The 60,948-nt window shown below is 37.2% G+C and overlaps 1 protein-coding gene across 5 annotated transcripts; it reads left to right on the top strand.

Annotated features, from left to right (window-relative positions):
• The first annotated feature begins 21,072 nt into the window (after positions 1-21,072).
• On the top strand, positions 21,073-30,142 carry LOC306652104 (E3 SUMO-protein ligase RanBP2-like). 5 transcript variants are annotated; one of them, XM_079125162.1, is made up of 4 exons: positions 21,073-21,413; positions 22,431-22,523; positions 22,847-23,024; positions 29,371-30,142. In XM_079125162.1, exons 1-4 carry the CDS (start codon positions 21,383-21,385, stop codon positions 29,465-29,467), a joined length of 399 nt encoding a protein of 132 aa, XP_078981288.1. In that variant the 5' UTR covers positions 21,073-21,382; the 3' UTR covers positions 29,468-30,142. The 5 variants fall into 5 exon arrangements, with proteins under 5 accessions (XP_078981288.1, XP_078981290.1, XP_078981287.1 ...); XM_079125164.1 differs by having other exon boundaries at positions 21,073-21,476; positions 29,849-30,142; XM_079125161.1 differs by having other exon boundaries at positions 21,073-21,476.
• The last annotated feature ends 30,806 nt before the right edge of the window (positions 30,143-60,948 follow it).

Genomic DNA, 60,948 nt, shown 5'->3' with positions numbered 1-60,948 from the left:
GGTGTCCCACTATTGGTAAGGCACCATTTGACAGTTTGTTAAGGTAGTATGAAGGGTAAAAGTGATGGGGTGCCTGACTGTTTTCCACAATAGGCAGATCAGGACCCTAGTGTGCTAGGGAATAGTGACTGAGTCAAGAAGTCATGGAGGAAAGCCACCAAAAGGTCAACAAAATAATACTAACAACTGTACCTAATGAGTACTTACTCTCTCTAAGGCAAATGACTGATCTCTCCATGGAATATCTAACTTAATCTTCATAATTGCCCAGCAAGGAAGGTATTGCAGTCTTTATTTTCCTATTAAGGCTCAGAGAGGTAACAGTGATTAGCCCTTGGTAACACAGTGAGTTAAAGGACCAGCTAGGATTCAAATAGCCATCTGACTACAAGTGCTTGTGTTACTAGGTGGTCAGACCACCTTTTAACCACAAATTAAATTCAGCATTTGGATAAAAAGCACATCCGCAATATTAACTTGGTTTTTTTCATTTAAAAGGATAATACAGTCAAAATATGCTTTAAAAAGTCACAAGAAGGGCATTAAAAAGAGCAAATAACTTCAAAAACAATATTGCATTAAGACAATAGAAGAACAGTGCATCATTACAGATTGGATGTGCTTTTATAAGTCTGTTTTACACTTTCATCCTCAGTTTTCTCTTTAATATCCCAGGCGGGCCAGAAGGGAATGACCATCCTAAGACTTAGAGCTTAGAAAGAATGTAGGAGAAATATAGGCTGCTATGACACAGTTTGGAAAGGCAGAAGTGGTAATCAGCTGCAAGTTTGATTTGGAGCTGCCAAGAATCATTCCCCTTGATGTCTGTCTCTTTTGTGAGATGCTGACTTGCAGGATCTTTTCAGTACTGTCAGGGCTTTGTATGACAACACTCTTATAAACACTCTGCAGAGATTCAGTTATATGGATGTTGTTATGAGAATGGTAAAAATATGGTCAAATTGAAGTGGTGATGGAGGACAAAAAGGAAGTGGATTGGGGTGGACAAAATTGCTGTTTTTGTCCAAATCTATTTTGGCTGATCCCCTGGTGTGAATGAGAAAGTGAATCAGGACAAACAGGTAGCAGAAACCCTGCTTGGCTCCAGGGATTACATAACCAAAATTTCACTGAAAAAAAATTAAAAAAAGCCCTTAAGAATGGAAATATCACACCTCTTATTGTCTTTGTGATTATACAAAAGTACTATAATTATGTATGAGTCCAGGTAGTCCAATGATGTTTGGAAACTTAATGTTACATCTTCACTTTTTTTTAAACAATTCTAAGCTTTATTATATACTCTAAAAACCTAAAACAAAAACTGACAGTACACAACCAAATAGACAAATTCACAAAATGGTAGGCAATTCTGACCCAACTCTTCCAGTAACTAATTGAATACAGAGACATAATCATTTATAAACCTTCTTTTCATGTACAGAACAATAAAACTGACAGACATAAATTTTATATTCTTTCCAAGTAAACATGACATATTTTTGAATGCTGAGTACAGACTAGGCCTTTACAAATTTTTAATAAAAAGATAACTAGGAAATCCTCACATATTTGAAAATTAAGAAATATCATTTAAAAACTTACAGATCTACATCAGAATGAAAATTTTAAAATATTTGGAACTGATAATGAAAATATAATATTAAAATTTATGAGATGCAGTTAAAAAGTTATGCTTAAAAAGAATACAGAGCTTTAGGTATTAGGAAATTCAAATTAACAAAGCACACACAACCAAAACAATTTGTTTATAACAAAGGAAAAAACCCATATCCTTATCCTTTTTCAGTTTTTTCTAAGTGTAACTTCTATAAATTAACAAAGATATTTACCCCCAATATTCTAAGAAAAAAGATGTAACAACCTATATAAAAATATTGCATCTATTGGTGAGGTCCTCAGCAAATTTATCCATTCTCTGTTCTTTTTGGTATATATGAGGGAATAACACCCATTGAAAAAGATCAAGGAAATAAAATGTAGACAGGCAATGATGAAAAATAAAGAAATATTTTTAAAAATAAAACAAATCCTTGAAATAGGAACTTCCAGTTATAGACAGATGATTTCCTGCAGAAGAATACAACCAAAATAAAACCTCAATGGATGGGTTTAACAGAATAAAGGGAACTGAAGATCAGTGAACCTGAAGATTGAGCAATAGAAATTACCCAATCTGAACAACAGAGAAAATACACTAAAACACAAAAGAGAAAAATAACAGTACTTCAAGAACTGTGGCACTGTAGCAAAAGACTTAACATTCACATCTTTGGAGTTCAGGAGAGGAGAAAATGGATGGGGTTAAAAAATTTCCAAGGAAAAAATATTCCAAGGAGGAGTGACTAAAAAGATCCCAAATTTGGCAAAAGACATAAATTCATAGACTGAAAAACATGAGTGAACTCTAAACAGGATAATCCAGAATTAATCCACATCAGAGTCAAGTTTATGATAGCTGTTAAATTTAAAAAGAAAAGAAAACTCTAAAACACAGTCAGAGAAAAATGAGATCTCTCCCACAGGCAAGACCCAAGTCATATAGCAGCAGATTTGCCACCAGAAAATGGGGAAGATTGTGGCACAAAATTCAAGCGTGTAAGTAAAATAACTGTCAATCCAGTAAATATCTGGATTACTTCAGAAATGATGAAGTAATCCAGATATTTATTTTTGAGTGTTGAGGATAGTTTTTATATTCAGAGATGAGTGTTTTTATTTTAAGAAATTCTGTGTTGTTTGGGCTGGTCTAGAAATCTTGGGCTTGGAAGGGCATGGTTATACACACCTCTAATCCCAGCTGCCATGGGGCTGAGAAAGGAGGATCTCAAGTTCAATTCCAGTCTCAGCTATTTAGTGAGACCCTGTCTCAAAAAAAAAAAAAAAAAGAAAAAAAGAAAAGAAAAGAAAACCATAAAAAGGTTGGGTATGTGGCTCAGTGGTTGAGTGCTCCTGGGTTCAATCCCTGGTGCAAAATCCAAAACACAAAACAAACAAACAAAAAAAAAAAACCCAGAAAAACAAAACTCCTGTGTTCACAAGATCCTCTTGCCTCAGCCTGCCAAGTAGCTGTGACCATAGATATGCACCAGTTCTTAAGACATTTTTAAATCAAGAGAAGAATCTGTCACCAGAAGACCATGCTAAAAGAATGGTTAATAGAAGTTCTCTGAAGAGAAAGAAAATGACAACAAGATATCTTAGAATATCAGGCCAGAAGAAAGAAAATGAGAGACACTTGCAATTGTAAATCATGGTAGATAGGTGAAGCAAATAGTATAACTCTGTTGGTTGTGATTCTCAGTGTATGCAGAAAGAATTATATCATAAATGGGGAAGATAAAGGGACACAAAGAGAAGTAAGTTTTCTACATTTCACTTGCTGTGCTAAAAATATTGATATTAGTAGATGTAAAATATTAGGTATATATAATAAAATACCTTGAACAAAAGTAACAATCTCTAAAAATATATTCAAAAGCACAATGAATAAATCAAAATGGAATTGGAAAATAAAGAGTCAAATAACCAAAAGAGAGCAAGAAAAAGGAAACAAAAATTAAAATCAGGTGTTTGGGGACTGGGGTTATGGCTCAGTGGCATAGTGCTTGCTTGGCACATGTGAGGCACTGGGTTCAATTCTCAACATGCATTAAAATAAAAAATAAGTAAAATAAAGGTAAAAGAAGAGGAGTTTGGAGCTTTTTACTCTAATGTTCACAACAAGAAAAAAAATCTAACCAAATAGAAAAGCAACAACACTTCTTAGGTCCATCACAGATCCATAGCAAAAGAGTGACTTGAAATTTGGACACTTAGGTGAATTCAAACAATCAGTCTATGGAGAGCAGAAGTAACTGGACCCAGGAACAAGTAGAATGAATTAAAATTTAATTGACCAGTGGAGGTGGAATATGGACTATCTAAAGACTTGAACACTCCTGGGACCCAACCTTTAGATTCCCCACACTTTTGTGAGTTTTATCCCCAGGAGACTCACCAGGTTCTTTTCATGAAGACTCAGGGGGAAATTCCCTCATGCTTCAGGTAGGAGAAAATGAAAAGCCACCATTTTGAAATATACTCAGAGAGTTCTGGGTTCAAAACAATGTTCTGCTCCCAAGAAAAATTTCCAAAATCTTCTGTGGTTGAGGGCCATTAAATAGCCAATAAAATCCACTTCTCACACAAGGGGAGAGGAAAATTAACCAGCTGAAAAACTGTTCTGACAGAGTACAAGGATTCAGGCCTTCTAAAGAAAACAAAAACCTCATATTTAATCATTAGATTATAGACCATGTTCCCTTTTCAGCATCTTGCCACCATAACAACAGGGTACATTCTAAAAGCAGTGGATTACAACTGGGAGAACTGAAAGACACAGATGCTTCAAAAGGAATTTTCCAGGCAAACCCAAGAGCAATGGGGGAGAATCAACAAAAACAATAATCAAAGAAGGACATGAGAGGAAATTGAAGTTTCTGACACCTATAGTTCCAGGATACATTAAACTCAGCCTGACTCCCAGCCAGGAAAACATAAAAACTCTCATTAAAAAGCCTGTTTGTGGGGCTGGAGTTGTAGCTCCATTGCAGAGTGTTTGCCTAGCATGAGTGAGACTCTGGGTTTGATCACTCAAAGGACATAAAAGTAAACAAATAGAATAAAGACATACTTTCCGTCTAAAACTGCAAAATTTTTGAAAGCCTGTTTGCCTCAGTTTCTATTACCTGATATATCATGTCTGACTTTCAACCAAAAATCATAGGCATGCAGAAAGTGAGAAAAACCATCTAAAGAGTCAAAGCAAGTATCTGATCCTGATACAGATATGATAAAGATGATAAAACCATCAGGTTGGGAATAATTAATATGTGAAGGGATCTGATAGGGACAATAGGAAAGAAGATATGAGCAATACAAGTGGAGGGATGGACATGGTAATGAGGAATCAAAAAGAATTGATAGAATTAAAGAAACTGACAAAAAATGAAAAGTATTTTGATGGGATAAGACTGGATACAGCTGTGGAAAGGATCAGTGAGTGTGAAAAGTGTCAATAGGAACTTTTCACACTGAAATGAAAAGAAGAAAAAGAATTTTACCTTCCCCTCTCATTCAATCTGAGCCCACAGGGTGGGCAACATGGCTGTTGAAACAATAGGGCTGTCATGGTCAGGCTTTGTAGAATGGGGGTGACCAGCACATGCAATGAGGATTTCCACTACACTCTTCCAAGAAGGGATCAAGAAAGCTGCTAAGCATGGATTCAATTAAAGTTGAACTATTTTGAAGGTACTGTGAGTAAGTAATTAAATGTGGATTTGCATGGTATAGCCCCCACTACAGAATTCTTAAGTTTCAACAATACCTCAAATAGGAGGAAGTTATCTACTGCTTTGCTTAGTTTGGCACCATTATTTTTTTTGTGTGTGTTTTGTTTTGTTTTTTATAAAATTCTGTGATTTTTCTGGTGCTACAGCAAACAGAATTCCCTTATTCTTTCTCTAGTTTCAGTAGCTCAGGAAGTTGCCCTGTGAGTGCATTTGAGGAGTCATGCTCATTCTGATAGTGTTGGTTGTCTGTTGAATAATAAGGATGACTGCCACAGTAAAATAATAAGGAGGAATTCATGTGAATGAGGTGGCCCAGGAAAGACTGAATTAGGGGTTGCCAGTTAGGAGTTTACAAAAAAGGAAATGCCATGTTCAGGATTGATTGCTGATATGATGTTCCAGTTAACGTCACAGTTTCCTGGTAGACCAAAATTTTTCTTCCACTGGAAGGTGTCACTTGTCCACTGGTCAGTTTCTCCTGACAAGAAGTTCTACTTGACAATTACTGAGGTCTTTAATAAAGAAAATATGGGGAAGAAGATGAATTATTATTTAATAGATGTAGTGCTGTTTGGGTGATTTCCAGGGTGCACAGGTGGTACACTGGCAGCCTGAGGGCAAGAGCCAATGTTTGGACATCTTCTACTTAGTCTGCACAGAATTTCAGGTTGTGTTTTATTGATTCACATATTACAGAAAAAATTTAAAAATAACTTCTTTATATTAATTAGCTAAAGTTTTTAAATAAGAAATTCCTAATATTCTTGCTGCATACATATACATTCCAAATTCCACGATACATATTTCTAATGCCAATTACTTTTAATATTTCATTTTAAATTTTCACAAATATGACATGAGTTTCATCACAGTTGAGTTATTTGTTAATTACTTGAAATGATTGAGTCCCTCAATAGATCCTTAATATCAGACCAGGATATTGTTAATGGAGGGATAGTTCACAAAATACTATTGAAAATATAGCATCAATTCATTTTCTTAATATTTTCAATTCAAATGTGAACATATCAAAACCTAAATGTTTACAGGTTCTGTTTTTCTGTCTGTGCCTTTCAGTGTCTTTTTTTCATAAATATTTATGCAAGAAAAGATCATTTGATTAGTTATTTTTATATTTCATGCTTTGTTTTAAATTATCCACAATGTGCTAAAAGCTTCATAGTGTTGTATTTTAGCTGCCCATTAACTGAACATTTGGACTAAAGTCTGACTTTGAATGAATTTTAACTGAAATATAGAATGTTGTTTTCAAAATGTTAAATGCCACACCACTGAGATCTTTAGTTTGATTTCTAAAATAGTTCATCCAAGGGCAGACATTTCTAATGTACTACTGATAATGACTTCAAAGAGAAAAAGGGCATAATATAATGCAAAATTTGTTGTTATGTTTTCTTTCAAGAGCTACAGAACTAAAACCTAATAATTCTGTTGCATTTGGTCTATGTTGCATGTGTCTCGCTGTGTGTGTATATATGTGTGTGTGTAAATATTGATAGTTGAAGTTTCTGTTTTAGCTGATAGAATATAACTAACATTAACAGCATTCAGAGTGATGTCTGATGATTATGTTTTTTTTTATCCTATACTAACAGTGATATATGCCTGTTTAAAGGGAATTCCAATGAAGAATGTAAATCCAAAAAGACTACTCTTGTGGATGATAGAAGAAAGTGAAACCAAACGTGTCCTCCCCCACCCTGGGAAAAATGGTGAAGAAAACCCAGTGGAGATAGTAAATAATATCCAGCTACTTCTCTTTGTTCTCTGAAAGTAACTAGAAAAGAGGACATTCCTCAGCAATAAACCTAGGTGGAGAAACCTGTCTAACCACACTTCCCATGGCCCCCTCCCCACCATAAAAAATGCTAAACAGCCCAATAGCCCACAGCCCAAGGCATGTCACAGTAAGGAGTATATTATAGTAGCTTCATTCCTCAAAAGTAGTGGGAAATAATGTTTCATGATTTTCTGCATCCAAAGCTAACCTGATTTCTCAACCAGAAAAAATGGGTAAAAGGTCCTAGGCAATTTCTACCACCCGGCCTTGATGAAGCCTGCATTGGAATGTAAACTGCAGCAGTCTCGGTGGGAAACCAATCTGAGACTGAAGAAAAAAAAAAAAAAGGTGTCCATTCCATTTTAAACTCCTGGGCTGCTACACAGAACTAACTCACATTCTCTCTTCCACTATCTCTTCTTTACTCTCTCATGCTATAATTAATGGTCATTATCATTTTTTCTTTTAGGATTCTTGTTTGCTTTGTTTTTCTTAAGTGCTATATTTTTTAAACTCATAATTTTTATCCTACATACCTAGGTTAATGATTTTTTAAATTCATTTTTATTGTAAACAAATGGGATACATCTTGTTTCTCTGTACATGAAGTGGAGGCATACCATTTGTGTAATCATACATTTACCTAGGGTAATAGTTTTTGATTCATTCTGTTATTTTTTTCTTCCCCCCACCCTTCCCACACATCTTGTCCCTCTATAGAGTCCCTCCTTCCTCCATTCCTGTCCCCTTTCCACCCCCATATGTGTCATCATCTGCTTATCAGTGAGATCATTCATCCTTTGGATTTTTGAGATTGGCTTATCTTACTTAGCATGAGATTCTCCAATTTCATCCATTTGCCTGCAAATACCATAGTTTTATTATTCTTTAAGGCTGAGTAATATTCCATGGTATATAGTATATATATATATATATATATATATTCCATGTAATATTCCATGGTATATAGTGTGTGTGTGTGTGTGTATATATATATATATATATATATATATATATATATATATATATATATATCACAATTTCTTCAATTTAGGGGCATGTAGGTAGGTTCCAGAATATGACTTTTGTGAATTGAGTAGCTATGAACCTTGTTGTGGATGTATCTCTATAGTATGCTGATTTTAACTCCTTCAAGTATAGGACAAGGAGTGGGATAGCTGGGTCAAATGGTGGTTCCATTTCAAGTTTTCTAAGGAATCTCTACACTGCTTTACAGAGTGGCTGCACTAATGTGCAGCTCCACCAGCAATGTATGACAGTATCTTATTCCCTACATCCTCCCCAACACCTGTTATTCCTTGTACTCTTGATAATCACCATTCTAATTGGGGTGAGATGGAACCTTAGGGTGGTTTTGATTTGCATTTCTCTTATTACTAGAGATTTTGAACATTTTTTCATATGTCTGTTGATTTTCTATAGATCTTCTGTGAAGTGTCTGTTCATTTCTTAGCCCATTTGTTGATTGGGTTATTTTTATTCTTGTTGTAGAGTTTTTTGAGTTCTTTATAGATTCTGGAGATTAGTGCTGTATCTGAAGTATGAGTGGCAAAGATTTTCTCCCACTCTGTAGGCTCTCCCTTCACAATGATGATAGTTTTCTTTGCCGAGAGAAAGCTTTTTAGTTTGAATCTATCCCAGTTATTGATTCTTGCTTTTATTTCTTGTGCTATGGGAGTCCTGTTGAGGAGTCTGATCCGAAGCCAACATGCTGAAGATTTGGACCTACTTTTTCCTCTATAAGATGCAGGGTCTCTGGTCTGATTCCAGGTCCTTAATCCATTTTGAGTTGAGTTTTATGCACGGTGAGAGAGAGGGGTTTATTTTCATTCTGTTCCATATGGATTTCCAATTTTCCCAGCACCATTTGTTGGAGAGGCTATCTTTTCTCCATTTCATAATTTTGGAAACTATGTGTACTATGAGAAAGTTGTAATTATTTGGGTTTGTGTCCATGTCCTGTACTCTGTACCATTGATCAACCTGTCTATTTTGATACCAATACCATGCCGTTTTTGTTACTATTGCTTTGTAGTAGAGTTGAAGATCTGGTATTGCGATACTCCCTGCTTCCACTCTTCCTTCTAAGGATTTATTTAGCTATTCTGGGTTTCTTATTCATCCTGATGAATTTCATGATTGCATGCTCTATGTCTGTAAGGTACGTCATTGGGATTTTAATTGGAATTGCATTGAATCTGTATAGCACTTTAGGTAGTATGGCCATTTTGACAATATAAGTTCTGCCTATCCAAGAACATGGGAGATCTTTCCATCTTCTAAGGTTTTCTTTAATTTCCTTCTTTAGTCTTCTGTAGTTCTCATTGTAGAGGTCTTTCACAGCTTTGGTCAGAATGATTCCCAAGTATTTTATTATATTCAAAGCTATTGTGAATGGCATAGTTTTCCCAACTTCTCTTTCTGAGATTCATCACTTATGTATAAAAATGCATTGGATTTATGAGCATCAATCTTATGTCCTGCTACTTTACTGAATTCACTTATGAGTTCTAAAAGTTTACTGGTGGAATTTCCAGGTTCCTCTAATATATAATCATGTCACCAGCAAATAGGGATAGTTGAGTTCTTTTCCTAATTGTATCCCTTTAATTTCCTTGGTCTGTTTAATTGCTCTGGCTAGAGTTTCGAGGACAATGTTGAATAGAAGTGGTGAAAGATGGCATCCCTACCTTGTTCCAGTTGTTAGGGGGAATACTTTCATTTTTTCACCATTTTGAATGATACTGGCCATGGGATTAGCTTAGATGTCCTTTACAATGTTAAGGAATGTTCCCACTATCCCTGTTTTTTCTAGTGTTTTGAGCATAAAATGATGCTGTATTTTATCAAATGCTTTTTCTGTATCTATTGAAATAATCATATGATTCTTGATTGTAAGTCTATTGATATGGTGAATTACATTTATTGATTTCCACATGTTCAACCAACCTTGCATCCCTGGGATAAAACCCGCTTGATCGCGGTGCACTATCTTTTTAATATATTTTTGTATGAGATTTGCTAAGATTTTGTTGAGAATTTTCGCATCAATGTTGATTAAGGATATTGGTCTGAAATTTTCTTTCCTTGATGTGTCTCTGTTTGGTTTAGGTATCAGGGTGATATTGGCTTCATAGAATGAGTTTGGGAGGGTTCCTTCCTCTTCTATTTCATGAAATACTTTGAGAAGTATTGGAATGAGCTCATCTTTAAAGGTTTTGTAGAACTCAACTGAGAACCTATCTGGTCCTGGATTTTTCTTTGCTGTTAGGCTTTTGATGACCTCTTTTTCCTTACTTGAAATTGATCTATTTAAATAGTGTATGTCCTCCTCGTTCTGTTTAGGTAATTCATATGTCTCTAAAAACCTGTTGATGTCTTTGAGATTTTCTATTTTGTTGGAGTATATATTTTAAAAATAGCTCTAATTATGTTTTGTATTTCACTCGTGTCTGTTGTGATATTTCCTTGTTCATTCCAAATTTTAGTAATTTGGGTTTTTTTTTCTTCTTTTCTTTGTTATTGTGGCTAAGGGTTTATCAATTTTGTTTATTTTTTCAAAGAACCAACTATTTATTTTGTCAATTTTTTTGATTGTTTCTTTTGCTTTAATTTCATTGGTTTCAACTCTTATTTTAACTATTTCCTGTCTTCGACTACTTTTGGTGTTGCTCTGTTCTTTCTGTAGGGTTTGGAGTCGTAGTGTTAGCTCATTTATTTGTTGATTTTCTCTTCTTTTATTGAATGTGCTCCATGAAATAAATTTTCCTCTAATAACTACTTTCATAGTGTCCCAGATATTTTGATATGTTTTTTTTTTGTTCTCCTTTACCTTTAAGAAATTTTTAATTTCCTTCCTGATATCTTCTGTTATCTATTCATCATACAACAGCATATTATTTAATCTCCAGGTTTTGGAGTAGTTTCTGTTTTTCACTCTGTCATTTATTTCTAATTTCAATCCATTATGATCTGATAGAATACAAGGTACTAGCTCTATCTTCTTGTATTTGCAGTAGCTTTATGGCATAATATATTGTCTATTTTAGAGAAGGATCCATGTGCTGCTGAGAAGAATGTGTATTCACACTTTGTTGAATGGTATATTCTATAAATGTCTGCTAAGTCTAAATTATTGATTGTGTTCTTGAGATCTATGATTTCTTTGTTCAATTTTTGTTTGGAGGATATTTCCAGTGGTGAGAGAGGTGTGTTAAAATCATCCAGTATTATTGTGTTGTGATCTATTTGATTTCTGGCATTGAGAAGGATTTGTTTGACATACATGGATGAGCCACTGTTTGGGGCATAGGTATTTATGATTGTTATGTCTTGTTGATTTATGCTTCCCTTAAGAAGTATGAAATGTCCTTCTTTATCCCTTCTGACTAACTTTGGCTTGAAGTCCACATTATCTGATATGAGGATGGATACTCCAGCTTTTTTGCTCTGTCCATGTGCATAGTGTGTTTTTCCCATCCTTTCACCTTTAGTCTGTGGGAATCTCTTTCTATGAGATGAGTCTCTTGCTAGCAGCAAATTGTTGAATCTTTCTTTTTAATCCAATATGCCAGTCTGTGTCTTTTGATTGATGAGTTCAGTCCATTAACATTCAGGGTTAATATTGCGATATGATTTGTATTCCTGGTCATTTGGCTCATTTTTTTTTGACATGACTTGATTTCTCCTTTATATCATTGTTCCTTTAGTGTAGTTCCTCCATTTACTAACTTACATTGTTCTTTCTCATCTCTTCCTCATGGAATATTTTGCTGAGAATGTTCTGTAATGCCAGCTTTCTTTTTGTAAGTTCTTTCAGATTTTGTTTATCATGGAAGGATTTTATTTCATCATCAAATCTGAAGGTAAGTTTTACTGTGTATAAGATTCTTGGTTGGCATTCATTTTATTTCAAAACTTGGAAAAATATTGTTCAATGCCCTTCTAGCTTTTAGGGTCTGGTTTGAAAAATCTCCTGATACCCGTATTGGTTTCCTCCTGAATGTAATTTGATTCTTTTCTCTCTCAGCCTTTAAAATTCTGTCTTTATTTTGTATGTTAGGTATTTTCATAATAATGTGCCTTGGTGTGGGTCTATTGTAATTTTGTGTATTTGGAGTCCTATAAGCCTCTTGTACTTGATTTTCCATTTCATTCTTCAGATTTGGGAAATTTTCTGATATTATTTCATTGAATAGATTGTTCATTCCTTTGGTTTGTTTCTCTAAGCCTTCCTCAATCCCAATAATTCTCAAATTTGGCCTTTTCATGATATCCCATAGTTCTTGTAGATTCTGTTCATGATTTCTTACTGTCTTCTCTGTTTGGACAACTTTGTTTTTAAGATTAAATATTTTGTCCTCAATATCTGAGGTTCTGTCTTCCAGGTGTTCTATCCTATTGGTTATGTTTTCTATAGAGTTTTTGATTTTGTTTCTTGTTTCCTTCATTTTCTGGATTTCTGGTTTTTTTTTAATATCTATAACTCTTTATTGAAATGATCTTTTGCTTCCTGTATTTGCTCTTTTAACTATCAATTAGTGTGATCATTCAATGCCTGCATTTGCTCTTTTATCTCCTCCTTCAATGCCTGCATTTGCTCTTTCATCTCCTCATTTGCTTCTCTTTTCGTTTTGATTATGTACATTCTGAACTCCCTTTCTGACATTTCTTCTGCCATGCTGTCATTGGTATTATTGCTATACCATCTAGGTTTGTTTGGGACATTTTCTTCCCTTGTTTTCTCATCTTGTTCAGGTATCTACCCCTCTAGTAGTGAAACTCTGTGATATTGCAGATTTCCTCTATTGACTAATATTTTCTCTGTATTTTCCAATAACTCACCTCTTAGGGTTCAGTAGCCTAAAGTTTTGGAGGAACTTGATAATGCAGTGCTCCATTAGGAAGCTGGCCTTCTATGGGTGGCAGCCTTCAGGTAGGGTGTAATCGCTGGTGGCTCTGAGTTAGTCCAGAGTCTCTCAATACCTCCTCTTCTTGGCTCTTGGTTCTTGTCAAAGGTTTTCTGGCCTCCTGTAGGCATCTCAGGAAGGGAGTTGCCTTTCCAATGATGATGGCCACACCCTCAGGCATAATTCAAAATTTCTGCACCAGCCTATAAAGAAGACTTTGGCTAACTCTGTGATGGTGATGAACTTTGGCATGGTGGTCAGGTGGGTTTGTTCAGTGGTGGCATCTGTATTTGGCCTGGTGTTTCGGCAGATTGTCTACCCACTGTCCCACTCCACAAGAAAGGCAAGTTGGGTTCCTGCCTGCTACCTCCAGTATGCATGTGGCCTGACTTGCCCATCAGCTCACTCTGGGACTACAACCAACGAGTGATGTCACTGACCTTGTTGCAGGAGTCAGGTGCAGTCACTCAGTTATGACCTCTGTCCTTGGCCTACTGGCTGGGCAGGTTATCTGCCCACCACTTTCTTCCACAATGTAAGCAGCCTGGCTCACCCCCTGCTCACTCCAGGACTGCCACCAACCTGTGATGGCACCGATCTAGGTGCAGGGATCAGACCTGATGATTATGTTTTGAAAATGAAATTCTAGTGACTTTTGATTTCATAAATTGAATTAAAAACTTAACTTTTTCAGAAATTAATTGACTTTTTATTTGAAGTATCTGATTACATTGATATAAACTGGAATTATTTCATTGTGGAGTTCTGATAACAGGTATATATTGCTTTTTCTTTCTTTTTTTTGCTGACAGTCTTACACTTATACATAGTAGTTGGGTTCATTTGGACAAAATCTAATATGCATGGAATTTGATTTATTCTCTTTGGTACATAATTCCCCAAAGCTTTCCCTTTCTCTCTCTCCCTCTGTTTTCTTTCCTCGACCCTATTAAACTTCCTTTCACTTGTTTATTGGACATATACTGCTTATTAATTCACATTTGATAGGACATAAAGAAACAAAAAGATGAAAATAGAGTATAATGTATATTGAATATCTATTTTATATTGATTTCAAAAGATAACCTATAAACATATTACTATAATTATATTTGCTAAACCATGTATTTGAATGCACATGTCTCATGTGGATGAGTTTTACACTGATTGTTTAACCAACTTGAACTCTTAGATTTCTTGAGTTCAATTGTTTAACCAGCATGGATGGCAAAAGTACATCAATATTTTGTGGGATTATATTTTCTTTTTAAAAAATATTTTAGTTGTAGGTAGACCAAATTTCTTTATTTTATTCACTTATTTTTATGTGGTGCTGAGGATCGAACCCAGTGCCTCACCCATATTAGGCGAGTGCTCTACCCCTGAGCTACAAACACAGCCCTGGATTATATTTTCAATATAAATTTCATAACAATAGAATTTCAGAACTCATTTTTTCCAACAAGTATGTACTTTTTCTGAGTTTATTGCTGTTGATTATAAAAACTGTAATCAAACTACAAAGACGAAATCATGATCATCCAGTAAATATTGAAATGTAGATTTGAGCAACAACAGGCATAGACAATCACTGTAACAAACATCCATACAGATATGTTCTACTGAAGTACTGCTTATTTGCTACATAATGCATGAGTTTCAAATATAGTTAATAAAAATTGTTAGCATTTCCCATTAACCATGATGGTTTTCATTATCTTTTAAGTTTCATTATCAATGATGGCCCACTAGATATTGATGAAGTTGTTTGCCAGGATGGCCAGATAGAAAAGCATACTTAATTTTTTTGAAAGCAATCTTTAAAGATATCCAAGGGGTGGAGGATAGAAATGAATCTCCATGCAAGGGTTAATTTGGGAAATAACAAAGAATATGATTTCAACCTGCAGCTAGTTCCAGGCCAGGGTGTCTTTGGTATGTCCAAGGAGCAAAGGAATATTTGAGGTTCCATTGGAAAAATGAAAAGCTAAAGTGTTTTGTAAAAAAAAGAAAATCATTGGCATTTTTAGAGTTGAGTGATAGTGAGCTCTGATTGTTAAATGGCTACAGTTTGTAGGTATTAATTGTTATAGCAAAAATAATTAAATCTTAGAGTAAGAGCTAACTGTAGAATTGGCCTTGCAAGATGTCATGTCAGGCCAATGTTTTAATATAAGTGGTAAGTTGTCTGCTGGTTACTGTTACAAGGTGACTTCACACAGAGCCCTATCTTCATGGCCTTCCCCTGCTTTTTTTTTCAGGACTTGAAATAGGCGAATCTATGGTGAATGACAACCTTCACCAAGACATTAATCTTTTGAGTTTAGGAAATAACCAGAAAATAAGAACTAAATTTTTGGTTAGATTTCAGAATTAAATACATGAAAGAAATCAGTTTACTGAGCTAGGTTAGGATCTTATCTAATGCTATAGAGGAAATGGCAGAAGATGAAAGTGAAACAAAAATATGCCAAAATCATCCTGTTAATTAGACCATTGATAATGATTTTGTAAGATAATAATAAATTAGAATCATGCTTTATAAGCAATATGGGTTTGAAGACATGAAGTTTAACCTGTCAATTGCCCAGGTAATTTAATATTTGGTTATCAATGTTATTGAGAACATCTTTACCATAGAACCACATTTGAAATTATTACTTTGTTAGAGTGTTTTTGATTATTCTCCTTATAAAAAATAAGTTTCATTATCTCCCAAACTCAAAAATCATGTGCAGATTGAAATTCCCCAAAAGAGAAAAACTCAGAATATGATTCTGAAATATTCAGAATAAGTATCTGGATTGATTGTCCAATACAGTAAAAGTTAAATATCTCTGTAATTCAGTTGCATTCATTGAGTCTATTCAATAAAGCTAATCTGATATCACAGTCATATGATATTCTTATTCCATAATGAAAAGAGTAAAAATGCTAAATATATTTAAAAGTAGAAAACACATCAGAATAAGGATAGTTGGAATTCCATGAGGGAGGTGTGAAAGTGGAACACTAGGAATTTGAAGGTCACTTTACCATTTTAACATAGCATTAACATGCCATTAATAACAGACACAGTTATTAGTAGTGTAAATGGTTTTTTCAAAACAGAAATGGTTTTAAACTCCATTTTATATTACTACAAATAATTTAGAAAATGATTTATGAGATTATAATTTTGATGGAGTTTATCTTAAAACAATTTGTGTCACTTTGCTGGAAAGGGTCAAGCTTTAATTTGATTCAGAAAAAATCCACAGTGCAAAAAAAGCAGGTCCATTTTCAGATGCTCAGACCTTTCTCTGCCTGGTTCACCTCCACACTTGGCTATTGCTGAATCTTTTTTTTTTTTGTTTTGTTTTGTAAATTTTTTGTAATTGTAGATGCACACACATTATGCCTTTTTTATTTTTATTTTTATGTGGTCTTCAATACTTTCCTGTTCATTCCCCTCCTCCCTACCCTGTTCCCTTTCCTCTACTCCAGTTCTCTTTCTTCCATTAATGAGTAGTTTGTTATAAATTAGTACACTATGTATTTATATAAAGATAAAATTGTGATTTTTTAATAATTATGTAGGAAAATATAATCAGATACATAACCCAATTCTTCCCTTTTCTTGTCCTTCCTCCCTCCCTCTTGATCTCCTCCTTCTACTTCACTGATTTCTATTTTCATGGGGTTCTCCCCACTCCCCACTTTTTATTTTTTCTTTCTCTCACCCACCTATTATTTTGGTCTAGTTTCCACATATGGGAGAAAACATTAGACACTTGAATTCCTGGATCTGAATTATTACACATGGCATGATATTCCATTCATTTTCCAGCAAGTGCCATAATTTCATTTTTTTATAAGGCTGAGTAAAACTCCATTGTGTATATATACCACATAGTCATTATTCATTCATCTGTTGATGGCATAGAGTCTGGTTCCTCAGTTTGTTTATTATGAATTATGCTGCAATAAATATTGATGTGTCTGTGTCACTGTACTGTGCTGATTTTAGGTCTTTTGGATACATATCAAGAAGTGGGAGAGCTGGGTAATATGGTGGTTCTATTCCTAGATTTTGAGGAATCCCCATAAAGCTTTCCAGAGTGGATGTACTAATTGGAAGTCCCACCAAGAATGACCAAATGCTCCTTTTTCCTCACATTCCTTCCAAAATTTATTATTTGCATTCTCCAAGGGCACTCTGTCACAAGCTTCAAACTTACTTTATGTACAAGATTCTTCATCTTAGGTTTTTGTGGGTATCTTTTTGTTTTGTTGTTTGTTGTTTTTATGGTGCTAGGGATGGAAATCAGGGACACTCTGTCATGAGCCTCAACACCAGTCCTTTTTAATTATTTTTTTATTTAAAACAGAGCCTTGTTAAGATGCTTGATGCTGGCCTCAAGCTTGTGATCCTCCTGTATCAGAATCCTAAGTATCTATGATTATGTGTGTGCTGCACTGTATCTGCCCTCACTGAATCTCAATTTTTGACTACCAAAATAAATCAATAAATATCTACAATTTTCCTATCACAATTCGTTGAGACTGTATGAGCCAATGACCTTTTTCTCATCAAGTAGATATTTCTATTATAAAAGAAGTATATTATTTATTCAGAACTATTCAGACAAGGTATGGTGGTTTATTATGCCCTCTGTGAACTTAACTTATTTTAGCCTCCATTATACCTTCCTTTGCTTGTGAGATTCCTCATCATTCTTGCAAATATGACTTCTGTATTTTAGATATTATACCTGTGTTCCAAGAAATAAGAGAGGAAAGAGGAAATGCAGGAGTCAAAATTTACAAGTGTACTCTATTGAATTTACCAACTTCTCCACTCCCAAGCAAAAAGCATGAGGTATATTTTGGCATAAACATTCATATTAAGAGCCAGGTAGGTCACAGAGAATAATAACTGGACAACAATTTGGAGGTTCTAGCAGGGGAGCGCAGCTACTCGTATACCCTTGACCGAAGAACAGTCCTCCTCTATCAGGGAAGGTCGTCCTCTTCGACCGAGCGCGCAGCTTCAGGAGGGACGCACATGGAGCGGTGAGGGAGGAAGGGGACACCCGCCTAGCCAGCTAGATCAGCCGAATCAACCCTGGCGATCAATGGGGTGACAGATGTCGCAGCCAGATCGCCCTCACATCCAACAATTTGAAGAGTTGAAAACAACCTTAAGATTTACCACAGCTGAAATTCAGAAGACTAAATAGTGAGTAGAGCATTTCACATTATCTGAAATCAGAAATTAGGCAAATAAATAGAAGTAAAATTAAACAAACCTAGGTATATTGACACCAGAGTTCAAAGTATATAAGAATGCAGTTATTTGGAAATGAAATAAATAAAGCATGCACCTAGTTATGTTTGTGACTAAGGAAATTGAAATATTGTATATTAAATATAATTTCAAATTTTATTTTATGCATTGAAAATGGAAAATAAATGTATGTGGTTCACAATCATTTGTAAGGGGAAGTGATAACTTCAAAATACTTAATACATTTTTTTTTTTTTTTGCCAGTAAGAGTATTACTATAAACATGTATTTTTATCATGACTGGAGTGTTTCAGAATTACAGTGTCAATATCAGACAGTGCTCAAGCTCACTATTTCTAAAGATTTCAGGTTTTAGAGGTGTTTTAGATTTATGGGAAAATTGAGAGTAAGGTACAGAGATTTCTTGTTTATCTCCTACATCCCAATGTGCATAAGCTTCCCCATTATTAACATCCTCCACCATAGTGGTGCAGTCTTTATAATTAATGACCCTACATAGACACATCAAAATCATCCAAAGATCATAATTTATGTTAGGAATCTCCCTTGGTGTGCATTCTGTACAAATATACTTTTAAAGAAAGCATAGTGTTTTTTTGACAGGGTGCTATGATGAAGAGATCTCATCTGTATAAGTGGTATGGATATTTACTTTACTCTTACTAGTCTCTTGAGCCACATGACATTTCATCCTAATTCAAAGATAATATGGATATATATGGACAAGAATGTTAAAATTAATTGACCAAAACAAATCATCCCAAGATATTTAAATCATATGAAATTGTATATGTTCTAAAATTACTATGAATGTATGCACGTGTGTACACATCCATATATATTTTTAAAAGGAATAATTTAAATTTTATTTAAATTAAGTTGTTCATTAAAAGTCCCAGAAAATTTTCAACATCATACGCACTTCATAAGATGTAGTTCAATTTTAAAGAAAAACATCAATTTTCCTAATCAACAAAAACATGTATTAAATTGTTAATACTTGAGTTAGAAACTGCCATTTCATAAGTTATCAGTTCTTGAAATTTGTTGATCAAGACCCTTTTTTAAAAAAATTAGTTTTAGATTGACACAATACTTTTATTTATTTATTTATTTAACGTGGTGCTGAGGATTGAAACCAGTGCCTCACACATGCTAGGCAAGTGCTTTCCCACTTATCTACAATCCAAGCCCCAGTCAAGATTGTCTGACAATAATATTTTATGCAAAATTCCAATGTAGAAAGTGTAAGAAAACTGCTCTAACTGAAACAGAAATCTCTGGAACTCTGCTCCCTGTCTCCTGGTCCAACCCAATTAAGGCTTCAGAGGCAACTATAAGTTTCCTTAAATCATTATATTAAAAAGGCCATGAGTGTACCTGTATTTCATATTAAACAATTTTATTACAGAACTTAATCCCATTAACTCACTTAAAAAAAAAAAAAAACAAAAACAAAAAACAGAAACATGGGAAAAGGATAAACAAATCCAAGGCTCACTAGCCTTTGGAGGACAGGAGGAAACCCTGGACAGAGAACCCACATTTTTCCTTATGCATGATGTCTCTGTGTCCCTGTTCACTCCAGGCTTCCACTTTCTGTCACCTCTGACAAGGGGAGGAAACTGACTAGAAGAGTCATGGACCAGAAGGTCACAACCAACTCTAAGGATATCTGATGCAAATGGCTTGTACATTCTAGTCTGTAACTCTGAGAAAGAAATTGGATATGCACTGTCAAATACCTACAGCTAAGTTTTACTGCCCTTTGATACTGGTTATGACCTTTCACTATAGCTTCTGTTTATCCCAGAACACAAACCCTCAAATCCATGTGCAGTTTCCATGTTGAAGTATAAAGTTGTTTGAGAACCACCTTAGTGGCTGTAGTGTGCATAAACTGTTCACACCCTAGGACAAGCAGGTCCAGTGGCAGCCCAATGCAAGGGGCACACATGAACAACATTCTCACTGCTAAATTTCTTCCTGTTCTATTTGGGCACTGCCCCACATTCAAGTTAGAAATCTTGAGTGCCGTCCCCCCACCTCCCAGCCCCTGAACCCCACAAATGAAGTCATGCTCTCACGGAACAGAGATCCAAATCTTCACCATCAATTAAACAGAGCTTTCCAAAGTGCCAGGAATATTCTTAGAAGTGTCCTGGGATGGGACTGTCAGGGCTTTGCTCTCTGACTCAGAAGGGAGTTCAGCACAGCTTCTTTTTTCTGGGCCTCCAGGAACTTATAAATCACTACTCTGATCTGTGGCCTGAAGCTGTGGTTGATTTTTGGATTCATCTACTGAGAAACAATCCTGTCTACTCCTGCTTCCAGCATCCCAGACTTTCTTGAAGTACATTCTGCCTCAGCCTGTTTCATAACTGGTTCTTGTTCATTGCAGGATTCCATTTCTGCTTGTCCAGATGTGTTCATACACAATCATCTTTTTGCAGACTGCGGTGTCTGCCTCGGGTCCCTAGGGGACACAGACTGAGCAGAAAGCAGCCGCATCCTGCGCCACTTTGCAGGCGGGAGGGTGTGGCGAGTTTGAAAATAGGTGAGCACCAGGGGTCAGACCTGGGCGCAGGAGCCCCTCTTCCAGCCAATCAGCAGCTGGCGGCGTATGGCAGCCTGTTCCTGAGGACTGTGCATGGTGATGGTGATGTTACAGGCCAGAACCTGCATGTGGGGGGGGGGGCGATTTTTGTTTTCAGCGCGGGCCTCAGTCACAAGTGACGAGGGTGGCGTGGGAAGGGTTTGTCCCAGACAACTTCCCCAGGACTTTCTCCAGCTTGGGATGCCGCCTGTCAGCCCCGCGCCTCTCCCGGCTGGCCCGGGTCGTTCCTGCCTAATCGGACGCCCTCGGCGCTCAACTCTCCATGCTCAGTGGCAGAGCGGCGCCCCCTGAACCAGTGGGCACCAGATGGCTACAGGCAAATCCTGGGGCGACCCAGGTGCCAACCTCCTAGGGCCTCGTTAGGCGCCGGAGAACCTGGGCTCCAGCATGAGGCAGCAGGTGGCAAAGTTTGGCCCAGGTGATTGGGGATGGTGGGCGCTGCTAGAGCTCCAGCTGTATCAGTTCTGGTCGCTGCCACAAGGTAGGTAGGCGCTGGGCGCCACGGGGGCGATGGAAGGGTGTGGACTCGGGTGGGCACCTACAGGGTGGTTTACGGTGGGCTCGGACTGGGTAGGCTCTGGCTTTCAAGCCCTGTCCCAGGGGCTCAGCATAGTAAACTTTGCAAGGGGGAATTCCTGTGTGTCTGACTTCCCTTCTGAGTCACTGGATTGGGACTGGGCTTTGCTATGTCTGGAGGTAGTGAATGGGTTACTGCAGTGTGCCTTTAATCCATGCAGGAATTGGAGGAGAGGAAAACTGAGATGTAGAGGGAAAATGCTGGGAAAAAACACCTGGCATGCACAGGGTTGTTTTGAGTATTAAATGGACAATACCCTTTCCAAACATGTAAGGAGGACTTTCAAATGGCAATCGTTATTAGAGTCTTACAGAAAGATAAGAATGAGACTTGACATTTAGACTACTGAGGAAGAGGGAGAAGATCAGTATATGGCAAAGCAAAGTCAGAACAAGAAGGCAAGAGGAAGAATCATGTCATTTTTGCATGTAGGGATAAAGGAGCTTTGTAATGTACCTGTTGTAACTAGGAATGTAGCTGAGTGACAGAGTGCCTGCCTAGCATGTGCAAATCCTGTATTCAATCCCCACTACTGAAAAAACAAAAACAAAAAAACAAACAGAAAACATGTTGGTTGACACTGTCAACTACTAGAATCAGGTGGGCAGTTGTGTAGTGGATTGTTTTGTGGGAAAGGATATTAGAAGCTGTACTAAAGTGATAGCAAGGCAGCTGAAACAAGAGTAGAGTACAAGTGAAAGCTCCAACAGCAGGAGAGGACTTAGTGATTTCCATTTGGCAAAATGGACTGTGTGCATATGGAGAATAAAGGAAAGAATGATGCTGGAGATAATTCCTAGGTTTGTGGCTTGGAAAACCCTTGAAACTAATTATAGAAATACTTGTTTTTACTTTAAGATGAAGATTTTGAAATGGCTGTCAAGAAACTTAATGGAAAACTCTATCTGGATGACTCAGAAAAACATAGGCCATTAGAAGAAAATCTAGCAGGTATGTTAAGTTTAAATGACTAGGTAGATTTTTTTAAAACAAGTCATCTGTTTGAAGGGAACCTCCTGATCTGATAACCAAGAATAATCGATTTTATTTATTTAACATATCCTTGATCCTGGTGATTTAAAATATTTCAAAAATAATGCTACCTGGAAAACATAGTTCTCGTAGTGATCTTTGTTCCATTACTATTCATAGATCTTGTTATGTGGATTTTTGGATTACCTTGAGGTCCAGTGAAAAGCTGATCATTGTTGTAGAGTAGTTGGACTTCATCTAATTTTATCTTTTCTTTTGGTTGTGTTGTTTGGATTTTTCAGATAATGAGAAAGAATGTGTTATTGTCTGGGAAAAGAAGGCTACAGTTGAAGAGAAAGCAAAACCAGATTCAGTAAAGCTCCCACCTACATTTTTTGTGGAGTCTGCAGTGATACTGATGAGGACAATGGAAATGGGGAAGACTTTCAGTCAGAGTTTCAAAAAATTCAGGAAACTCAGGTAAGAACATCTTCTTTGTTTTCCTTTTGATTCCATTGACTTTGTTGATGTAGTAAACAGTAGAATGTTCTTAGCAAATGGTAATGATGGGTGTGGCTAGCAGATAGAGTGAATCTAAGTAAGTGGAGAGGCATATTATTTATGAATTGGTACACTCAAAATCGTTAGGTTATTAAATTTTCCAAAATTGAGCTATAGATTTAAGGTGCAGTGCCAGTCAAAAATTCACCAGGATTCTTTGAAGATATAAATAAGCTAACTCTTAAATTTCTATGGAAATTTACAATCATATGTTTGTTATTATTGATGACTGAGACATATATCAACCAGATTTTTGAATTTTGACCTAAAATGGATATTCAAATTTGTCCAATTTTTTTACTCCATCTATTGTTGCAATCATGGAACATTTTCTAAAATCTATGAAGAATATTGATTTTTGAATGTTCAGGAAACCAACATTGCTTTCCTGGAATAAGCCTCAATTATAAAATATTAATTATAAATTTTATATGCATTCAGGTTTGGGTAAATTTTGTTACTACTTTTGGATTTATATTTATCAGGGGTATTGGTCAGTAGTTTTTTCTGATAATATCCTTAGTTTCCATATAAGAGTTAATACTGGTATCATGAAATGAATTGAAAAATATTTCTGGTACTGCAGTTTTCTGAAAGAGATTGTGTTATTTGTAGCCATTTCTCCTTGAATGATCAGCAGTTTTTACTAGAGGAATCATATGAGATGAAGTTTTATGAAGACATTTTTAAAAATATAGTAAATGAATAGAGAACTGTAGGATATCTGTTCAGGTTATCTAATAGTTCTTGAGTGAACTTTGATAACTTGTGTCTTTCAAGGAATTGGTGTCAAATTTGTGTGCGTAGAGCTGTTCCTATAAATCTCTTTTTAGTCTTTTAATGTTTGTAAGTTCAGTATAGACATATCCTGTTTTCTGTCTTTCTTGCTCTTTCTTGGTTAGAGGTTCATCAATTTCATAAGTACTTTTCCACTTCCACCAGGAGAAATAGATTTTGCCTTCATTGATATTCAGTCTGTTGTCTGTGTTAAATTTCATTCATTTCTGTTCTTTATTATTTACTTCTTGCCTTGGACTTATTTTGCATTTTTTTTGTACCAGGGTTTGAACCCAGGGTACTTAATCACTGAGGCATATTCTTAGCCCTTTTTTTAAATTTAAATTTAATTTATTTATTTGTTACCAGGGATAGTACCTAGGGGCAGTTAACCACTAAGCTACATCCCCAGACCTTTTCATATTTTGTTTAGATACAGGGTCTTACTAAGGCTGAGGCTGGCATTGAACTTGTGATCCTCTTTCCTCTGCCTCCAAAGCTGCCAGGATTGCAGGCATGTGCCACTGTGCCCAGCTATTTCTAGTTTCTTAAAGTAGAAGCTTAAATTAAGACCATTTTTAAAAGAATTTAACCTTTATTAAATTAAATTTAATTTAATTAATTAATTAATTAATTTAATGTGTTGCTGAGGATTAAACCCAGTGCCTTACTGTGCTAGGCAAGTTCTCTACCACAGAGTTAAAATGGAAGGCCACATTGTTCATCTTTATAAAAGTATTTAATGCAAGAATTTCCCTGTAAACCTTGTTTAGTTGCATCCCACAAGTTTCAATGTGATCTTTTTGCTTTTATTGTCCTTGCCATTCTTCTTGACCTGTGCACTAGTCAAAAATACTTGGTTATTTTCTACATATCATTGCTGTTGATTGCTACTTTATAGTTCATAAATATTTGAATAATTTTAGTTGTTTGAGTTTAGTGAGATCTGTTTTCGTGATTGTTTCATGTGCATTTGATAAGAATTTTGTAGTCTGCTGTATTTGTGTGTGGAATATTATATAAATGTTAATTAGGTCAAATTAGTTGATACTGTTATTCAGGTCTTACATATCTTTGATAATTTTTTTGTCTGCTTATTCTGTCATTTACTAAGAATGTTATCAAGCATAATGTGACTGCCTGCCTTTCATTAGATTTCACTTCTTACACTTTTTTTTAGTATATTTTTAGTTGTCAATGGACCTTTATTTTATTTATATGCAGTGCTAGGAATTGGATCCAGTGCCTCACACATGATAGGCAAGCACTCGACCATTAAGTTAAACCCCAGCCCTCATACTTTCTTGATCTCTTGATTTAACTTTGTTGAGTTTTCAAAACTCTGTATTTTTTTCTGTTCTATTCTTTTATTTCCTTCCTCCTGCTTACTTTGGATTTAGTTTGCTCTTTTTCCCACTTCTTAAGACGTGAAGATTATTGGCCTATGATCTTTGTTTTTTAACATTTACAGGTTTATGCTTTTCTCTAAGCATTGCTCTAGCTGCATTCAGTAAGTTTGTTAATTTTTGCTTTTTAATATATTTTTTATTTTTCAATTTTTTGCAGTGCTGGGGATCAAACCTAGGACTTTTTGCTTGCAAGACAAGCATGCTACCAACTGAACTATATCCCCAGCCCTGTTTTCTGTTTTTCAGCCTGTTAAAACAGTAAAGTTTGGTTTGCAATTACTATTATAAAATGCATCTTTACAAATTATGGTTTATAAAATGCCAGGGAAAGGAGTTACCAAAAAATTATTTTGCTTATAATTATTAATTACATACTTTATAGCTCTATATTGATTCAAGTTACCATCTACATTGTATGTCCTCTCAATTCCATCTACTGGACTCATTTAGTACTTATTTAGTCCTTCTTATAGGACAGGTTTGCTAGCAAGTTCTTTTCAGTTTCTTTTTATTTGTGATACCTTAATTTCTCTTTTATTCTAAATGGTAGTTTTGCTGAATATAAAATTCTTGGTTGACATTCTTTCATCATTTTGAATATGTAATCCCACTGTTTTTTCTTTTCAGTTGTAGGTAGACATAGCTTTATTTATTTTTTAAATGTGGTGCTGAGGATCAAACCCAGTGCCTCACATGTGCTAGACAAGGACTGTACCACTGAGTCACAACCTCAGCCCTATCCTAGTTTTCTGACTCTGATTTTTATAAGGGCATTCCTATTAATTCTTTAAATATTTTTTTTAGTTGTTGATAGATCTTTATTTTATTTATTTATATGTGGTTCTGAGAATCAAACCCAGGGCCTCACACATGCTAGGCAAGCACTCTATCACTGAGCTACAACCCTAGCGCTTCTATTAATCTTACTGAGCATCCTTTTTATGAATGAACTTTCTTCTTTCAAGAAAGTTCTCTTAATATTTAGTCTTTGATAGTTCATCTGTGATGAATTTAAGTGTCTTTCTTTTTTTATTGTATCCATATTGGAGTTCATAAAGACTTTTTGGACATTTTTGAACATTAATCAAATATTCTATCCTTTTCTCTCCTTCTGGGTTTCCCATTATTTATATGTTGGTAGGATTGATGGTTTCATTTAGGTCTTTGAAACCTTTTTGAGTTTTATTCACTGGTTTTTTCCTTTAGATTTCTCAGCCTAGATAATCTCAATTTGTTTATCTCTAGCTTATTGATTTCTTTTGCCAGTCAGATCTGCTGTTGACCCTTGGGGTGAATTTGACTTTACTTTCTGGAGCAGATTTAGGTTTATAGGAAGGTACCAGAGATATCCATGTATCTCCTGCCTTCAACATAGACATGTTCTCCCTCATTAACATCCCGTACCATGGGGGCATGGTACCATGGACCCCTTGTCTTGTACTTTCTATGAGTTTGGACAAATCATGAATGCTGTGTATACCATTATAATGTCCTGCTATGTGATTTCGCTGTCCTAAAAATCCTCCTTATATCCCTGATCCCCATCCCTATCTGCCACTGATCACATGGTTGGGCTATGATTTTAGTATCTTTTAGTTATCAATGACATTTATTTATTTTTATGCAGCGCTGAGAATTGAACCCATTGCCTCACAGTGCTCTACCACTGAGCTACAATCCCAGCCCCTCTTTGTTTAATTTCTGGGGCTGGTTAAGAAGTTGATTTTGATCATCTTTGTTAATGTTTTTCTTGGTTTTACAAATGGCAGTATTTATAATAGCTCTCTCTCTAACATTTCAGAAGTGATAAATTGACCCCTTTTTCTTGATCATACTTTATCCCTTGTTATTTTTCTTGAATCTGCTTTATCTGGTAAGAAAGATTAACTCAATCATATTTTTGTGTTTAAGTATGTGTATTTTTGTGTTATAAACTTTTTTTTTAACCACCTATATCATAATGATTTTCTTTGGACTGAATTTTGACAGTTTCTTTAAAAATCTAATTGGATAATGTTTTATTGGTGTTTAAACAATTTACATTTTATTTAATGTAATTGTCATGGTTAAACTTTTATCATTTTTTGAGTTGCAAGTATTCCTTTTATTTTTCATTACTGTTTTCATTTTTTTAAAAAATTATTTCAGTATTCTTCAGAATTCTTTTACATTTTATTGTTCTACCATTGTTGTGGTACTAGGGATTTAAAAAAAGAGCTTTGTGTGGCCTAGGTAGGGGCTCTATCACAGAACTATATCACTGTTGCTTTTTAAACTTTTATTTTGAGACAGGGACCTGCTAAATTACCTAGGCAATCATACCTCAAATTTCTGAGTCATTTGGGGATTACAGGTGTGTGACACCATACCCAATTGGCAATTGACTGTTGCATATTCAGTTATTAAATTATAATCTTGTTATTACTTAGCAGTTCCAGGAAACTGTGTATTCTTTGTGTTTTTTATTTTTACATTTACAATCATATAATCAGTAAACATTGACAGTTTTATTTTTTCCTTTCCAAACTTTACACCGTTTACTTCAGTATATCTTGTGAATTTCTAATATATCTTCTGATATGAGGAAACATTCATACCTTGCTATAGTTCTTAATGAGAAAGCTAGTCTCTCACTGTTAAATATCATGTTAACTGCATTTTTTGGCAGATGTTCTTTATCAAATTTAATAAGTTTCTTATTCATGATTTATGGAGAGTTTTTATTATGGTGTTGGATATTGGCAAATGAATTTTCCTCAACTATTAACATGAGCTGAGGATTATTCTTTCAGCTGTTTTATGGGTACATTGATGTAGTCACTTTTCACATGTTCAACCAGGCTTCAATCCTTGGAGTACACCTTACTTGGTTGAGGTATATAATTTTTTTATATATTGATTTTATTCTCCCATATTTTTAAAATTTGGTGAATTAGAGTCTGTGCATGATGGGATTTATTGTTATATATTCATAGATGCAAATAACATATTGATGTAATTTGACCAATTACAATTTCCAGCAAACCCCACCCCACACTGCCCACTCCTTGAACCCTTTTCTCCAGTGACCTCCCTTTGATTTTTAGGATATCCCCCCATATCCACTTTTTTCCCTTTCTTTCTTTCTTTCTTTCTTTCTTTCTTTCTTTCTTTCTTTCTTTCTTGCTTTCTTTCTTGCTTTCTTTCTTTCTTTCGTTCTTTCGAAGGGAGTGGGTGTTGGGTCTTGCATTTTGAAGAAATGATTCTATCATTGATGACTGGGCAACAAGGAACCAGGCTGTAAGTGGTATGGAGCCATGTGAGTGATAAATCACCCCATATCCAGGCAGGACAAGGGATCCCATTGAAGTCTGACAGCTCGCACTTCCAACCAGGTTTGCTAGGTAGAGCTGTGCTCCATTGGCTGCAACATTCTTGCTGACAGGCAGCTCATCTGGTTCCTGATGCAGGCTATTAGCCCCCACAAATTCCAGTGGAACAAGCTGGGACTGAGGGGTGCTTGAGAGCACATGGATGAACAAACTTAGCTACGGCACCAGTGGACTTGCCCTCCGACCCCACTCCTCCAGAACTGGGACAACCCAGGTTTTCTTCAGAGTCAGGAAACTAGTGCAGGGGCCTAGAATCCACCGGGGGAGATGGGTGGTGAGTGCTTAGGTCAGTAGAGCATGCAGTGCAGCACCATTGCCATGGATTAGGTGATCATTGATGTGGGACACATCACATTCCATCTATCGGGTTTCTCCTCCTATCCTACAAAGACTGGAAAGGAGAGATATGGAACATGGGATGTCCATGTTCCATGTGAATGTTAGTGGCTCCTCTGGTGGCTCATGAAGAGAGGAGGGAGTCATTCACCCAGCATGTTGGAAGGAGGACAGGACGAACCTGACATGCAAGGAGAGTTGTTCTGTGCAAACTCCAACTGCCAGGACTCTCCTCCTTGGCTGCTGCCTTACAACTAGGCTACACCCAGAAACTTGCCTGCTGGGATCATTCCAGGGTCACATCAAATCAAAACAAGATGCAGAAATGTCTTGCCAATCTGTATTCACAAAATGGTTCATCTTCTTGACCAGTCAAATACCACTCTTTCGCAAGGGCCTGTGGGATATTGCCAGGAGTCCTCTAACCAGCCTCAGGATGGAGCAGACCACAAGCTGGGGGATATATTAACAGCCTGGTGATGGCATGATGAGCACAGTTTCACAGGGCATAACACCAGATTTGAACATAGACCGTGCTGAATGTGGAATGGTTCAGAGATTCCAAGCTAAATATTCAAAAGAAGAGAGTAAGGATATTTGGGGTGCCAGAAACGATGAAGGGTCTTGATGCTGGAAAACAATTTTGGAGAAGAGACCCTATGAAACTTGCCATCAATCATGGTCAATCCACAAACTCCATGACATATATTCAGCCTCATCATACACTATAAATACAGGAAATAGTTATTGCCCGCTCATTCTCTATGCAACCATGAATACCTACCCTCATTCCCCTTTTTAGAACAACAATGTCCTTGCAAATTACTGTCTCTTTTCTGTTGCTCCAAAGGTTCAGCTGAATATAGGAATGATGATTCCTATTTTTTCTGGCACAAGAACCATGAGCATAGGCTTTCCCAACATCACAGCACCTTCCCCCACAACCTAGAATTTAAGCCAGTTGATTCTGGGATATTCAACCCTAATCCCTGCACTGCTTCTGTTGAGGATGTCCATCAGTATTAACAAGAGTCTACAAAATGGCTCCATTTCTCTTGATACTGGAGCTCCTATGATATTGGGTGAGTAGGTTGTAAATGCCCCATGATCCTCCTGAATGCTGTCAATCCAGGCTAAATTCGATTCAGCCACAAATCATTCTTTATTCACCAAGAAATCACAGGCAAACTCTGTAAATCAGAAGTGTGAGAGGAGTTCCAGGAACAAGAGCAGCTGTCTTTTGAGTTCACCTCTTGGTTTTCCAGTAGACAATGAGATACACCTGGAAAGTGCTCCAGTGTGGAATTCCCATTCATTGGCAGAGAGTATGGCAGTGTGTGCAAGAAGACTGGAAAGTGCCAAATACAAGTGCAGTTGTCACTTTGAATTTCCAGAACCTGGTGCAGAATGCACAGCTGAAGAATGTCCTGAAGAATTATCCTCATAAGCATACCCATGAGAGACCCATGATCTCTGTCCTAAGGAGAGTAGAGTGACTTCGTGGAACAAATACTCTGAAAAAATGCAAGTGATGGTTCAGCACTGCTCTCTTGGAGCACACTAGCCAGCTGAAAGGTGTTGGTGGAATTGGGTTGCATGTGAAACTGGTGCTGTTTTAGAGTTTTGATTCCTTTTGTGATGAGAGGAGAAAGAAAAGAAAAAGAGAGATGATGGAGGGTTGGGAGGCTCAGAGTTGGTTTTGTTTGTTCATTATTTCCACAATCCCGCAGTGCTGGGGACTCGAACCTGGGCCTCGATCATGGGAGGCAGGCACTCTACGAGATGGGCTATATGGCCTGCCCAGGAAATGCTTCTCTGAGCTATAACACTTGAACACATACAGTCTTAATTTGTGAAATTACATGCAGAGAAGCAATCAAGACCAAGCCAAACAATGTCCAAGGAATTCTTAATTCTCCTGTTCACAAGAATCCAGCAAGGAACTTTTTGCATGTCAATACAAAAGCCTAGCCCTGTGTCCTGAGGGAAACATTTTTCCCCTCTTCATTAAGGACAAAAATGGAAGTAGCTCATTGATCCATGAGCAGAAAAATATATCATGGATCCAAGGATGCCAGGAATAGGGGAAGAGGCAGGACTATGCGGGATTGTGAATATGCTCCATTGGTGATTATGAATGGAGATATTGGGATTGTTCACACTTGAATTCCTAGTCATAACATTCGAAATCAACTGACACTTTCCTAGAAAGTATTTTTTTTCTTATTGTTCCTTTTGACCATTTCTTTGAAAAATTCTACAAAGCAGAGAGCTGTGCATAATGCACAAGTCAGTTCACATGCTGGATCTTGCCCATATTCTCAGGAATTGTTGAGACAGAATAAGTTATGCCTCCTGTTCTAAGCCTGTTTCCCTCAGTAAAAGTGCTTCAGCAATTTAGCCAGATGCTGTTGGGAGGTATAAACAGGCAAAGGCATGTGGTGATGACTCAAATGTTATGGGGTTCCAGAATCAAAACATTGTGGCAAACAGAAAACATTCCTCTTCCAATTTCTATCTTCCCTTTGCTATGTTTCTAGTTATTACACTCAGGATTTATTAGAGATAAGTGGCTATTAGCGTTAATGCAGGCTATTAGCCCCCACAAATTCCAGTGGAACAAGCTGAGACTGAGGGGTGTTTGAGAGCACGTGGACAAACAATCTTAGCTACGGTACCAGTGGACTTGCCCTCCAACCCCACTCCTATAGAACTTGGACCACCCAGGTTTTCATCAGCATCAAGAAACTAGCCTATTGGCCTAGCAGCCACACAGAGAGATGGTTGGTGAGTGCTCAGCTCAGTAGAGCATGCAGTGAAGCGCCATGGTTTAGGTGATCATTGATTTGGGACACAACACATTCCATCAGTCGGGTTTCTTCTCCTATCCTATGAAGTCTGGAAAGGAGATAGATGGAACATGGGATGTCCATGTTCCATGTGAAGGTGAGTGGCTCCTCTGGTGGCTCATGAAGAAAGTAGGGAGTCATTCACTCAGCATGTTGGAAAAAGGACAGGACAAACCTGATATGCAAGGAGAGCTGTTCTGTGCAAACTCCAACTGCCAGGCCCCTCCACCTTGGCTGCTGCCTTACAACTAGGCTGCACCCAGAAACTTACCTGCTGGGATTTTTCCAGTGTCACAACAAATCTAAAGAAGATGCAGAAATGACTTGCCAATCTGTATTCACAAAATGGTTCATCTTCTTGACCAGTCAAATACCTCTCTGTCACAATGGCCTGTGGGATATTGCCAGGAGTCTCTAACCAGCCCCAGGATGGAGCAGACCTCCATCTGGAGGATGTTTAACAGCCTGGTGATGGCATGATGAGCACAGTTTCACATGGCATCGTACAAGGATTAAACATAGACAATGCTGAAAGTGGAATGGTTCAAAGCTTCCAAGCTAAATATTCAAAAGAGAAGAATAAGAATATTTGGGGAGCCAGAAAAGCTGAAGGGCATTGATGGTGGAAAACAACTTCATAGAAAGACCCTATGAAACTCTCCATCGAACATTGTCAACCCTTAATCTCTACGACATATATTCAGCCTTATCATATGTGAAAATACAGCAAGCACTTATTTCCCACTAATTCTCTATGCAACCATGAATACCGACCTTCATTCCCCTTTATAGAACAACAATGCCCATGAAAATTCCTGTCACTTTTCTGTTGCTCCAAGGGACAGCCAAATACACAAATGGTGATTCCTATTTTTTCTGGCACAAGAACCATGAGCATAGGCTTTCCCAACTTCACAGCACCTTCCCCCACGACCTACAATTAAAACCAGTTGATCCTGGGATATGCAACACTAATCCCTGCACTGCTTTCCTTGAGGACATCCATCAAAATTAGCAAGAGTCTACAAGAGGGCTCCATTCCTCTTGACACTGGAGCTCCAATGATATTGGGTGAGTATGTTGTAAATGCCCCATGAACCTCCTGAATGCTATCAATCCAGGCTAAATTTAATTCAGCCCCAAATCCTAACATTATTCACCAAGAAATCACAGGCAAACCTCTGCAAGGCAAAAGTGTGACAGGAGTTCGAGTGACAAGAGAAGATGTCTTTTGTATTCACCTCTTGGTTTTCCAGTAGACATTGAAGTACACGTGGAAATTCTCTGTTGTGGAAGGTCCCTTCAATGGCAGAGAGTATGGCAGTATATCCAAAAATCTACATAGTGCCAGGAACAAGTGCAGTTGTCATTTTGAATTTCCTGAAATCTGGAGCAAAATGCACAGCTTAAGAAGGTGCTGAAGAATTATCTTCACAGGCATACTCATGAGAGACCCCTGATCTCTGTCCTAAGGAGAGTAGAGTGACTTCATGAGACCAGTACTCTGAAGAAATGCAGGTGACTGTTCAGCTCATTCTCTTGGAGCACATTAGCCTGCTGAAAGGTGTGGGTGGAATTGGATTGCATGTGAAATTGGTGCTGTTTAGAGTGTTGATTCCTTTTGTGATGAGGGGAAAAAAGAAAAGAAAAAGAGAGACCATGGAAGGTTGGGAGGATCAGAATTGGTTTCATTTGTTTGTAATTCTCGCAATCCCACAGTGCTGGGTACTTGAACCTGGTCCTCGAGCATGGGAGGCAGGCACTCTACGAGACGGGCTATACAGCCTGCCTTGGTTTGGCTTCTCAGAGTTACAACACTTGATCAATTTAAGTCTTAATTTGTGAAAGAATATTTTTATTTTGATAGTGTCCACTCTTTCAGGTCTAACACGCTTTGCTAGAAGAAGTGATTATTCATTTTTTATTTGATTACATAAATAAGATGTAGTTCTTTTTTTTCTTTCTTTTTTTTTTTTTTTGGTTGGAGGTTGAACTCAGGGCCTCCTGCATGCTAGACAAGTGTTCTTTTGTTGAACTGCATCCACAGCACCTAGATCTTTTAGTTATCATAAATTTTATGACCAGATAGAGTGATAATAAAATCACTTAGAAGTTCAACTCAATTTGGAACCATTCAAGAGTTTGGACTGCCAATAATGGTTTGTGATTTCTAAAAGGAAAAGTAATTTTTCAAAACATAGCAGCATCTAAGACCATCCATGGACTATATTTCCCCAGTTTCTTCACTTGCTGCAGAGCATTGTGGAGACAATGGACTCCGGTGTCCTTCTAATGTGTTCTGCTCACTAGGCATCATCCACCGTGGTTGCCAATCCTGTTTATTTTTTTCTTCTCTATTTGTCAAATGACAATTTGAATTCATTATTGATAAAGAGTATGAATAGAAATAATAAAAGGACAGTGATTCTTTGGGATAAGTGACCCAGTCACAGTGAAAGTCCCTGTGTTGAGGAAGTTCAGTTGTGAGTTGAAGTAGTCTCTACAATGTTATTCTTTCCTCTAATGCAAGTAGTCAAGATTTTAGAAGTCACACCAGTACCTAGTGACTGCATAAAAATATAAGTTGACCTGTGTGTATTTTTATTTCAACATAAAATCTGTGAGAGTGGTACTATCATGACTTATATTAGGTGAAATGCTTTAAATTTCTGTTAAAATATTTTTGGATTCATAGTAACATATGGAACTAGTTAGAATGTTACTTATCAGCAATTATAATTCTATAAACAACCAAGTGTTTGAAAACATATAACCATGTCTTAAGGATTTATTTTTGAGTAGTTATTATCTTTATGCAGAAATTGCAAAGAAAGTGAAGAGATTTCCCAGGTAGCCTCATCCTCTTTTTTCTTTTGATATGATTTATGTGCACTGTCTCAAATGGATTAACATCCTAGAAAAGGTGTCATGAAGAACAAACACTAGTGTGTTATCACTATGTGCAGTTGCATTTCCTTTGGATTCTCAGTTCTGCCTCTTCCTGTTTCAGAACCCCATCCAGGATCCCAAATGACATTCAGTTCCTGTCCCTATAGATTTCTCTTTGTGGGTGAACAATTTCTCAGACCTTCCTTGTTCCAACGACCTTAACAAGGTTGAGGAGGGCCTTTCAGGTACTTTTTACATTGTTCTCTATTGGGGTTTATTTTTATCTTCATATTTATCCTGCGGCTTTGGGTCTGGTGGAGGCAGGTCACAGAGGTGGACAGCATCTCCATCATCTCAGGCCCTGAAGGATAATGTCCTGTTAGTACTGACTGTGCTCACCTGGCTGAGGCAGGGCCTTTCAGGTTTCTCATGGGGAAGTTTCTGTCTCTGTGTATCCACATTATCTGTGGTCTTCTGGAGGAAGTAATCCTGCATGAAGCTGAAGAAATAGCTGCCTTGTGGCCTTTTAATACTACATAATATACATAGAGTAGCATCTAAAACTCATAAAATAGTTTTCCTGTGGCCTTTATGACTAATGCAATATCCTTAAGGTAGCCTATAATATAATAGCTGTCCTGTGGCATTTAATATTAATATTATTTCCACAATGTGACCTGTAAAGCTAATATTATTGTTTTTCTGTGGCCTTTAATATTAATAACATATCAAAACTTGACCCTTGAACATGAAAAGAAGCTACTTTATGATCTTTAAATACTATACTGTACAGTACATCCATTCTACAGCAATTAGAGTTAATATAGTACCTTGTCTATGACCATATTAATATGATAGGCAATGTATATTAATGTAATTGCTCCCTTGTGACTTGTAGTACTTACATGATATGCAAGCTGTGACATCTACAACTAATAAAATAGCAGACTACAGGCTCTTAATCCTCATGTAATGTATACACTCTTAAGTAATAAAGTAACTGCATTGTTGTCTTTAATAGTAATATATTATCTATCATATAAACTCTAAAACTAATACTATAGCTGCCATGTGAACTTTATTATTAATAAACTATCCATACTGTAACATCTAAGAAAGGCATAAGAGCTAATCTGTGGCTGTTAATACTGATGTAATGTCCACACCATAGCATGTAAAGCTAATAACTACACTGTGGTTTTACTGTTACTAAGACATCCATAGTATAACATGTAAATTTAATATGCTAGATTCCCTGTAGCCTTTAATGTTAATATAATATACTTGACATAGCATCCAAAACTAATATAATATCTACCTGGCAGCCTTTCATACTAAAATGATAATCCATATTTTTTGTGTACTGTGTTAAATTATTAATGTCTTATCCATACTATAAGAAACTAATATAATACATAACCTGTGACTTTTAATGCTAATAATATACCCATAATAACCACCTAATGCTAATATAACAGCTGCCATATGCCCTTTAATAATAATATAATAAAATATCCATAGTTCAGCAAGTAAAATTAGTATAACTTATTGTGGTTATAATACTATTTTGATATCACAATGTAGCATGTAAAATTAATATTATTGCTTCCCTGTGACCTTTTATGTTAATGTGCTATCCACACTATAACATCCAAATCTAATGTAAAGGCTGCCTTGTGCATTTGTAGAAAATGATAATCCATTTCACATGACTGTGGCCTTATTGGGAACATGATGTCCTTATTAAATTATCAAAACTCAATAAAATTGCTGCCTGGTGGCTTTGCATATTAAGATGTTTTCCATATTGTAGCATGTAAAAATGATAAAACAGGTAACCTGTATATTTTAGTACTCATTTGAAATCCACCTTATAGCATTGAAAAACTGCCTTGTGGCCCTCAATACTGACATGGTATCCATATTATAGCTTTAAAAACTGATAATGGGGCAAACTTGTGGCCTTTTGAATGAAAAAGAATATCCATGTGGCATTCCCTGTGGTCATTAGCTTTAATGTCACTTATATTCATGCAGATCATATAATATCATATATAGTGTGGCCTTTAATGTTAATATGATAACCACATGGTGGCATTTGTTACTAATTATTCTCTGCAGGCCTTTAGTAATAATCTAATATTCACATAGAGCTTCAATTCTCATATAATAAATGCCCTGTGGAATTAATGCTATTAGGACATCTGTATTTGAAAACTGAAATTGACATTACAGCTCCCTGGGGTTTTCCAAATTAGTAAATTATTAGTTTAAATGTAAACTAATATCACATATGCATTGTGGCCTTCAGTACTGATCAGATACCAATTTCATAGCATCTATAACTGGTAAAATAACTGCCTTTTGGACTTTACAATTGAAAATAGATTCAAATTATAGCATAAAAAAGTGATAAAATTGATATACTTTGGCATTTAATATTGCTGTGTTGTCCATTTTGTAGTATCAAAACTTGATTAAATAGCTTCCCTGTGTCCTTTAGGACTGGTACGCTATTCCCATGGACCCATAAAAAATTTATGTAACAGGTGCCTTGTAGACTTTATTATGATATGACAAGCATATTAGAGCATGGAAAGTGATAGAGCAGCTGCTGCCAAGTCTTTGACAGTGATAGTTATCATAATAGAAAATAGGAACTGAAAGGTGCTGCCATGTGACCCTCAGTGCTGAGCTGGTATCCACATTGTAACTTTTAAACATGATAATGTGCCTGCCTTGTGGCATATGGTAGCAAATGAAAATTCATTTTACATGCCCTTTGCTCTTTAGCATTAATTTTATATCCATAGCATAGCATCACAAAAAAATTTATATAAATTGTGGCCTTTAATTCTAATATGATAAAGTTAATAAATATCACTTATTAATAATATGATTGCTCCCTGTATCTTTCAATAATAATATAATATCTACATGTATCATTAACACTGATTAAAAAAACTGCACTGTTGCATTAATACTAATGTATTATCTTTAAAACCTATATGATATTTCAGCTCTTCTGTGGGTTTTAATATTAATAAATTTTTCATTTCATAATGTAAAAGTGATATAATAGCTGTTCTGTGTCCTTCTATATGGTAGAATGTCCACTGTATAGCTTTGGAAACTGATAAATATCTGCCTTGTTTCCTTTAGTACTGGTATGAGATGTGCACTATTGGATGAGAAAGTGATAAAATAGCTACAACTTGGCCTTCAATACTGATACACTAGAATAGAAAACAGATAAAATATTTGTCTTATGGACTTTAATAATGACAATGTATTCATACTATAGCATCTGATAGTAATAGAGAGTTGCCCTTTTGGCTTTATAAATAATATTATATTGAAACAAGCTATTTAAAAGTAACATAATGGTTTCCTTGTAGTGTCTATTAGTAATACAGTATCTACACTATTACAAGTAAATTTCATAATTCCTCTACTGTGACCTTCAGTACTCATATATTATCTGTATATACATCTAAAATTAACATAAAATCTGCCCTGTGATCCTTAGTGCTAATATCATATCCATACTCTAGCATGGAAAACTTATGTAATATCCACATTGGAGCATTTAGCATTAATGTTATATTCAAATGGTGGCTACTTAATATAATTATACACCTATGCAGACTTTAATATTAATGTAATATTCATACTAAAGAATGTAAAACTAATAAAATAGGTTGCCCTGTGGTTCTAATATTGATGTTATGTATATATATATATATATGCACATAACATTAGTATAATAATTTTTTGTGTTTAGTACAATTGAATATCAATATGCAATATGAGAAACTAATATAATAGCTTCCCTGTGGCCATTAATCTTAAAATAATATCCATGCTATAATGTCAAAAACCAATGTAATAGCTACATTGTTGACTTTAGGACTAAAATAATAAACCATTTTACCTGCATTGTGGGCTTTAGTATGAATGTTATATCTATAATATAGAATCAGAAACTGTTAAAATAGCTGCTTTTTTGCCTTTAATACCAATGTGGTATACATATTGTAGTATCAAAAACTGATAAAAATAGGTGGCTTGTGACCTTATTACTGATATGATATCCATAATAGACCATGAGAACCTGATTAAAATCTGAATTTTGGCTTTTAGTATTGATATGATATTAATATTACAGCATCAGAAAGTGGTAAAAGGCAGCCCTATGGCTAAATCATATTGATAATATAGTTTTTTAAAGTAATGTAATGAGCTGGATGTGGTGGTGTGTGCCTGTAATCCCAGTGGCTCAGGAGGCTGAGGCAGGATGACGGTGAGTTCAAAGCAGCCTCAGCAATGGGGAGGCACTAAGCAACTCAGTGAGACCCTATCTCTAAATAAAGTACAAGATAAGACTGGGGATGTGGCTCATAGGTTGGGTACTCCTGAGTTCAGTCAGTCCTTGTACCAAAAAAAATGTAATATATTGGTTTATTTGTAGTATCTAATATTAATACAGTATCCATATATAACATCTAAAACTATTAAAGTAGCTGCCTTTGACCATCATTGCTAATATGGTATCTAGACTACAGTATTTAAGACTAAAGGAAGAGCTTTCATATGACCTTTAGTACTAATATAATATCTATACTATAGCATTTAAAACTATCATAAGAGCTTCCCTTTGCCTTCATAGTACAGTGACCACCTTCTGGACAGCATCTTAAATTAAAGTATTATTTTCCCTCTAGCCTTTAATACTAATATGATACACATACCATACAAGGTAAAAATAATATAATAGCTGCTCTGTGGGCTACAATACTAATATCTAATCTATATGATCTAAAATTAATTAAATAGAAACCTGTGACATTTCACACTATATATTTTATATTCACATTAAACTAAATCTGAGCTTCTTGAAACACCTTGAAGTTTCTAGATTAGAGCTAGATTTTCTATGATAACCAAGAACTAGCATTGTGGAATCCCTTGACATCACAATATGTCATTTATGCCATTACCGTGCACTGTACTTGAGCATATTGTTAGTTATCCTAAAGGCAGAATATAAAAAATATTCAGTAAAAACATTCCTGGAAAAACACTACCTGAATGCTTCCCAGGTTTAAATCTTAATCTTTCAATTAAATATTTTCCCCCTCTATATCTTTAATATTTTCCAATATTTAAAATGTTATTTCCTAATCAATATTTTTAAACATTTGTGGTATGAAATTTTGTGAATACCAAATACAAAAATGGGCTCCTGTTTATAATGAGTTGAAGGCACCTGTTCAAATTGAACAAGCTACATACTGAACTATTTTTTCCCTAGAAATACTGATGAGTATTTTCTGAGTTGATAAAACTTCTAGTATCTTAGTGATTATATTCTTTTGTGAAATACAAAGTCAGGGCTAGAATTAGATTCTAATTCAGTAGCATCATGGAAGATCCTGCAGTCAACTTGTTAGTACTGTAACAAAAAATGTTTTGTTAAATTACTTTAGCCAGATTCCTTTGTCTATCCTACACATTTTTCTCTATCCTCCTGGCTTTCCACTCTCTCTAGCACGTGCCCTTTCCCTTTCCTTTCTCTTTTCCTCTCATTTTCTCTCTTACCCTGCAGGGAGACACTGTTTGCTTAACAAATTCCCTTATGTGATTTCCCGTGTCTGGCATGGTTTCAAGGGATTTCCTTACAGTGGTGCTGACTCGAGATGGAATGTTCCACTGTCTCTTAAGAGAGTGGAACCCCATCTGATGCCCAGTGACCCCAGACATGGCTCCACCTTCCATCCTGCCCAGTCGCTCTGCTCTGCATTCATCATCAGACTTCAGGTTGGTGAGTAGGCCAGTTCCCCTAGGCCGATTTATAATTACGGCAGGCCCCTATAGTCAGTCTTATCTGCCGGGTGGATTCCTGATTTTATGGTGGAGATCTCTCTCAGGGTTGAGGCTCATCTCGTGCTTGCATTCATACTCGAAAACCCTGATATCAGGTCCTCAAACCCTTCTCAGCTTTTGCCTGGCCCACATGGATGTTTGTGTGACGACACCATCTATGTGCCGCCTTCTCATCTCCAGTCAACTACTCTGTGGACTCGGGACACTGGAGCACAGACTTGGCTGTATCAGTCCCCAGCGTGGAATCTGGGTCCTCCAATCTGGCAGATTCACCCTGGGAACCCTTTACCCAACCCCCGGTACTTAAAGCCAACAAAATCTGTTTGTGTAATGGCACACAGTTTCCGTGAGCGAGCGGGCAAATGGATAGGGATTCCTTATCTTCAAGTCTCTTCTTTCTCACTTCTTGGCTCTTCCTGCAGGCTCAAGCACCTCCAGACCCTGCTTCTCCATCTTCCCCTGCTCCCCCATGTAATATAAGCAACCCCATTCGCCAAGTAGTGGGAGATAATTGTTTAACAATTCTCTGCTTCCAAACCTAAATTAATTACTAACCAGGAAAAAGAGTTAAAAGGACCTAAGCATCAAGTTTCTGCTAGAACATTTTAGCCCCTTTCAGATTCAGATCTCACTCAAGGCTTACATTGAAATGTAAATGAAGGAAGGCCTCTGTGGGAAACCATTCTCAAGCCAAGGGAAAAAAATGTCTATTTTAAATTTCTCCTGGGCTATAACTCAGAATACTTTTCTCCCTTTCACCTTTTCTTTCCTTCTCATTTTCTCATTCTAATGACCATTATCATTTTTCTTCTAGGATTTTGTTTTTCTTAAATGCTGTATTTTTGAGCTCACAATTTTGATCCTACGTACCTAGGTTAATAATTTTTGATCAGTTATTTTTATCCAACTCTAGAGTTATTTTTGAACATCTGTTACATTGCAATGGAGATAAATATTACAAGGCCTTTATTTTTGTGTTAAATATAAGCACACATAAAAATTAAAATTTTAAAAATGGATGCAAATATTTTTAGTTCACGTGATTTAAAAAGGTTCAATTTAAATTGGGTAAACTAATAGGAGTAAAATGTCTTTAAAATTAACTCAAGTCTCTAGGTGGACACACTAACAAAATATTAATGTTTATAAAATGTCTAACATCAATTTTTCTAGGACTTTTCTTCAACAGGAAAGAGACAGCAAATACTGTTGGTACACTTGTCTAATATCTTGGTTTTTTCCACAATAAGATGAGTGAATTAGAGTCGACATGTATGGGCTTACTCAAATGTGTTAGAGACATCTAATTAATTTATAAAGTTATTCCATGGAGCAAAATACTTAAAAACATTATTCTTTGTATATTAAATGTGTCATATTTTCCAGGTATACAAGCCTTTAAAGCAGAAAATTTATCAAGTTGCTGTTCTGCAAATTCAACTTGTCTGTAATGGTAAACCTAACACTTAATGTTCTATTATAGGACCTGTCATCAATAGGGTGTTTATAAATCTTTATTATAGGACCTGTCATCAATAGGGTGATATAAATAGGGTGTAATATTCCTTTGACCCTCACTGAACTTGAGAATTTGGTCATGCTGGTCATAGCAAAAGAGGAAAAATTAGCTTTAGGAAAAACCCCGCCTTACCTGAGATAAGGCTGTGCCTCACAACTCTGCTGCATGTCAAAATGGCTCCAAAGTAAGCCACACTTTAACTCATTTAAAGTTGTGTTCAAAAGTCTGATGTTTGTTGTAAAGATTACTGTGATCTCAAATGGGAACTCAGCCAAAATTCAAGATAGATATTGCACAAACTGAATGTTTTACTGTTGATGATTCCATTTTGTATTTACCTTGTAAACTCTAATTGTTGCCTGATCAATATTTTGCAGAAGTATTGCTTCAAGAGAGAACACCATAAATTAACTTGGAATAGTAAGCCATCAGCTATAGGACAGATAATATAAACCCCAATTATATAAAAGGGGGTAAATAACTGTAAAGTCATAGACATTGAAGTTAAAGCCCGGTACTCTTGCTTTATGACTGGTGAGACTGACTTGCTTGATGGTTAAGATCAAACTTAGAGATTGAGATTAAATACAGAGGTCAAGAAAAGTCCATATTTGGGTCTTGCCCTCAAAGTCAGCCTGAACCCAGGGAACAAGAGGACTTCTACAAGGAGCTTTGCAACTCTGGGTCACATAACCTCCTGACCAAGGAGTTTGATGAGGCCACTAGAGGAAAAGCCACTCAGTGCACCTGCTGCAGAGGAGGGTCATGGAAAAAGGGAGACAATCCTAATACTTCCAAGGGGAACCACCTCATCGAGAAGACCCTGCCTAACCAATGGCACTAATGGAGCTAAGAAGCTGCTCTTAAGTTCTCTATGAGTGACCCCTGTGGGAACTCAGCTGACTATTTAACAGACAGTAACAGGTCACTTTGACCACCTTGATCTTAAACACCTAGCAAAACAGTTAAAGCCAAAATATAGCCATTCTTGGGCATTTAAAAGAAATATAACTTAAATATAACTTAAGATGTACACTTGTGTTAGCCCACTAGAATAAAGACTAAAAGCTACAAAGGAGATTCTTAAGAAAATGTGCCTGATAACTATCAAGAGAAACTGCTAGTCAGAAGTTTTAGTCAGTTTAAAGCCTACAGACACAAGTAGGCTTAATCTTGTTTGCTAGCAACAGAAGTATAGAGATGTCTACTAAATGTTGTATTCACATTCCTGATAACCTGGACAATGTTAAAGTTCCCAAATAAAGGCCGTATCCTCTCCAGCCTTTGCTAGGCCTTGTTATGGGAACAACTTCTCAGTTCTTCCACCCCCTGGTGAGGAACCATTGGCTTCTGTCATCTTTATGATATTCATTGGCATGTTCCAGATTCTCCAACATTTATATTATATCAATCTCATTTCAGTACTCATGCTTTTTGTTCTTCTCTCATAGAAGCACCCACCCCCAGATGCCTGTACAACCTGCTCTTCCCAACCAAACTTCTACCATAAACCCCTCAATTGACCCGATTTCTAAAAAGGGAACTCCAAACTGCTTGCCCCACACTGCACCCTTCCAGCTTGAAGAAGCCAGAACTGTCTTCAACCCCTTTCCCTACAGCAGTGAAGGAGTTCCTAGAATTAGAGGGGTAAATGAAGTCAGAATTGGGGACAGGCAGTTAGTGTAGACATAAGGGATCAGTCAAATCGAGGAAATGAAGTCCATGAAAACCATCTGCCTTTGGAAGTCTGGAAGGAGAATGGACTTTTTATATCTCACCTGCAAAACCAACCCCAGTCACTCAGGCAGGAAGGAGAGAGAAGGCTTCAAAAAGAACTGGAGAGCAAAAGATTTTCTTATAAAAACAGAAATGGGGGAATGTAATGTATAAAGCTGCTCTCCCACCCATCAGGTGCACTAATTTTCCCCACCTCCAAACCACTTGTCAATCTGTGAACATACTGGCTAGCTATTGGTTCATCAGTCAGTTTGCAAGGATCCTTCTCCGATATTGGTCCCCTGTTAGTCCGGCTGAATTCAACTGTTTACTATGGCTTCCCCACCATCTTTTCCATTCTTCTGTCTGTCCTACACAATTTTCTCTATCCTCCTGGCTTTCCTCTCTCTAGCGAGCACCCTTTCTCTTTCCCTTTCTTTCTCTCTCATTTTCTCTCTTACCCTGCAGGAAGATACTGTTTGCTTAATAAATTCCCTAATGTGAAAAAAACAAATTACTTTAGCCAAATGACTGAATCAATTGGACATACATTTTAGCATGTATAGGTAGTAGTGCTGCCACTAGAAGGTATTGTAACACAAATGTAACATGCAGACTCACCTGGCCATATTTGGATATCAGATTTGAATGGTACCATCCATCTTAAACAGAAATGTTTTTAATTTCTTTTATATTCTTGTATGATTCCTAAATGGAAGTTATGTAGTTGCATTTAACTGTAAGTTAAATATAGTCCTCACTGGCAGCTCTTCCTTTAAAACAAAAATTTGATTGTAATCACATTACTAGGATCAAGCAATTATAATTTTTTGCTACCTTGTCTTGTGTTATCAAAGATTTTTTCCACTTCAGGTAAAAAGAAAATATTATGACAGGTATTAATTTTATTTCAAGTTCAGCCTTCAAGACAGGCAGTTTCTGAGAGTAAACTGTTCTCAAGTTCTGCAAATATCGTGGCCGTCAGTCTGAAATGGTATTAAGAGTGTGTTCATTGAGGGGTTGTATTGTGGCTCAGTGTAGAGCACTTGCCTGACATATGAGGCACTGCTTTAGATTCTCAGAACCACAAATAGATAAATTAATTAATTAGTTAAAGGCCCACCAAAAAATGGATATGGTCATTGACTATTTCATAGTTTGAAAAAGTTGAGACAGAGTTTTATAAAACAGCTTATATTTTAATCAAATCAGTCAAGAAATAGCATTTCATATAGGTGAATCCAAATTTTCACCAGAGTTTATTGAGGAAAACCTGCCTAACCACTTTATTATACATTTTTGCTCTAAAGTCATCCCACTGAAACTTATCCTGTTGGTGCCTGTCTTATATTGGATGAGCTCTGCTATCAATATCATTTAAAGGTAAAGTGATTTTTGTGCAATTAATTTTCTTGATCTTAATATTGAGATATGAGGTGTTAATACTTGAAACTTAGCAATGGTTTCCCTAACATTTTTTGGAAATTCACTCAAAAAAATAAGTTTAAGAGAATTACATTGATATTTTTTAACAAGTATAAATGCCAGTGTTCCCTTGAGTAGTTTACTGGTGGGGGTTGGACATTGGGCTGGAAAATACATATGACAGTAAAATTGTATTAGGAACAAATTTCTCATTGCAGAAGAAATAGAAAATTTGGTCAAGGATTTTTTGTCAGGTTTACATTAGTGTGAAATTTAAATCACACTTACATTATTTTTACATTTATGCTCATTATGTTTTGTAGAATCATGGAATTTCCCTCATGCCTTTAATTTGAAATAAGTAAAGCACTTTGCTTGCAGTTTCCCCCCCCCCCCATTGGACCTTTTATATTTTACTAGCATACATTTCTAGCAGAACTTTTTCATTATTTCTATTCTTGGCTCCATTTTTACACTAAAATAATGTTAGAAATTATGGAAACATAGACATTTAGAATATTAATTTATGGATTAGGGACTGCAGTTGTAGCTCAATGGTACAGTACTTGCCTAGTCTGTGTGAGGCAAGAGGTTCAATCTTCACCATCACATAAAACTAAGTAAATAAATAAAGGTATGCAAATACAAGAAAATTAGAAAATATTTACATTTAAAAGGGATTTCACCATGCTTTCTGGCTCTTTCCACTAAGAGTATATTTAAAACTCTTTATTTAATTGAAGACAGATGTCTTGTGCAAAATAATAACCAGATCAACCAGATCTAGAAGCAGAGACTCTCAATAACCATATTATGATGTTAGTTTTATATTTTTTGTATCATTGTGTCTAAAAGTATCCAAGCCCTTATGTCATTCTGAGATCCCAAATTTTAAAAGTTATTTGCTTAGTTACATAACTATTCACTTTATAGCTTTTGAACTTTAATGAAATTTTCAAAGTTAATAAATATAATTTCATATTTTCTGGTGCAGCTACAATAAGGATTCAAATGGAAAAAAAAACTTCTTAATTTTTTGAACGTGAATAAATTTGTAGAAAAAATTGCTATCTAATGAAGTGTTCTAAATAACATGCATGAAATGAAATCAGTTAAATCTACTAAATTCTAAAAATTTTGCTTTAAGTTTGTATTCACATTTGATGTATGGGATATATAATTTCAGGTGACTTGTCTTGAATTAATGCCATAAAAAAAGCAAACAAGTTAGAGAAATGTCATAAATATGAAAGTAGGAACCAGAATATCCTCCAAGTTCCCTTTAATCATGAAGCATATATTTGGACTTAAGATGAAGACTTGCTGATTTTTTTTAATGATTATTTCAAGACTCAGTATTCCCTTGCAGAAAACATCTCTCCAATATCTATTCTTTGAGCTACATCTGTCACCATTCTTTGGTTATTTAGTAAATCTTTTCTTATAGTAACTGTGTGTGGTTTTATTCACTGCCACCACAAGATTTTGGCATTCTTCTTCTCTTTCTTGGAAGCATCAACATTTATATTTACATTTATTGTTAGGTGTTTGACACACAGGATGGACAGAGCTTATAGTCCTTGTGATTCCAACTGATTTTATTTATAAGGCTCTCTTAAAGCTTAGGTCTCATGCTTTCACCTCATGAGATAATTTGTGCAAACATAAGTCAAAAATGCTCGTTCAAAACATCACATTTAAATTTCTAATTTTTTAAAAGCAATCTAAACTACAGATGGCTATAAGTTATCCTAGGTAATTTGGATTAATAAAATAGTTTTATGAATGTCAGTATTTGTGCAATTATCTTGGAGGTAAGGGGAGTAATATTTCAGATCTTTCTCTTATTTCTAATCATTCTCACCCACATGAGAAGACTTAGCTTAGTAAGTTGAAGAATTGAAATTTGATTTTATATTGGAATGGCTCAGAAATGTGTTCTCTTTCTCTTGTATCCTGCAGTAAAGGAAACTATTATGATAATTTTTCATATTTGGTGCATTTACACCTAAATATTTTTTCCTTCTTAGAATGTCCCCAAAGAAGGAGAATCACATCAAGCTTCTAATGAGTTGAGGAAAAAGGGTAAACTATTTGAAGAATACCTATTGCTGAGCTGCTCATTGATTTGAAATAATGGAGCTTTTCCCTATACTCTCTACTTAGTTTTTATTATTATAGAAGCAAACACTGACACTAGGGAACCAGAAATCAGAGCATTACCTGACAACTGTAATGCTGATCATGAAAAGAAAAAGGTGGTTGAAACCACTCTTGCAGAATATTGTAGCATAAAGACAAATCCACATTTTCTCTTCACATTAGTTGTCCCAAAGGTAAAATGTAAAAAAATATGTACTTTATCAGCTTTTTTTACATATCACCTCTCATATGCACATAATGATGCCAAACAACCTGGATATAAGTTTAAGGCCTCAGGGTCCTAATAACAAGGATAGCAACAGTTGTGGTTTATGTATAGAATCAACATTTGTAGAATACGATGGGAGAAGTCAATTCTGTGGTAAGTCATCATATAACAAAAGAATCAGAATGTAAGCCAAATGTATGGCTTGAATAATATAAACAGAATTAATTTATGAAGGAAAATTATACTTGGTCTGTGGTATGTTATGGTAAGTTCCTCTTCTTTCCAGTTCCTCAGGGCTTTGTAATGAAGGGCTATTGAATATTTTCAAAGACTTTTCCTGCAGCTATTGAAATTAACTCATGATTTTGCCCTTGATTATTTCTGTGGTGTGTTATTTTTATTAGTTTTTATATATTAAACCATCTTGCATTCCTTGAATAAAACCAGCTGGCTCATGGTATATGGTGTGTTTGTGTGTGTGTGTATTTGTGTGTGTGTATGTGTGTGTGTGTGTGTGTGACCCCAGAGACTTAACCAAGTAGTACTCTACAATTGTCCACACCTGCAGCTTCTTTTGTTGTTCACTTTGAGCCCAGGTCTCTAAATTGTCCAGGTTGACTGAAACTACAAATCCTGACATAACCTCCTGAATTTCTGGGAATGCAAAAATACACCGCTTTGTCTGGCAGTGTTGGTTGTTTTTAATGTGATGTTGAATATATTTTTAAGTATTTTATAAAGATTTTTAGACTACAACCCTCAAAGATATTATCCTGTATTTTTCTTTCCTTGCTGTGTTCTTATTTGCCTTTTAAATCAGGGTAATACTGACTTTGTAGAATTACTTTGGAAGTGTCTTTCCTTCTCTCTTACATATAATGGTGGGGCACTCATATCAGTTCTTCTCTGAATATCAGATAAAATTCAGCCCTGTGTTCTCCTCTGGTCCTGGAGGATTTTCATTACTGCTTCAATATAATTGGCTATTATTAGGTTGGATTTTTGCATTCCTTTGATTTATATTTTGAGTTGTTTACATTCATATCTACTAAATTTTATATATTTTCTAGGCTTTCCATTTTTTACCATGTCAGTCTTCATAATGTTTTTCTCAATGTTCCTGTTTATTGAACAATAAGTTTTTCCAGATTATTCCTAGTAGTGTTCTGGATTTCAGTGATGTCTGTTTTAATATTTCTCTTTTGATTTCTAGGTTTATTTATTTGTTTCTTCTCTTTCTTTTCACTACCTTCATTAGGGGTTTATCAATTTTGATTCCCTTTTCAAAAATAAACTCTATTCCTTTATTACTTTGTATTTTTCCTTTATTTTCTGTTTTATAGTTTAAACTCTGATAATTAATATTTCTTTTATTCTACTTTTTCAAATTGATTTATTGTTGTTTTTCCAATACCTTGGGTTGCAAGATTAATTTTTTTTATTTACAATCTCTCAGATTTTTAAATGTAGAGAGTCCTTCTTATGAAGTTTCCTCTTACAACTGCTTTTGCTAGATTAGGGGAGAGAGATGGGAAGGGAAAAGAAAGGGACAACTATGCAAATTTATGTATATGTCATAAAGAATTACAGTATGTATAAATCTGCTTCAATTAAATAAAATAAAACACTAAAAAAAGGAACTGTTTTTATTGTAACCCATAGATTCTTGTATGCTGTATCTCTATTCTCATTTCATTCTGAGGTTTTTAAAAATTTATCCCAACTTCATCAGTGATCCAGTGAACGTGGAGATGTATTGTACATTCTCCAAGTTTTCATACATTTTTTTAGATTTTTTTTGTAGTTTAATTATTTTTCTTGGTTCATTATTGTTGTACATAAGATCAGGATTAATTTTGACATAATTATAAAGCATGGAATAAAACTTTCTCCAATTAAGTACTATGATGGGCTGACAGATCTGACTCCATGAGAATGTTATAGGCCAGAGTATAAGGGAAATGACTAAACAGACTCCATTTTGCTCTGAGACTCCATGTTATGTAGGAAATAAGCTTCTCCCATGGGAACTCCCTACCTCTCTGCCCATCATAAGTTACTTGGTGTGACATGTTTAATAATATACAATGGCAACTCTTATGTAGTAAAGAATTGCTCTCTTTTAATTCCTATTGCTCCTAAACAATGTACCATGTGAACAGTGATTGTGTGGATGTTAGCAACCATTCTTTAGTTTGTACCTAGGTAGGGGTCATTTTGATCCACTTTCCCCTCTGTCAATAATCTCATGATGTTAATGTGTAATTTCAAATCATAGCAGACACTTATGATTAATGTGATTTTTGGCATAAGAACTCCTACAACCCTGTTGTTGGGGCTCTTCTCCCAATAGCCATTTATTGGGGCATTGTGTGAGAGAGTCAGTTTGCAGGCTTAATAAAGACTCTCAAATTTGGACTTCTCTGTGGTGATTAGTCTGTTCTTAAGTTACACCCCATAACAGTACCCAATACTTTCCTGTTTCTTTCCATCCTCCCTCCTGATATTACCTTCTTCTAGTCCACATATCATTTTTCTGTTTGTTTATTGTTGTCTTAATTTGTGCTTTATGGATATACATAAAGGTCAATATCACAGTGGTATTCTCAAATGTGTATACAGTAAAGTTTGTTCAGATTCATTCCACCATTGCTCTCTGCTTTCCCTCCTCTCTCCAGCCTTAATTCATTTCCTCTACTCATCTGTTCTATCTTTTATTTTTCATAAAATTTTCCATTTTACCCTTTATTTTTGTCTCGCTTCTTTCAAATGACAGACAACATTCTTCAAATGATGGAAACCTTTTACTTTCTAAGTCTCTTGTCTTTTTTACTTAGCATGATATATTTTCCTGTTTCATTCATTTACCAGCAAATGTCATGATTTCATTCTCATTTATGACTTAGCAAAACTTAATTATAGGAGCTGGGATAGTAGCTTGGTTACAGAGCACTGGCTGGCATATGTGAGGAACTGGTTTGATCCTCAGGACCACAAATAAAGATATTGTGTTCATCTACAAATAAAAATATTTAAAGTATTATTTATACACACACATATATACTTTTATATGTATGTATATATGTGTGTGTGTATATATATATATATATATATATAGTTTGTTTATTAATCTGCTGATTGGTACCTAGACTTATTACATTTCCTGACTATGTTGAATTGTGCTGGTATATACATTCTATTTCTACCAATATATAATATGTTTATTTTAGATCTTTTGAATATGTATCAGTAACTGAGACAGATGGGTCATAAAGTGGTCCAATTACTATTGTTTTGAAGTATAATGCTTTCCAGGGTGATGGTGCTAATTTGCAGTTCCATCAACAACAGATGAGTGAACATTTTCATTGCATCCCTGTTAACATTTATTAACAGTTGACATTCTAACTGGAGTAAAGTTTCAGTGCACTTTTGATTTGTATTTTCCTTACTGCCAGAATTGTTGAACAATTTTTTCATATAATTATTGTCATTTGCATTTATTTTTTAAAGAAGTATCTCTGTAGTTCTTTTGTCCACTTATTTCTTGGGTCATTTGTTATTTGGAGATAAGTGTTGTAAAATTTTACATTTTCTGGATGTTAATCCTATATTTGAGAATCAGGTGGCAAAAATCTTCCCCCATTCTGTAGGCTTACTTTCTATGTTATTAATTATTTCCATTGGTGTGTAGAAGCTTTTTAATTTGATGCCATCCCAATTCCTGATTCTTGGTTTTATTTATGCACCTCATAATTGATGTTAATTTTGCCAGGAAGTCTCTCTAAGTCTTCCTCAGAAATGCATTTGTCATTTTTATGGTGATTCATATCAAAGAGTAAAACATGGCATAACAGGACCTGTAGAAACTAAGAAACACATATTATAAAATAACATTGGCTATAATGTTTATTTGAAACATGGTACTAGTAGATTCTAATAGTTGAAGAATTAAACAATAAATATATAGAACGGAAAAAGAGTGAAATGGTAATAAGTGGCATATCTTATTAAGTTTCAGTAACAGATTAAATTGAGAATGTCAATAAAGGGGTTGAATTACATTTCAGGGTCTGCCTAGTGTGGATGTCCTCTCTGCCACGTCTTACATGGATAAGGAAAGAGTTAGCTGCTGAATGAGGATGTTGGCTATTTTTCAGTATTATTTTCCACTTATGTACTCAAGAAACACACAAGAGCCAATACTCTTTTTAAATAGAGGGGGCATGACAGGTCTGGCCATACCATCTCTGGCCTCTAACAAAAACAGGTACTCACTCAAATCTCTTTTATTTTTAATACAGAAGTAAAGGGGGTTAAGACATGGAGGAGCTTTGTCTGTGATTGACAGGATAGAGTGGAGTTAGGAAAACCATTCTCTTAAGGGAGATATTCCAGAAGGAGACAGTGAACCACTGGCAAGCAGCACCACATGCTTCCTGGTAATCTGGGGCAGACTTTTGTGCCTATTAGTTCCTAGAAATCAGGCCTCAGCCTAGTCTGATTCTGCTAAATAAGAATGGATTCCCATAGCTTGTATCAGAGGAAAGTTGGTAAATAAAAAATGGAGATGTGAAGAAAGAACAATAAATAAGAAAGTTAAATATCACAGATTACAAAAAAAAAAGCAAAAGAAGTGGGTGCACATTTTGAAGGGAGGTAAACTCAGGTTAAACATTAGAAAGTGGAGAAGCACAACATTAGAAAAAACTGTGAGTTTCCAGTAACAACACTGGTCTGAGAGACAGAGTAAAAATTTCCAACAGTTCTTTTATTTATCAACATTGGAAAGTAATTAAGATATGCATGTCACATCATGCAGGGCTATATTTGGTTTGCCATAAATAAATATAAACACATATGATCCACCATAGATGCATATAATTTATTGCTATGTGAAAGGTTCTGACTTCCTAGAAAAATAATTAAGGTGCAGAATAATATAAACTGGAAATGAAAAAAGATAGGACTATTATAAAATAATCAGCAAAGTATACCCTGATAAAATGTTCACTGAAAGATTATGAATACTAATACACCTACAGTTTGGGGAACAAAATATGAGGATTTCAAATAAGGAAGTTACATTAGAGGAACAGGTAGAAGAGTAGCTATACCCAAGAATGCTCAAAATTTAGTGAATCAAATATTGGGGCCATGTTCAAAATGCACATTTTTCTCAACAGACTTTTGTGTCCACATTTATAAAACAGTTAAAGGTGTTTCCAGTGCTCCTGATCCATGGACCACAATCTGATTTGCAAGGGAGGGAACTGCCTTGAGGAAGTCTAAATGCAAAACAGTTGCATGTTAGTTCAGTCATAACCAGATCCAGTGAAAGCACAAATATTTTTTTTCTGAGCATATCTCTGCGGAAATGAAAAGGACAAAAACAAGGAAGATACAAAATTATATTCCTATCCAAGTAAAATGACATGCCTGAAATCACAGTGAACACAGAGACTGGTATAGGAGGATCGCAGGTTCTAGGCCAGCCTCAGCAAAGAATGAAGCCATAAGCAATTCAGCAAGAAGTTATCTCAGATATAAATAAGTAAGTGAGTTAGTGAGTTAGTTAAGTAAGTAAATAATGCTGTGGATTAAGCTCAGTCATATAGGTCTCCTGGGTTATATATCTGGAAACAAATATATGTATTTAAAGATACAACTACTGATTAGGGAAGAAAATGTAGTAGGAATAATCCAAAGAATGTAATGTAAAATGAATCAAGACCAAAGCTGTGGAAATTGCTTTTGAATAGCTAACAGGAATGGGAAATGAGCCAGGTAACTCTGGAAAGAAATGCAAAGGAAACAGAGGAAGCATTTCAGCTGGCCCTGCTTCTTAAAGTTTTTTTATTTAATTAAACTTTATTATATACAGGTCACTGAAAATTGTCTATTCTCTGTATTTCTGGAAAAACTTCCTCCATCCAGACCTGCATGAATGCCACACTGCATTGTTGTCTTCTCATTATTCATCTGTATTCACACGAAGGCCCTCATGTATACCACACACAGCATTGATATTGGTCTAGCTACACTGCATATGCAGCCATCAGCCTCTACCCTTTTCCTGTCTGTGCTGTCCTCTGTCATTACTCCTCACCCATCCATGTATGGTCATACAAATATTGGTCAACTTGGTGCTTTTCTCTGTGTCATGCTACAGCCTTCCCTGTTCTTACCATTTCCTGCCTCTGGCTGATCATCTCACTCCTTAAACCTTTCTTCATACCAAACTTCAGTAAAGGCACCTTCTTTCTCAACTACCTCTTACCAACAACTTACTCAGTTATTGGTTCAAATAATTACAACTCTTGACTCAGAGGTGATATAAAAACACCCCCAACAATCTGGGAGCAAATGGATTAGATTTGTATAGAAAAATTTTACAGTTCAATTTGTTAGGTCCTAAGTAGAGTAGTTGCTGGGTTATTAAGGTAGTGCCAAGGGGAAAACACTCCATCAGGAAGGATAGCAATAGTCCTGAAGGACTGAACAAATAGTTTGCCTTCTAAAAGAAGAAAATTAATTCATCAGAATAGTGAAAAAAACTTTTTAGATATGAAGATATTCATTGACAAATGAGTAAAAATGTATCAGTCATTAGGAAATTAATATTGATGAACACAACATGTTGAAAAGTTATTATGAGAAGAGAATAGCAAACTGTGATTTGGATATCTTGCGGGTATTTTTAAAAATTTATTTTTGGGAAGTTTTAATTATTCTGGAGGCATAAATTTTGAGTTATTTTTATGCATTAAACCTGTTGACATATAGTTTTTCTCTGATGAGTTTTGATGGATCATTCATATCTGGATCCCTAACATTTCCAATCACAATATGCTGATACCTTCCTCACTCCTCTTTTTCCTCCTGGCATTTTCCTTGGAAAATTTATAACCAGGATATATCTGGGGAAAAGCACAAGTCAGTGGAGGTGCTAGATATTGCCTACCATCTCATTGATGGGGGAGGTAGAGGAAAGTGTTTCTCCTAGGCAAAGCACTGTTTCCTAAATTAGAAAATGCCTCAGCAACTCAGCAAGACACTGTCAGTAAATCTAAAGAGGAAAAGGAAAGTCGTGACGCTTCACCAGGTCTGGAATCCCAGGACTGATATTTGCTGGAAGGAAAAAATAGAAAGCTTCATCCAATGTCCATCTGCCTCTAGTTACATTTGCAGCTCTTTCTCTCAAGATTAAATGGACTGAGATAAGTTGCTGAAAATCATATCTGGGATCTCTCAATCATTCAACTGCAATTTGTTCCAATCTGAAAATGGCCTCTTTAGGTTTCCAGTGCTCCTGTGCCATGAGAGCAAAAGATGGGAGAGTGACTCTATTTGAAGAGGAATGGGTAGGTTTTCAGCGTGGCGGGTGTAAAGGGCATGGAGATTCCAGGCTTCAGTAGGAGCACACACTTTCTCTCTCTCCCAAGAGGCTTTCCCCAGGCCTTGGGTCACCTGGATGTTCAGGAGTGGCTTCTGTGATCTCACGCCTGCACCATAGACAGTGTCTGATGTCACAGAGGGGCAGCATGACAGCGTGGTGGTGTCACAGTTTCCATGGCAACTGGAAACGCTTCAGGCCCTGGTCCCTTCACACAGAGATTCAAAACAAGTGCTGGCTCCGCAGTGACAGTAAGAGGAAAATGAAGGGAATGTGGGCCAGGGGCCTAATGTTTCAAGAAAAGTGATCCTAAGCTCTTGGCCCAGTTAATGAGGAATTATGGCATGTGTGGGGCAAAGCCGAGTGGTCCGTGGATTATTTTGTGTCTAGCCAGGACAGGGGACCCTGCTGAAGCCTGACAGCTCATACTACCCTCCAAGCTTTCTGGGTAATGATGTGCTGGTTTGGTCACCTTGGGCATATGAGAGTCAGGTCATCTAGTTCCTGCTATGGGCAGTGAGCACCCACGAGGTCTAGGGGACCAGGCAGGGATGAAGGGCTGAATGAGGGCATTGTCCCCCCCAGCTGCATTGCCCTCCAAAACCGCTCCTTCAGGTCTGGGAAAACCTGGGCTTTGGCCAAGTTAGGCAACTGACCTAGAGCCATAGCTGCTACATGGCATGATGGCTGCTGACTGCTCAGGGCCAGGGAGTGTGCAGCACAGCTCCCTTGCTTAGGTGCTCCTTGAGCTTGGAAACATCACACCCAATCTTGTTGGTTGCCTCTCTTTTCTGAGACTGGCCTTAGGTTTTCAGGCCTGTGTGGATTGGCTGCAGCTTGGTAGAATTTGAGCCCTGTGTTGTCCATCTGGTGCCTCTTTCCCCGCAGGATGTGTCTGACTGTGCCTGCCAATGGAGATGTGTGTGGGTTGGTTTCTGGGGGTTTCATGTGTGGAGGGGTGATCCAGTGTGGGGGTGGGGCCAAGGGAATCTTTCATCAGGAGCCTTAAAAAAGCAGATGGGTGGGAGTCTCAAGGGGATTGGGAGTTGGGCCTAAGGCCTGAAGAGAAGAGCCTTCCCTTGTGTGGATGTGGTGCTGATGCCTGGTCTTGCTTCCCAGCACAAAGCATCCCAAAAGTTAGGAGAACATGGCAGGGTCAGTTGCAGTCAGGAAGCCAAACAATTTACCCATCTCTGCCCGGCCCCCCTTTTCTGCACATTCCCTTAGAAAAAGCTGTTTCATTTTTTTGGTTAAGGTTTCCATCCAATCTGCACCCAGATCTGTCCTTCACAACAGCTGACTGTGGGGTACTGGAGGAAACCTGGGTCCTGAGAGACGTCTGTTCCCTGCCATGGAGTCTTTGTTGCTCCCTTCAGTCAAGGGACTGGGGGACAGGATTAAATGAGATTGTGCCCTGTCCCTGTTAGGGACAATCTCACCAAGCCAGACCCATGGCCAGGGAGCATGAACAGGGTCATTTCCTTCAGAAGAGCACATTCAGGCCTCAGTTTCAGGAGAGAATTCCCCAGAAGGAAATTAGGCAGTGAATAAGTTCTTATGTCTCAAAATCCATCATCAGCAAGCTCCCCCAGCTCCCAGTTGTAGAGATCCTCTCTTAGTGGGTTTCTCTGCAGTAAGAGAGTTTGATACAGGAAACGTTTTTATCATACTAGTGGGACTGGTGCTGGCAACAGCTGTGTCTCTGCTGTGAATAAATGCATGTGAAGTCAGGTGTACCCTTGCTGTGCATCTGGCAGCTCAGGGCCTCTGGTGAACCAGAAACCACACCAGGAGTGAGAGGAAAGGTTCAGCCCTTGGAGGAGAAGGGGTGAGGAGAAAGGAGATGGCTAAGCAAGGTAACCTATGGATAAGTGTATGGGACAGAGGAGAAGTTCAGACCCCAGGTGGATGGTTACAGACAGCAACCAGGTCAGTGCTTTGTACCAACAACCATTAGGGTGTTTAGAAGGAATTTCTAGAGGGTATGTGATGTAAGTCTCCTCTCTCAGGTTTGCTGTTACTGTCCTGTGCAGGTGTTGCTGCCCTCAGGTCACATACCACACAGACTTGGTCTGAATATTGATAGATGGGAAGAACAAGCACTGTGATGGACAGGATGCAGAGATGCCTGGCACAACTGAAGGAGCAGGAGGGCTGCTTATAGCCTCCAGCAGCGATGGTGACACTGGCAGACATGCTGTGCCAAGACATGCAGGATGACCTTGCCAAGGCACAGCCACTAGTTGATGCCATTCTGTAGAGCCAGCTCCACCTGCACGTTTTGGACAATGTGAATGTGGTCCTTCCGTGTGCCTATGTCCTGGTCTAGCAGCCTGCTGGCTTCTAGAAGTAAACCTGGGTGGTGGGGCAGGGTGCAGAGGGAGGTGGAGGCTGCTTCCACTATACTCAACAGGACATGAGCTCAGTCAGGGTGACCTACCCTCACTGGATCCACTTTTACTGGCTTGGAAACAGGAAGTAAACTACCTAATCATCAAGTCCATGTTCAGTGGTCATCCGGGGCTGCACTGTGCTAAATAATAAAAAAAAAAAATCAATGGATATGACATGGTCCACCTTTGGAGATCTATGTCCTTGTCTTGTAAACCCAGGATCTCAATCCACAGTTAGTCTTGATAGAAATAAGGATTTGTCACACAAAATGATACCATACCTAAAAGTGAGTGGGGAAAGCAAACCTTTACTTCTGGTAGAAGGCTATGTTACCACAACCTGCCTAGTAAGTGCCTGGGTGGACTCTCTACCTGCTTTTATCTATAACCTAATACAGTGCTGCCCTTCACTCTGACTTGAGGAGTTGGAGTTATAGTCTACTCAATTGACTAATTTTGGAATTAGTGCAGGGGAAAAGAAAGAGTTACAATTGGATCCAACTAAGACTTAATACAAGATTCTGAAAATGAACTATCAGACCTTCTATTTCTCATAATCTGAAAACCAGAAATGTCTCTCCAGTTATCTGGTGGTACCTTGTATCTCAGCATGTTTTGCATCACAACCTGACCTTATTGATAGAGAGCCACTTGTAATCTTTATTTGCCCATCTACTATGAGGATTGTGCTTCATGCTCCTCCCTAAAAAGTGGTGTATTTGATTAAAGTATGTCTGGGTGATGTTGGGCAGGTTCCAAAGAGTGATATGTCTGGCCCAAAGGGAATATTTCTGGTACAAGGGATTGAACTTGAGCCACAACCCAAATCTTTTTTGTTCATTCATTTTTATTTTTTAATTTTGAGACAGGGACTCACTAAGTTGCTTAGTGCATTGGTTATTTCACTCATCAGCCAGATGGATTTGTAAATAGCAGGCATACATCTGGCAGGACCCCCAGGGACTGTGTCTGTGCCTCAACAATTTTCAGTCCTGTGTCTGGGTCCCCAGTTCCCTTAAAGGTTAAGTGACCTATTCCTCATCCTAGAACTCCAAAGACATTTCTGTCTAGGGCCTGTTGATATTTTTCTCCCTCTGCCAGAGGCTGTGGCCTGTCTTACCCCTAATTGCTTAGGAGAATCACCAGAGAGGGTTATAACGTCAGTCACAATGGCTCACAGGTATGTCTGATGATGTAACATGTAACTGAGACCTGAGAGAAGGTAGAACCTGTCCTGTGCAGGGGCTTCTTACCAGAGCCAATTCCTGCATCTGGGTCGGGGCAGGCAGGAGTATTCTGAGATGACAGAGGGCCATGGGATCACAACCTCAGAGAACAGGGCATATGATTCCCAGTAACTTCTGCCAGTTCTGTGGACATGGTACCAGAGGCAACAGGGTCGGTGTCAGGGTTTAGTAAATGGAGGGACTGCACAGGGTACTGGCAGTGCCAGCCTGGGCATCCTTGGTTTTTAGTCAGATCTGGCTCAGGATGAGTGAGCTGTTATGGGGCAAGGATAGGGTCCCATTTATCCCACTGACCTTGAACATTCCTAGCATCTGAGAGCCTGGCATTATTGGGTGGCCATTCACTTAAGGTGTGGGTCACCACTGATTCCTTGGGTCCAAAACCTTTGGCGCTGACTGTGGTGTCACACTAGATGTGCACCCAAAGGTGGGTTGTCAGCTCTCTCTCTCTCCATGCCTTAACTTCTTCACCTGTGCAGCTGAGAAACAACCTCTTTTGGGAAAGGTGAAGGGTGTTAAGGTGGGTTGACAGGTCTGGCTACTTGAAGGGTGAGGAGAGGTCTCAGCATGGCTTGAAAAGTGCCTAGGTGTTCAGGGCAATTCCTCAGAGTTTTGTGGGCACTATAGTATCTGTCCTGCTTCACTACACTGCAGATTTGATGATCCTTGTGTTCATTCCCAGACATTACTCCCTTCCCCAAGGTTGGTTTGCAGGGTTGGCAGCCAGGGATTTGAGGGCAACCAGGGCTCAGCATTCTTCTTCCAGAATTTCCAGCTGCCAGGAGGCAGCAAGAGCTGGTGCAGCTCTGGAATGACATGCACTACCACAGGGATGTGAGGAGACTGGGTGTGGTGGTGCTGACCAACCTGTAGAGCTACTGCTGCAGAAGAGGTTCTGTGGGCATATGTCTGCACTGGTTCTACCAGGGGTGCTGAGGGGTTGGATGTACCACCAGGGCCCAATGGGGGCCTGGTTGGAGGAGTAAGAGGTTAGAGCCAGAGCACCATAAGCAGTATGGCATTAGTGTTTTGCTGGCTGTGAGACAGGCCAAAGCTGCACTACCATGCCTCCTCAGGAGTAGGTGGCTGAGGTCATCTTCAAGACCATCTCCTCCCACCTTCCACCTAAGCCTGGGTGGATGGTAGAGCCTGTGGCCAGTGACAGTGAACATGGATGGCAAGTGTGTCTCATATCTACGCCTCAGGGAGCCTCTCAGGGTGCTAGGAATGGAAGTGTAGGAAGGACTAAACAGGAGTAAGTCATGGAGGAAAGTACTGGAAGGCAATGGGAAGGCCAGACAGGTTGCAGTTGGGTGAACAGGAAGTGAGTCTCAGGGAGTGTGTCCCACACAGGTCTGGGCTTGAGGAGGAATCCTGGTTTTGGGAAGAGTGGTGGGCCAGCAGGGTGTGTGACCCAGAGGGACTCCTCAGCCAGAGTCCTTGCAGTGCTCTGTCTTTATGTGTCAGGGAATGTGCATTTCTGTGGGAAAGGCTGTGGACAGGAGAGAAGTCCCCTAGGAGGTTTGTGGATGAGGGTTCAGGGTGATGAGTGCCATCATCTTCAGAGAGTCTGTCCTGATCTGAAATCACCATCCTCACTGTCTTCATACAGTAACCCACCAACCTATTCCATCTGCCCCAAAGGACTCAAGGGCTGGCACTATCCCAGAGAGGTGTGCCAGAGGCTGGAGAACTTTGCATTAACCATGACCACCAAACCCAGCAAGGTTCAGCAGGTAAGGATAACAGGCCACCCCAGGTGATTCCCCTAGTGTCCTTGAAAGTTCCCCAAGCACAACAGGGGCCTGCTTTCACACCTCAGGCAGGCACCTTGACCACAAGACAGCTCCCCATGTCCCCCTTGGCAACTGCCACCAGCCCCAAGCAGCTATCACTACCAGCAGAGGCTCTCCCCACCTCCACTCTGGTGGCTTCTCCCACTCCACAGGTGCTCCTCCTAGCAAAAGGTGGCTCTTCCCACTGTGGCTTCTCTTATCCCAAGGGGGAAATCCCTCAACTCCTTCCTGTACTCCCTCTCCCCCCAGGTGGCTTCCCCTCTCCTCATGTGCTCCCACTCCACCAGGTGGCTTCCTCACCTTTGTCCATCCTTCCCTTTCTCCTGGGTGCCTTCCCCTGTCCCCCAGTCCCCTCCAATGATCTGTCCCCCTGCTTCTGGTTCCATATCCCCTTGAAATCTTCCCTCCAGGGTTGTTTACTCACATGGGGTGTGCCCATTTCCCCCCCTGGATAGTCTGCTGG

Source organism: Sciurus vulgaris (assembly GCF_902686455.1).
Source record: "Sciurus vulgaris genome assembly, contig: HiC_scaffold_629_arrow_ctg1, whole genome shotgun sequence".
NCBI lineage: Eukaryota > Metazoa > Chordata > Mammalia > Rodentia > Sciuridae > Sciurus > Sciurus vulgaris.
The sequence above is the reverse complement of the archived record's forward strand: the minus strand, read 5'-3'. Positions and strand labels throughout refer to the sequence as shown.

Excerpts from the sequence above, each read along its gene's own strand:
- LOC306652104 (XM_079125161.1), top strand. The coding sequence starts at position 21,383 with ATGAGGCAGCAGGTGGCAAAGTTTGGCCCAGGTGATTGGGGATGGTGG. Across the intron at positions 22,524-22,846 it reads ATTAGAAGAAAATCTAGCAG|ATAATGAGAAAGAATGTGTT; the intron begins GTATGTTAAGTT and ends TGGATTTTTCAG. Across the intron at positions 23,025-29,370 it reads AAAAAATTCAGGAAACTCAG|TCAAATACCACTCTTTCGCA; the intron begins GTAAGAACATCT and ends CTTCTTGACCAG.